General features: G+C 33.1%; 3 protein-coding genes and 1 long non-coding RNA gene across 7 annotated transcripts; 3 read left to right on the top strand and 1 right to left on the bottom strand.

The window, feature by feature from the left end:
• The first annotated feature begins 8717 nt into the window (after window positions 1-8717).
• On the top strand, window positions 8718-9277 carry LOC128280888 (uncharacterized). The gene is made up of 2 exons (XR_008271084.1): window positions 8718-8894; window positions 8989-9277. It is a non-coding gene; the product is annotated as an uncharacterized LOC128280888 (long non-coding RNA).
• A 20176-nt stretch (window positions 9278-29453) lies between these two features.
• LOC108456193 (UPF0481 protein At3g47200-like) lies at window positions 29454-31332 on the top strand. 3 transcript variants are annotated; one of them, XM_017754792.2, is made up of 2 exons: window positions 29454-29667; window positions 29932-31332. In XM_017754792.2, exon 2 carries the CDS (start codon window positions 29957-29959, stop codon window positions 31217-31219), a length of 1263 nt encoding a protein of 420 aa, XP_017610281.1. In that variant the 5' UTR covers window positions 29454-29667; window positions 29932-29956; the 3' UTR covers window positions 31220-31332. The 3 variants fall into 3 exon arrangements, with proteins under 3 accessions (XP_017610281.1, XP_052874965.1, XP_052874964.1); XM_053019005.1 differs by having other exon boundaries at window positions 29456-29667; window positions 30049-31332; XM_053019004.1 differs by having other exon boundaries at window positions 29456-29667; window positions 29997-31332.
• Window positions 31333-31374: 42 nt separating this feature from the next.
• On the bottom strand, window positions 31375-49501 carry LOC108455910 (putative vesicle-associated membrane protein 726). 2 transcript variants are annotated; one of them, XM_017754487.2, is made up of 6 exons: window positions 49431-49501; window positions 48865-49071; window positions 32455-32596; window positions 32264-32384; window positions 32067-32129; window positions 31375-31811 (listed from the first exon to the last, which is right to left on the bottom strand). In XM_017754487.2, exons 2-6 carry the CDS (start codon window positions 49052-49054, stop codon window positions 31668-31670), a joined length of 660 nt encoding a protein of 219 aa, XP_017609976.1. In that variant the 5' UTR covers window positions 49055-49071; window positions 49431-49501; the 3' UTR covers window positions 31375-31667. The 2 variants fall into 2 exon arrangements, with proteins under 2 accessions (XP_017609976.1, XP_017609975.1); XM_017754486.2 differs by lacking the exon at window positions 49431-49501 and having other exon boundaries at window positions 48865-49375.
• A 433-nt stretch (window positions 49502-49934) lies between these two features.
• Window positions 49935-62081, top strand: LOC108454697 (uncharacterized). Its single transcript, XM_017753234.2, has 23 exons — window positions 49935-50518; window positions 50617-50678; window positions 51156-51293; window positions 51408-51680; window positions 52221-52307; window positions 52640-52741; window positions 52844-52909; window positions 54082-54165; window positions 54243-54304; window positions 54727-54771; window positions 54989-55062; window positions 55332-55399; window positions 56264-56332; window positions 56414-56511; window positions 56694-56775; window positions 56926-57004; window positions 57087-57174; window positions 57268-57421; window positions 58440-58631; window positions 58721-58780; window positions 59895-60211; window positions 60852-60957; window positions 61862-62081. The coding sequence occupies exons 1-23, from the start codon at window positions 50047-50049 to the stop codon at window positions 61913-61915; spliced, it is 2832 nt and encodes a 943-aa protein (XP_017608723.1). The 5' UTR covers window positions 49935-50046; the 3' UTR covers window positions 61916-62081.
• Window positions 62082-72089: the final 10008 nt, after the last annotated feature.

Here is a 72089-nt window from a genome sequence, read left to right as displayed (position 1 = left end):
TCGCTCTAATTTAATCTAACTTCATTCTAAACATTTACTCTTCCAAAACCCCTTTTCTCCTCAAACCCTAAATTTTTAATCATTCATTCCATATTCTAAGAAGCAACTTTGGAAGGTATTGTCAACAACAAAACAGAGAGTGGAGCACATACAAAGCAACTAAAAGTCAAGGTTCAAGTATTCTTAATCTTTTACTATTTTATTAGTTATTGTTCATATCTGTGTTGGAAATATTATGCCTCATAGAAAGAGTAAGAGAACTTCTGTTTCGGAAACTCCATGTATTTTTGACCCTGTTAGATTCCATAATTCCAACATAGAAAAATACTTTTTGGAGTTGCAGGGAAGACCTCTAATGCAATTGAAAAATTTTATGCGTCCCTTAAGGACAAAATAATCAAGAGAGGCTATAATGCAGTAATCACTAACGTTGAAGTACGTGAGGAAGACGTTTCAACTTCTCCTACTGATATTTGTGAATTTTATAACATCCTATTTTATGAAAAAGATTTTATTGATAGTATAAATTTAGAGAGATTTGAAAACATTGACATGGAAGATGTTATAAAATATCTGACACAAGGCAGCAGTAGTTGGAATTACAGGTCAGATACTGAGCTTCCTACGAACTTTAATCAGGCTTACGTTTCCACTAGCTAAGATGTGGATGCAATTCATTGGCACTAGAATTGCACCAGCATTGAATGTATCTAACGTTAATGTATTTCGACCAGTTTTGTTATATGGTATTCTACAGTGAACACAAATTTGTGTAGGGTGTTGGATCTTTTGAGAGATGAAACGGTGCTTGCAAAGCCAAAAAGCTAGACTTTTCTCCCACACCTCGTAATGACACTATGCTGCCAACCAGAAGTGCCAATGAGCAACAATGAGCAATTCATGAAACCTACGAAAAGTATTATTGGACATACATTATATATACAGTATGTTGAGCTTCAATAGAAGCAAATTACTGAATGGAATCAAAGGAGGAAGAAGAAAATGGACGTACCAGCCTCAGTTAAATAAAAAGATTCAAAAAAGGTTAAAAAGGAAGCTAGTTGTACCATTGAAGAAAAACTCAATGGGATGATCAGATGGATGCAGGAAACAGGACCGGTACTTCAAGAATTCACAAGGATGAATGGGTTACACACTCCAAGTTACCTTCCGGATATGTTCAGGCCAACTCCAACTTATTAGAATGAGGGGGCAAATCTTTATGTGGAAGGTGCTACTCAAGAATACCTTGAAACGGAGGACGAGTAAGAAGCGAAATTTCAACCACAATTTTCTACACCAAAAGGGCCTGTCATACGAAGCCTAACTTACCATGCGATTTCAATGAGTGAGAGCTCCCACAAAACATATGTCAGAGGAAAGGGAAAAGCCTCTATAGAGAAGAGGCTTGTATTTTTATTGGATGATTTTAATTTAGACTTGTATTAATTATTGGATGATTTTAATTTAGACTTTGTAGGAGTAAGATTAATAAGTAGATTTTATTTTATTTTTGTTGCATTGTGTTTAATTTTTCTATATAGGAACCTGACACGATGGAGAGAAACAAATTCGAACTTTCAACGATCAAAGGAGGAAGTGCCCACCAATAGGAGTTCAAGCAATCATGATCAATCAGGTAACTTCTTTCCTTATCTTTTGATGGGTTACACATTGAGGACAATGTTTCAACTAAAGTGTGGGGGGTAACATAGAATGTTTGCTTCAATTTTTTACATTTTCTTTGATTTTTCTTATCTTTTGGTGTGCTTGAGCTTGTAGAAATACAAATGATTGGATAGGAGTAGACCTGCTTATGGGTCGGGCTACCCGGCCCTGCCCGAAGGCCAGCCCGAAATGTGTGAGGGTTTGGGCAAAAATATAGGCCTGAAAAATAGGCTTGGACAAAAAAAAGGCCCACTTAAAAAATGAACCGGGCCCCAAGTAAGGTATTTTTGGCCCGGGGCCGGTCTGGCCCGGCCCAAATTCACTAAATGACAAAAAAATTTGCTATTTTTTTTTTGTTTTTGAATGTTGTTTTCTTGTTTTTTTCTCCTTATTTTGCTACCATATTACTATTATGTTGCTACTATGTTGTTGTTATTGTTTGGATATTGCATAAAACTTATTTTATTATTAATTTTGTTATTATTTTAAAGGCATTTGTTAATTTTGTTATTATTTTAGAGGTATTTGCTTGTTAAGTTGCATCTATCTTAGTGCTATTTAAGTCTACATATTTTTAAAATTTATTTTCAATTTGTTGGAAAATATTTATTTTGATTTTTTAGTATTTTGATGTATTATATATATTTAGAAATTATATAAAATAATATAAAAATTAATACGGGCGGGACGGGCTGGGGTTTTAGCATTTTTATTTGGGTCGGGCCTGGGCAAAATTTTAGGCCCATTTTTTGGGCCTGGCCCGACCCGAGCCCAATGAATGAGCCTAAGTTTTTAGTTGAGCCTGGCCCGAACCCGGCCCGGCTCGGCCCATGAGCACCTCTAGATAGGAGCATGTACATACGTTGCTTATTTTTATGAATAAGTTTGGCATGATGATAGGAGATTTTAAGTTTTTGATTATTAGACTACTAAAGTTCTATATGTTACATTGTAAGTAGGTATTAGATATCATTTGTACCAAGTGATGTAGAAAATACAAGGAAACGATCATGCTAGTATAAATGATAAATGGTTGAATTTTTGTTTGTTCGGTTGATTAAATTCGTGCATGTTGAGACATTTAAGGATGACCTAAGGAACACATCCAGAGCCAAAAAGCTGTCCTATTTATATTTCACCTTTGTACCAATTTTGAGCTTATTAACATTTCTTGATGAACCTTAATACAAGCCCCAAGCCTAATAACGTTAATTTGAATTTTCCCTTTTTCTTTGGTCCTACATTGCATGATTATAGACGTCTGGCCATACATATTGAGGGTTAAGTAGATACATCATGGCAGAATTTGTAAAATTAAAGTGAAATAGGAAAGATTAGTGTGATATGGGAATTATAGGTTAGCCTAATGTGCAGAATAAAAAACATCCAAAAAGAAAATTAGTACAAGTAAAAAAGGCCCTAAATTAGCGAAAAAAACATTTATGAGTGAGATTTATTGAAAAAGAGAAAAGTCACAAAAGAAATGAAAACTCGTTCATTAGTGTACAAAAACTCGTAAGACTAGCCATAGTTACTATGTCATGCTATGACTTCCTATATATGGGGCAACAAGGAAGGTAGGAGAAAGAGAAATAAAGCGATGAGCCGAAAATGGTCACTGATGGAGAAAAATAAGGATCAATACGATGTGCCAAACTATATTTGTATTTTTAACCCACTGATGCTTACCGTTTTTGAATTCCATACCTGTCCTAAGCCTTAGAACATTACAAGCTAAAAAGCCCTATGTGACCTAAGTATCTTTATGCATGAATGAACATCATACTAAACATTCACATAAATGATTATTTATATTCTGCTCGAATAATCAAAGTACTTGTATGATTTGTTGATGGATTCATACAGGTGAGAACCTTAATACTTGTATATTTTGTAACATACTGAACTTAGATGTTTGTGATCAAAGGTGGTAAGTCAACTACTCATCGTGTTGAAATTGTTAGTAAACGCGAAATGCCTAAGTCATATACTCTGAAATCAATACTTGTACCATAATTGCTCAAGGGTCGTCATTTTCATTTTTTAATCTTTGTTTATGTTCGTTGAGGACAAGCAATGACTTAAGTGTGGGAGAGTTTGATCTGCCGTAATTTAGTGTACCAGATTAAACTAGTTTTCACATTTAAGGAGCTTGAATATAAGCATTTTAGTTATATTTTAATTCAGTTTCCTTAGTTTTGTTTACATTTAATAAAATGTGCACATCGAGTCTTTTATTAACCTTAAGGGTCGGATGAGGCCTAAGGGAAAGCTAACGTAATTTGTGACTGTGCATAAGACCATTAGAGAGCATTTTAGGTCAATACTAGATGTTATGTCGCAACATGGGGGATCTGATGTCCCAACATATTTAGAAGAATAAAGAAAGTGAGAAACTACTTTCAATGTAGTGACACAGACTGAGGGTGTTGGGGCGTACCCCTGAAGATGGCTATAAAAGAACATTCTAGTTGCTATGTCGTGACACATGTCCTGATGTGTCGTGACATCGACTCTGTAATGGGAATAAAACACGAAATAGAGGAATTTTGGTCTGCACAATCGAACTTTAAGGTTGAAAACGTTAACTAACCTAGGGTTAAGGATAACGGCTACCTGATGGCTATAAATAGGCCAATTTAGCACATGTAAAGAACATCTAAGTTTTAACCTATTTTTCTTTCGTTAAATTTAGTCTTGTTTCTTTCCATCTTAGGTTTTCCTAGTTTTAGTTATTTACTTTCTTCATGAGATCAGATTGTAAAGGAGACTAACTTCTGTGGATTCGTGCTTACAATTAATATCAATCAGGCTTTTCTTAAACTCTCTATTTCAATCCATTCCCTATGATTACTTCTTCCATTTATTCCATGTTGTTTATGAAAGCAATGAGGAATTAATCTTTTTATGGGGGATTAGCGAGTGGAAGCATGATCTCTTAACTATTTTGTAGGGTTATTCAATAGATTAATTGTTTGAGAAAAGAAGAACATGAAACAAACCCTAGGCTTGACAACCTCAGGAAGTCATCAAGGTGGGAATTAACCGAAAATTGGTATTGTCTATCCATGAACACCTTAACCCCAAACTAGTTTGGACTGTGAGGTCGGTAGATAGGTCGTTCTACCTAACTCATTATGTTAATGGAAGATCAAAAGATCCTACTAGGGTAGCGACTAGTTGATTGACGAAGAACCCAGGACGACAATTGATTGAGATTGCTTAAGCAAGCTAATCACCTATCTTCAAATTTGATTCACTTTATTTCTCTCTATTGCTTGCAATTTTACTCTTTTTATGTTATTTTATTTCCTTAGTTTAAGAAACCCAAAAATTATCTCTTATTTTACTTTTGTACTATAAGTGACCTAAAGTATTAATTAGATATTTAATTGTTTAGGTTAAGATTGATTTAGTACTCGCCTCCCTTGGGTATGATCCTCGGAGTACTTACCTACTTCGTTCTAAAATCTATATTACAACTCAACCAGAATATTTGCGGATACCGCCTCATAATTCTTCATTCTATTGTAGTATTCACACTCTAGACGTTAGTATGTCCAGAGACGGTCAATAGTCGAGGGTATTTGGTCACTGGGCCTAGGACATACCCATATAACATTCGTTTAATGCCTTTGATTTTAATTTCAATGCGTTGATGTTCAACATTAATAACACTAAGACAGGCACACCATTAAGTTATTATGGTGGCTCAAACAAGAATGATTTTGGGATTGACCCAGGGTTTATAAGAATAGATGATCTACTCCCGAAAATCTTGACTGGTGAGGGCACATCCAACATTGGATTTCTAACCAGGGTTGATAACGAATACGGAGAAGAGAATGAAGAGGTCAAAGAGGAAGAAAAAGTAGATAACGACACGATAGAGGAAGCAAAGTTCGATGGTGCAAAAATTACAGTAATTTCATAATCGAATAGCGTTGTTACTGAACTAGAAGACGGTGGATCTGACGGTGAAGCTGTGGACATTGCTTGATGAGATGACCCAGGTTTCACAGCTTACCAACCCCCACCATACATATGAACTCTTGAAATTGCTGCTGAGGGAGGTTTAGAATTCTCAGACCTCCCTCATAGAAGACTAGGGCATGAGTCTTCGTCAACAAATTTCGTTCATTTAGAGGTTGGAATGGAGTTTGACTCCAAAGATGCTTTTGTAGCTATTGTTAAGCGGTATTGCATACAATTTGGCGTTAACTTCATCCTTACATGCTCTCGATCCGAGAAATATGAGGTTAAGTGCGTAATGCATGGAACATGATATCTATGGAAAATCATGGCATCTTTGAGGAAGAAATTGATGTTCTGGATGATCTATAGGTTTAAGCTTATATTAGAATTAGAATTATAACAGTTATTTTCTCAGTTTAATTTCTCTATCATTTATTACTATATTTTAGTTTCTCGTTTATCACTATAATATAAGAAACAATGTTTTAATAACCATTTCAGTCCCTTGGTTAATTATCAATTTGGTCCTCAAGCATTTTCCAAATTAAAATTTAATAGCGATTAAACTTTTACAATTTAGTCTTTATACTATAATTAATTATTTTCTTAGTTTAATTTCTCTATCATTTATTACTATATTTTCATACTAACTTTGTAATCCTCCTATTATAATTTCACGAACTCAATTTATGGAATTGAGTTCAAAAACCCCATAATCTAACATTGTCTCAAATCAGGTCGTTACATAGCCATTGTGGAATAAGATATGTGGCGTATTGCAATAGGATGAGGTGGCAATGTCCTTTGCCAAGACTAAAAGAGTAGGGAAGCTAAAAGCACAAATACATCATCAATTTAACTTCAACAAGAGATGTTAGACATTTTCTTGACCATACTAATCTCCTTGTCAATAGGAAATAATAATAGATTACGTTATAAATTTACAAAAACAATATTTCTCTCCCTCGCTAGTGCATATGAGTTGGTTGATAAGCAGCTTAACATCTTACAACCTCCATCACCTTTAGAGAAATAATGGAGAAGAGTTTGGAAACTAAAATTCCTTCTGAAAATCCAAATCTTCATTCGGAAAAGATTTCAATACCTAATATGTCAAGAGAATAACGAATTAATTGAGCACTTGTTTGACCAATGTCTTATAGTCAAGTCCATTTGGGATTACAGTCTGCAAAAAGCATTCCTTCAGTCAAGCATGGAACAATGACTTGATGCCAATCTTAATGCAAAAGAGTGGATACCTAAACCGAGACTCCCTTGGTTTCTTATCTTTGCATTCATATTGTTGGAGATATGGCCTATAAAAAATAAAATAGTGCTTAGAAATGAACCAAGGCTTAACTATGTTCTTGATAAGGCTGTTGAAAAGCTTCAGAATACTTTGTTGTAGCTTTTAATGAGAAAGTGGTCAGAGCAGTTGAATTTATGCAATAATTTAGTTCTCATTTAGAGTTTCAAATTAATAAGAACGGAGGAATTTTGGTCAAATTAGGACTTCCTAAAGGGAATGGGCAACGACTTTTTATGAGAGAAGAACTCCCATACCACCACCCTTTGTCCAGTTGGGATTGTTGGTTTTAAAATTCAAAATTGGAAAGAATGAAAACACCTAAAAAAACCTTACCCAATGTTAAGACATCTTTTTTTTTTTATTATTAGCATGAAACAAATTCAAAAGAACAATAAATAAAAATGAAAATAAAGTATTCTAAACCTATACGCATGAAAACCTTTGGAATGTCGATCACAAAAGGATCATATTCAACTGCTATCAACCTTAAAATAATAGGAAAAAAACAAAACAATCAAATATAAAATGAAAAGCTCATTCCTAATTAAATTCAAAATTAACAGTACAAAAATCTTATAAAATTTGAGACATTAATAAAGAAAAACTAAGGTAAATGAAGTCTAGAATTCAAAATGGAGCCAAGCATGTAATTGTGATGTTAAAAATAAGTTTACAATATTTTGAATTTCTTTTTGGGTATAATCATATGTATTTTCATTTGTTTTATAATCTTAATATAGTCTTTGCCTTATTTTGTGATAGGGATATTGGCTTTTTTTCATTCCCACCAAGGAGCTGTAGTTGTACAAAAATAGGGCTGAACTACCTTACCTTATGTTATTAGTAAATTAGAGTTGAATATATACCCTAGTTTTCTTACTCGTGCAGATTTACATAGAGTATAAATTAATTATAATTCTAATAGCTATAAAAATCTTTCAAATATGAATCTAATATTATGTTATTTAACAAGTAAAATTAAATAATTTAATATGTGCAGATGATAATATTGATTATAATTATAAAACAATCAATGTGCCTTTAATTAATAATAGTGTAAATTAGTACTTATATATACATGTATAGGTTTATTGTATTTAAATTAAAAGATACATTTAATACCCATCAAAATTGAATTTAAAATTTAATTTCATTGAAAAAAAACATTCGGTGATGAACAACTTTGAGATTTTGTCTGATGATCGGGTTAGTGACAGTGATAGCACTAACGTGGATCGTAACACCAAAAAAGTTAGGTTTCAGGATGAAAGTGATGACTCAATGGAGAATATGGTGGTAGATATGGCTCCGTGGATTTTCATGGAAAGATAAAATTTTGGGAGGGACGGGTTCTGGATCTCTTAATAGTGCCACTGATTTGGACCTAGAGTTTAAGGATTGTGATATCCTCAGATCCACCATGAATGGAATTCCCACTATCGACTTTTCTGATTGCTTGAAAAAAATTCTAGTAAAGGATATGGAAAATACTGTTGTTGTCAAGTTATTGGGACGCAATATAGGGCATGGAGTCTTATATAATTGTATTATCAGCCTCTGAAAACCCTCTCAACCTTTTCACATAATCGATGTAACAAATGGGTATTACCTAGTCCGATTCCAAAATAAGATGACTATGATATGACGCTAACTCAAGGTCCATGGAAAGTGTTTAGAAACTATTTTACAATCTAGCCGTGGACGGTGGACTTTGACCCCTTAAAATGTTTCCCAATTGAGGCTTTGTCCTAGATCTGCTTTTCGGGCCTGCCGAGATTCCTGTACAAAAAACAGATATTAAAGGAGATTGGAAGCTTGGTCAGGAAAGTGGAAAAAACTAGATATTAAAATGAATAGTGAAGCAATGGGGAAATTCACTAGAATGGTCGCGTTTGTAGATTTGGGAAACCCGCTTACCGCGCAAGTTGTGGTCAATGGCCAGGTGTAGCAAGTGGAGTTTGAGGCTTTAATTGAGTTATGTTTTTCATGTGGAAAATATGGTCATCTTAAAAGTCTTTGTCCTTCTTCTTTGGCAGATCGAAACATTCACAGTGGTAAAGAGGATCCTTCTAGCCTGATAAACAACAAGCCAATTTCGGTAACGATAGGAGAAGCCTTCGGTCTGTGGATGGTTGTTGAGCGCAAATCTAAGAGCGATCAGGTTGGCAACCAAAATCTAAAGGTGAACATCTCAAAAAAAAATCTGTCTGGTTCCATATTTGAAATGTTATCTTCATTGGAAACACAATCTATGGGAATGGAGGCGAAACAATCGAAAATGGGGGGAACTAGGTTTCAGCAATGTGCTTTTATTAAAAAATTAAATGACAAGGGGTGGGGGAAACAATCTGGGCTATTGGCTAAAAAAAGCACGGGTAAAGGATGTTTGGGTCAATGAAATGGTGGTAGACTTGAGGAGCAGATTAGGTTACTGGCGGAAAAGGATGTTGACAGGAAATGAATACTTGGTGTTTTGGCCTGGTGCAGGCTAGGTCACTTTTGGGAGAGAGTCTTAGGCCCCAGTAGGCTGGTGGCCAAAATATTACTTCAGTATACTCGGTTTTGAAAGGAACAATGGACATGCAGTAGTCTTACCCAATTGCTCCCGAAACAAAAAATCACGACAAGCCCTCTTATCTACACTTCAACACCACCTTCGAAGGCCCCCTTAAATCAGTGATTGTTTTAAATTCTAATTTTTGTAACCATAAACGACATTCAGTCGTAACTTTCAAGGAAAATTTGGATACCAATTCCAAACAAAAAATGCTAAAAGAAAGTTTTGTGGCGTTTGAAAATCTCACTGGTTTTTCCAAAGGGCATGGTGTTGAGAGTAACAAAGGGAATAAGTGTAGTGGAAAAACATTAAATAAAATAATGTAGGTGTGGGGGATGGTTCAAACCTACTAGTAGTTCATAAGTGTCACTTCTGGAAGCCCTGAATTCTATGGCAAAGCTTATTGGTGCACAAGTGGAAATTTCTTCAGATAAAGTTGACACCCAAGACGGTAGTGTCAAAGCTTCTGCTACCTTTTAAGTGGTTGGTATTCTTACTCATATTTATTTTATTTATGAATTTTACTATTTTCTCTTGGAATTGCTAAGGTTATACTAGTTTGAAGTTTCTTCGGGTTTTCTGTGAATATAATCGAGAACATAGACTGGATTTTATTAGTCTTTTAGAAACGAGGGTCAGTGGAGAAAAAGTAGATTCGATTATTACAAAGCTAGGTTTTCAAAGTTCTCATAGTGTGGAGGCAGTCGAGTTTTCAAGCGGTATCTGGATTGGATAGAGAGAGTCAGGTTGTGTGGACGTACAAGAAAGTCATCCCCAATTTGTATTAGTCAAAGTCTCTGATATCTCTTTCAGGCAGCCCTTCTTGGTCTCTTTTGTGTATGGCAGCCCTAATAGCCGCAAACAGAGACAATTATGGGAGGCATTGCAAAAAACTATTCCATTGCATGGATCTCTATGGATGGCGATTGGTGACTTCAATGCTATCATTTCCTCTAGTGAAAAGAAAGGAGGACAGACTTTAGGAAAAAATGTGCCCTTTTTTTGGCAATCTTATAGATTTAGCTCAGTTTCAAGACTTGCGTTTTCGAGGTTTGCAATTCACTTGGTAGAGAGGCGGGATTGTTGAGCGTTTGGACAAGGCCATTTGCAATAATGTTTGGAATTTAAATTTTTTGAATTCTATGGTGACATATCTCAAATTTGATCACAAGCCTTTAAAAATGTCTCTTGTGCTCGAGTATCACTCACCAAGGAGGGCATCCGTTTAGGTTTTTAGTAGGTTAGATTGATCATCCAACATTTTCAGACTTCGTTAAACTAATTAGAGAGTCTCTGCTAGCATGTCGACAGTGCACTCTAAGTTTGCTAATCAGGTTAAAATATGGAACAAAGATGTGTATGGTCATATTACTACTCGTAAGAAGATTCTGAATTGAAAATTAAAAAACATTGAGATTGAGCGTGATAGAGAAAACATTGAGATTGACATTGAACATGTTACATCATGAGGACGTTCTTTGGCAGTAAAAGGCACGTTGCGATTGGTTGGTTTTAGGGGACCGCAACACCAAATATGTCCACACTCGCACTGTGATGAGAAGGAAACAAAATAGAATTATTTCCTTGAAAAATTATTTGGGTGAGTGGATTATGTATGAAGAGCAACTGAAGCTTGAAGCAGTCAAATTTTATACTACTTTATACAGGGAACATCCCGGCCTACTGAATGATTTACCCTTTAATACTTTCCTACGCCTTAATGACAAGGATTTCAATCTCTTTATTAGGTAGGTGTCTGATGAGGAAATCAAAGCTGCTCTTTTTGATCTGATACCTTTGAAGGCACCTGGAATCAATGGTTATCATGTTTTATTTTATCGAAGCCAGTGGAAGCATGTTGGTACCTTTGTTTGTAGGTGAGTTAAGGGTGTTTGTGAGTTTGAGTGCATTGACTCAGAGTTGAATAATTTTCTTATTGTGCTTATCCCTAAAGTTCAAAATCTAGAAGGCTTCACCTATTTTTGGCCAATCAGTCTATGCTCTATTATTTAGAAATTGATCTTGAAGATCATTGCAAATTATTTTAAAGTGGTCTTTCCAAGAATTATAGCTCCTGGATAGATATATTTTGTAGTAGGACGGAACATCACTGATAACATTGTCATTGCGCAAGAAGTTATACACTCTATGAAGGGTATACAGAAAAACAGGAAATGGATGGTCATCAAAATCGACCTAGAGAAAATTTATGATTGGGTGCGTTGGGATTTCATTGATGTGTAGCTTCAAGCTGCAGGTATTCCTATTTTGTTACGAAATGTTATTATGTATGCAATTTCTAGCTCTACCATGCAGGTTTTGTGGAATGGGATCCCAACTCAAAAATTTCATCCGGCTAGGGGCGTTCGTTAGGGATACCCATTATATCCCTATTTGCTTATACTGTGCATAGAGTGGTCAGGTCATAGTATTCGTACTGCCATGATGTTGGTAATTGGTCCGCTATAAGGCAGGCTCCTGATGGCCTACTGTCATCTCATCTTTTCTTCGTAGATGACTTAATCCTTTTCGGCCATGCTAAAGATCGCCAAGGTCGGGTCATTAAAAACAATCTTGATGAGTTTTGTAATTACTCAAGACACTAGATTAATATGCGGAAGACAAATTTCTTCATCTCTAAAACTTTTGATGACAGCTTGGGAAGATGAATAAGCAGATATTTTGGTTTTCAAAAAGTGAGAAACTTGGGGTCTTATCTCGGCGTGCCCCTTTTCCATGGAAAGGTCACTAATAACACGCTACGCTTCGTAGTTAATAAGATGCATAGCAAACTAACTAGATGGGATGCCAGACAATTCTCTTTAGTTGGTAGGGTGACTTCGGCGTAATTGGTTCTGTAACACCCCTAACCCCTCTTTGTTACCGAATTAGGGATACAAAATATTACTGAGCAAAACAGAACATTTAACTTCACAACAGAACAATTATACAAATTAAAAGATAACATAATAATTGAATCTAATCATGGTAAAAATACACTTATGGGCTTTAACTCGAGTCTACGAGGCCCTAAAACCAATCTAGGATCAAATCGAAACAAATTAGAAAATTCTAGAAAAACTTGAAATTTTTTTAAATAGGAGTCCCATAGTCGTGTGGCCAGGCCGTGTGACATAGCCCAGTCCGTATGAATATTAGAAGTTTGGACACACAGCCATGTCCCAGCTCGTGTGTCTGCCAGTGTAGGTATTTGGAATAGGGCTACACGGTCATGTCGTAAGTCTTGTTCCAAATCGTGTGTGTATTCGATGTTGGATCACACGACTGTGTCGCTAAGCCGTGTAACTCTTTGTGACCGTGTGCACCAACCTAGACCTGAAAATTAATAAGATACATAACCGTGTGAATAGGCTATGTATGGCACACGGCCATGTGGCAGCTCATGTCCCAAACCGTATATACCAAATATGCCTTCCAAAACAAGCCAAAAACAATGTCATGTCATAAGTTTCAAGACAAAACCAAAAACGACCATTTTCATGCCTTTAAAACTCAATCAAACAAACTTATAACATACCAAAAATCCAACCTAAGTGCCTAACCAATATGTGCTCTCATTGACACCACAAATTAAACATCCAATCGAACCCATATTCAAAGTTAACATGAAATTAGCTTTAAGGCATACTAAAATCTCCTTTTCAACACATTCATTTACCATATGTCAAACTAATCACAAAAGGCATTTAGGTAATGACCAAAAGCACTTCAAGTCTCAAGCATAACCCAAAGATTCCAAACATAGATATACAACCCTCAAAGCTTACACAAACTAACTTATAAACAACATCATCATAAACAAATTAACTTAAAGGCTCCTAGTACATGCCATTTATAACCCGACAACAAAATAACTAAACCTTCTACCAAGATGAAGTGTAACAACTTATTTTCAGTGAAATCGAAATAGTGGTTTTGGAACCACAAATTCGATGATTAAATTATTATTATTTTAATGTCTATGGGACATTAGTAAGGTCGTATTAAAATTTATTAAGAAATTTTGATGTTTGCATGATTAATTAAGTGAAAAGGACTAATTCATAAAAAGTATAAAAGTGGAGTTCTATTAGTTAAAGGAGTTAAATAACTATAAAATCTTAAACTAAGGGACTTAATTGGTAAATAGGCCAATTAAAGTGATAGTGGATGTTTATGGACATGGTTTTGATGAAATTATTATCATTTTCAAAGGTTAAAATAGTAATTTGATAAATAAAATTAAAATGACTTAATGAAACAAACTCATCTTCTTCCCTATTTCATCTTTCCACCAAAAATCACCATAGACACTGAGCTTGAGCATTCGGTTAGCTTTCTACCTTGCATGTAAGTATTCCCCAGCCCTGTTTTTAATGATTTTTATGTTTTTGAGGTCATTTTAACGTAATCTAGCTATCCCGGGGTCAATTTGTAAAACTGTTAAATGTTGAAGGTTATTCCATGAATGTTCTTGAGTGGTTCTTGATTTTAAATGCTAGATTATGAGCCTTTGTTGATAAATAAAGAAGTTTTACAAAGTGATTTTTGATGAATTTTGGAAATTAGGGACTAAATTGTTAAAGGTACGAATTCTAGGGTTTTAATGTGAAATGATGATAAACATGGGTTGTTTCAAGATCCCTTGCATATTTGGTTAACATGGATTGAGATTAAATTGTATAGATTGTAAGTTATAAGCTTAAGGACTAAATTGTGAAAAAGGTAAAATGTTAGGGGTAAAATTGATTGAAATTGTCTATTTAGATCAAGATAAACCACGTACGGACCTAGATCGAGGTAGAGCAAAAGCTTTGGATTAGCTCGATGTGACCTTCACGTCCCTAGTTGTCGAGGTAAGTTCGTATGAACGATTATCGTATTAATACTATTTAAATTATATGTTATTATGTTACTTATAATGGTAATTGAACAATGTATAAGCAAATCAATGTTATGAGGGCTATTGACTCCCAATTAAACCTTAGGAATTCGTAGGATACAAATGAAATGTCATTAGGGAGTTCATGTTTCGGGTTATGGTCTTGAATGCCCTACCAATGGCTAAGGTCCAACATTTGTTGTAGATACTCCACAGCCCGTGTAAGCAACATCGTGTAGCTTATATTTCGACCCAAAACTCATGTGAGCAATGATATAAAGGAAAGTTTACAGTTATATGTAAAGGCACACATTGTGTGAGCTTTCTCGAGTATCCGATGAGATAATAGATGGTTCAACGGGCAAGAAAAGAGATTGAAAAGGTAAGTGTTTAAGTGAAATCAAACATGATTTTATGGAAAGAATGCATGAACTAATTGATGTATTTCATATGGAAAATAACTTATGCTATGTTTGATTCATTTGAGTTATGTGCAATGTGCTAACTTTTGTATTAATGATGATGTATAGGTTTGTGCCAAGCTTGTGGTTTGGGTTATATTATGCTTATACTTTAAGTTATATAAATGAAATGGTAAGTTATGTTTTATTTTCTACGAACTTACTAATCATTAATTGCTTACATAGTTTCTTTCCTATGCTTTATAGATTATCAGAAGCTCTATCGATTTGGAAGCTCGTCAGAGATCTGTCACACTATCCGACATAAATATCGATTGTTTTTTAATGTTTTGACCAAGGTTATAATAGCATGTACAGGTTGAATTGTAATGTCATTTTTTTGAATGTTTAGTTGGTGAATTGGTTTGTATAAGTTATTGAAGTTATCTTGATTGGTACCTTTTGATGCCATGTTGGATTGTGTTAAATTGGTTAACTTGTGATGCATGTTTTGAATGTCTCTTACAGTATATTTGAAATGGTTTTGGTAATGTTCAAGTTTGTGGCATGTTTTAGCAAGTTTTGAGCTAGGATTTGATAATTGAAATGTGGCAAAATTTACATGCTTAGGTAAGTGTTGTTATGTGTATTTAAGGTGCCTTTGAATGGCATATTGGTTAGTGGTGGTAGGACTTTGAAAGTGACATTTTGGTGTATGTTTTGCTAATGGTTAAGTACCTCTAATGTGTGCATGAATGGTTTGAGAAGTTAAGCATGATATGGTATGGAAATGGTTTGATTCTAGGTGAATATTAGGTCCACACGGCCTGAGACACCAGCGTGTGACTTAGCTGTGTGTGACACACGACCTGGCGACATAGCCGTGTGCCATCTGAGAGTTCCTCTGTATGCAAGTCAGTGAGTTACACGGCCTGGCACACAAGTGTGTGGGGCAACTCAAAGAGTTACACGGCTCGACATACGGGCATGTAACAAGGCCGTGTGACCCTACTCAGAGAGTTACACGGGCTGGGACACGGCTGTGTGTCCCTAGTTCGAAGATTACACTCCCTGAAACATAGGCGTGTGTCTCAGCCATGTGAGGCACAAAACCTAACCACATGGCCGTGTGACTCCTATTTCTAAAATTTTATGATTTTTTCCTAAATTTTCTAAATGATTTCAAATTGGTCCCAAATCATTTCTAAGTTATTTCTAGGGCCTCGAGGGCTTTATTTAGAGACAATATGTATGTGTGTGATTAGTCTATGATATGTTTATGTTATTAAATGAAATTAAGTTTAGATGTTCTGATTGTACAGTAATGCTCCGTAACCCTATTTCAGTGACGGATACGGGTTAGGGGTGTTACATGAAGAATGGATAGTGTGAATATACTCCGACTAGATTCCAACCGATCGAGCTTTTCGATGACCTACAAGACGAAGAAAACAACTACATAAGTAAACAGTGCTTAATAAGCTCGTATAATCTTAAACTTTAACTTACCATTAAGAATGTAACTGAACCATTTAACAAGATAATTCAATATCTCGATCGTAAGTTCATTAATCACCAATACACATCACAAATCTCACACGATTAGTGAGTTCATATATAATACATGTAAATTTATTGTGTTGTCAATTACATATCCAAAAACACACTTGGTTCATATCTCAACCATCACATATTCACTTAACATTTAATATATTTATTTCAAATATTCATTTCAATTATCCCTTTTCACATATTTATATTCCAACAAATACTTTGTATAAACACTTCATATAACCGTTCATATATCTATTTCTATATAAACATTTCATATAGTCGTTTCATAAAACCATTTATCACATAACCATTATGTGTAAATTCATTCATTAGAATATATATTACTATTCTATACAATACAAACATTATGAGATTAGTAAATGTAACAATGAAATATACAATTTCCAACATATCTTAGATCTTATAATAATAAATATGTCATGTACACATTTCATTTATCACGTAACAAATAAGCATCACTTTTACATTTAAAGTATTCATACATTCATATTCAAACTCACATATATAAATCATGTAACATTTATACTTAATTATAAAACATACAAAGCATGAAACTAACAATTCTTGCCAATATACCATCGTTGCAACTTTCCAAAACATTTAAACCTAGATAATTCATATAATTAAAATACCACATGATAAATGATCATACACCAAGTCATGTTATAATAACATCTCATTTCAGATAATCGAAAGGATAACACTCATTCAAGTTAACTTTAGAACTTTAATTAACTCACGATGTTGCTCACACAAGCTTTAGAGTATCCGTAACACATGCAAAATCTCAAACAATCGTTATGGTCTGTATCACCGATACATAGTACTTGTTAAATATTCACAGACTCAAATCCTGCTAAATAAACACTGACTCAAGGCCTGCTAAATAAACACCAGCTCAAGGCCTACTATTCAAGTACATCATTTTCTCATTATATTCACTTATTATTTATTTTCTAATTATTAACTAGATAAATAACAGCATTAAATCTAATTATAATAAAGCATGTAATAAGTAAAAATCACTATATACATAGGAATAGTAGTACGAACTTACCTCAGCTACAACGGTTGTAAAAGTAAAGTCGATGATTAATCCAAAACCTTAGCTTTTCCACAATTCAAATCTGGTTGATTCGTTTCTTGATCTAGATAATAATTTTTATTCAATTAAATAATTTAAATAGCTTACATAATTAATTCAAATCTATAACCCACATCAATTGTGAATTTACAAAATTACCCCTAATATTTTAACATTTATGCAATTTAGTCCTCAATCCTGAAATTTACAAATTAACCACAACTAGAAAATTTTCATGTTAGCCAAATTTTATGGAGATTCTAAGCACCATATTTTCTATCATTTCACAATATTTACCTTAACTTTTACCATTTTCAGAAATAAATCCTTAAACATTAAAATCATTAAAAACCGCTTAACAAAATATCTATATTTAACTACCAACCTCAATAGTCTATCAATTAAATTCACAAACACTTTCAATTCATTCATGGAAAGTCCTAAACTTTTAATTATTTTCTGAATTGATCCCTGAGCTGGCTAGATTAAACAAATACAATAACAAAAGCATAAAAATCATTAAAAATAGACCTCAAAAACACAAGCATGCAAAGGGAGAAGTTTGGCTGAACCTCATTGACTCAATAATGGTGTCCTTCGGCTAGAGGAAGAACACAAAAATATAAATTGTTTTGCTTTTGATTTTATTATAACTTAACTTAAACTTTTCTTTTCTTTTCTTTTCTTTTCTTTTTATTAACTAATAAAACATATATTTTAACATAATAAAACAACATCAATCGTACCTACCTTTTCAATATGGCATATTTGCAACATAAACCCATGTACCTATCTTAAATTGATCAATTAATCATTAGAAACTAACTTTTACAACATTTATGATTTAGTCCTTTTTTAACCAAATTTTAATATGACCTTAATAATACTCTGTAAATATTTAATATATTTATGGGCTCAATTTATAGAAATGAGGTCCCAATAACTCATTTTCTAAGAGCACTTGACTTTAGGGACATACCACTTGAACCTAATTATTCTTTCAATTAACAAAAATCATTAAATCAAATTTCAACATAATTCTATATTTGACTCATAAATATTAAAAAATAATATTTACAAACTCACTCATACGATTTGTGGCCTCGAAACCATCATTTTTGACACCATTAAAAAACGGGTGGTTACAACTCTCTCCCCTTAAGAAATTTCGTCCTCGAAATTTCTTAGCTGAAATAAGTTTGGTTACTAATTTTTGAAAGACTCTTTTATTGTCCAAATCAAATTTGTCCCTACTAACCTGTTCTCGTTCTATTTTGACCAGTATAACGGGGTTCTACATTTTCATCTGTCAAAAACTTCAAACGGTATCATTTTAATACAAGTCCGATAGCTGTTATTATCAACGAATTCAACTGGTAAAAATTTTCCAAATTGCCCTTAATCTTGATGATATATCACTGTATTATGTCTTCCAAGATATGAATTTCTCGTTTTAACTGTCCGTCTGTTTGTGCCATAGTTTTGTGAATATCAGATACATACAACTCGACTAGCTTTCAAACGAATAATCTGTTCTAATCGAAAAACCTGAATCATCAGATTCATAAATGCTGCAGGAATATTAGTTAATTCCTAGAGCTTTGCTAAAATTCATACTATCCATAATAGATTCTAAACACTGTTTTCAGCACATCATATCTGTAACTCACACTGATAATAACCACATGGATAATCTGTCTTCAAGAACACTGAAGTACTTTTCAACTAATCAAATAGGTCCTCAATATGAATCAACGGATGTTTATTCTTTATCATGACTTTATTCAACTACTAGAATCTAAATACAAACTCACCAACCCTTCTTTTTTTTCACAATACAGTACAAGTGTGTCCCAAAGTGATACACTCAATCGAATAAACCTCTGTCGGTTAATCCTTGCAACTGAACTTTTGATTCTTTTAATTCTGTTGGAGACATTTTGTACAGAACAATCGAGATTAGAGTAGTCCCTAGCATTAATTTTATGGTAAACTCAACTTTTCACTTTTATGATAGATCTAACAATTCCTCAGGAAAAACCTCTGTAAACTCGGAAACTATCACTACCTAATCAAATTTTATTCTGGAATCCAAGACATACACATAAAAATGCATCACAGCCTTTTCGGATCAAATTCTATACAAATATCGCTGAAATCATGTTTGAAACACAATCAGACTTAGCAGATTCAACAAAAATCAATTCACTATTCTAACATTTCAAATCAATCCGTTTCTATCGGTAACTTATTACAATAGCATAATTAGTTTGCTAATCAATTCCTAAAATAACATCAAATTTATTAAAAAGTCTACAACATCAAATCAACAGAAAAGTTGCAACCCTAAATTCTTAGTGAATACTGTTTGCAGACTAATTCAACTATGGCATTTTAGCCTAAAGGGTTCATTACTTTAATAACATACTCATGTGACACAACTGGTAAAATCTTTTCTATTACTAACTTAATGCATGTATAAAAGTGTTTCAACCCAAAGTCAATTAATGCATATAATGTAACATTGAATGTAGGAAAGGTATCAGCAACAACATCAAGAACTGAGGCCTCTATGCGCGCTCGATTACATAAATTTTGACGAGAACTCAAACTTCAAATCAAACTGCTATGTATTTTGCTTTGCTTCTATTGGATCTATTTGTGTCTCAAATTTCTGATCTTCTAACTCTCGTAGAAGTAATAATAAGTTTTGCATTCAAATCTCTGCTCAACTCAACTCGAATCAGCCGATCTTTCTTAAAATGATCGGGAAATCCACAAACAAATTAGGATTCATCCTTCAATCTACATATTCCAGAATGATTCCAGTCACAATAATGACATTCCTAACATTAACTACTGAAATCATCGATGGTCTTACACTATTCTGTTTCATTCTATCTCTGACATAAAACCTTGATGGCACTAAAAATAGTTATTCGGTTCTTTCATTTTCTTTGGCAAGGAAAAAGAAAATGTTCTGAATATTTTTTTTATTGAAGTCCCAAACTTTTGTCTCACTATGTTTCTTATAATAACAAACTTCTTCCATTTTCAATCGGCTTCATCTTATGAGCATATTTACTAAGCTAATCAAATTCTCGTTCGTATTCTACAACTGATTCGATTCCCGGTTTCAACTTAAGAAATTTCTTTTTCTTCTTATCAAGATTTCGTTTGCTGACATAATTCTTTCAAAAATCAATTCAGAAAAAATCCCTATTAATCCATTCTTTTGATACCATAGTAGTTAAAGTTGATTACTAGTGAATAGCCTCCTCTTTTAACAAAAACACAGCACATCTTAGAAAATCTTTGGAAAGACATAACATTTCATCTTGAACTCTCAGTGTTTTCTAACCAGTACTCGGCTCTGACTGAATCATAACTCACTTTACCTTTAAACTCTTTGGTCCCACATTTTCAAGTTTTATCAATAAGAAGCCTGTGAATATTTTGTTATATAAATATTTAAAGACGAGGGGATGGAGGTCGTTGAGCTACAGAATTAACTTTCAAATTAGCATTAAACATATCATTCATTAATAAGAAAAATACTATGAACCTCTTCTTTAGATTCTTGAATTTCAACACATTATGAGTAGCCCGTTAATTGAAGGCTTGAGCATTGCTCTCAAGTTCATCAAAATTAGCTCGGTTGGAAAACATCTTTTATATATGTGAAAAAAATCCACAAGAGTCAAGAGACATCACACTAACACATGTTATAAAATGGCAAGTATTTCTAGACTCCATACATGCTATGTTCAGTTCGAAAATCGACTAAATCGTAACTCTGATACTACTAAATGTAACACCCCTAACCTATCTCCGTTATTAGATTAGGGTTACGGAGTATTACTAAGCAAAACAGAACATTTAACTTTACAACAGAACATTTAACTTCATAACAGAACAACTATACAAATTAAATGCTAACATATAATAATTGAATCTAATCATGGAAAAATACACTTATAGGCCTTAAATCGATACTACGGGGCCCTAAAATAGTTTGAGAATAATTTGGGATCAAATCAAAACAAATTAGAAAATTTTGGAAAAACTTAAAATTTTTTTAAACAGGGGTCACACAGTCGTATGGCCAGTCTATATGGCATAGCTCAGTCCGTGTGAACATTCGAAGTCTGGACATAGGGACGTGCCTTAGCCTGTGTGTCCGCCCATATGGGTATTCGAAATAGGGTCACACAGCCGTGTGTCCAGACTTCAAATGTTCAAACAGACTGGGCTATGTTAAACAGTCGTGTGACCCTTGTTTCAAAAATTTTCAAGTTTTTCCAGAATTTTTGGATTTGTTTTGATTTGATCCCAAACTATTTTTAGGGCCCCATAGACTCAATTTAAGGCCCATAAGTGTATTCTTTTTTTCCATGATTAGATTCAATTATTATATGTTAGCCTTTAATTTGTATAATGTCATGTTGTGGAGTTAAATGTTATGTTTTGCTTGGTAATTCTCTGTAACCCTAATCCAGCAACTGAGACGGGTTAAGGGTGTTACATGTTCTACTCTCAATTCCAAGTTATTTTATGCACACGATTATGATTCCCAAAGGCTTATGCAATGAGATTGAGCGCATGGTAAGGAAATTTATTTGGGGATCCTATAATGGTATTTCGAAGGTAACCTTGGTAAGTTGGGATTCAGTGTGTCAACCTAAGTTACATGGAGGTCTTAGTCTTGGACACTTGAAAGATCATAACACTTATTTCATAATGAAGGTTGGTTTCAACATTATCTCAAATGTCAATGCCCTTTGGATTTGGGGGGTCACTAGTGGTTTGTCTGAGGACTTATCAAGAAGATGTTTTTCCTTCTTATGAAGATCCATTTCTAAGTTATGGCCTTTCATTTGTGAAAACCTGCTATGGTTTGTCAGGGATAGAAATAGTATTAAATGCTAGCGAGACTCCTGGATTCCAAACTGCACCCCCTTATTTAAATTAATTCCTTCCTCTACTAACCTTAATATGGATTGTTCCCTTAGTAATATGATTACTGGTGACAACTTATGGGATTTGTACCTTTTTCGGCTTTGGGTCTCAAAAGAGGTTATCAACAAGATTGTAGTTGTTCCATGGCCGCATCCGTCTTTGGGCCCAGACAAAATTATTTGGAAAGCTACTTCAACTGAATATTTCTCCCTTAAAAGCACTTATGGGAAGATTCGAGAAGGTACAGTGAACTCAAAAGAACAAATTTAAGAGATACCTTGGAAGTTTAGAGGCCCCCAATAGATCCGCTTCTTCATCTGGCTTACCCTTAAGCAATGTTTACTTATGAATGTTGAAAGGGTAAGGCGAGGCATTGGGAATAGTTACACTTGTGGTCTTTGTGGACAGAATTATGAGGATGTGTTGCATGTGCTTAGAGATTGCTTGGCTGCTAAAACCATTTGGGATAAATTTATTCCACAATAAAGTATCTCTAAGTTCTACACTGGATCTCTCCTAGACTGGATGATGAATAACCTCTAGAACCGTCTAACTCTTTCTTTGGATGGAGTAGATTGGTCGTGCCTCTTTAGGATTATCGCGTGGCGTATTTGGAAGAATCGCAACTTGCTTATTTTTCAAGGCATTTCGTGGAATATTTATGAGATCTTTAAAATCTCTTACAATTGGGCAAAATAGTATTCCTCAATTTCAATGACATCATCTCATAAAACACGAAGTTATTTCCATAATTCATCTATAGCTAGTAGTTGGGTGTGTTTGAGAACAAATGGTTCGGTTAGGATTGATGAGGGTTTTGCAACAATTGGAGGTTTTGTGCGAGATCATAATGGTGGGTGGATCATTGGGTTCTCTAGATATTTGGGTCTGCTTCGGGGGATCTTAGATGGGTTGAACCTTATTTTGGATAGACGCTTTGAAAGGGTGTTAATCCAAACTGATAGTATTGAGGCTGTCAACGCCATCAAGGATAGTTCTTCAGGGAACTTTAATTCTGCCATTGTTAGAAGAATTCATCATATCCTGGAAGTGGTAAAGCAGTGGAAAATCCAACATATTCCTCGAGAAGAGAACTAAATTGCAAGTTGTCTTGCCAAAACACTTCGCAACAAGAGACTAGGTTTAAGACTATTCGAGGATCCTCCTTTAAGGATCTAGTTTAATTGCTTTGTATCTTTATCTTTTCACCAAAAAAAAGATACATTTGATTAATTCATATTTATATACATAATATTTACCCATACTATAATTTATTGCAAATATAAATATTTATTTATTTAAACATGAAAACTCTTTTAATTTAAAAATAAAATAATTTATTTAAAAATTGTTTAAAATTTTATAACAGTTAAGATTAAAATTAAAATTAAAAACTGGGTAAAGTAAAATTTATTTAAAAATCTGCTTAACATTAGCATTAAAATACAAGCTTTTAAAAGTGTAAAAATTAATTTTATATGACAAAAATATTACATCTAAAATAATTTATGAATATTGTATTATACATTTTAAAACTGATTGTAACATGTTTATAATATGATAAAAACGTGTTTAAGTTATTAAATAATATAATAAAAATTAGTTTTGTTTCAATTAGCATTAAAATAATTAATTTAAATCATATCAAAAGATTGAAATAGTTAATTTAAAATATGTTTAAAAACTTATACAGTTAATATCAAAATAAAAATAAACTTAATAAAGACCATTTTAAAAATATTAAAAATTAAAATTGCTTAAAATCTGTTTAAACATGATATAAATTTACTTAAAAATTTTAATTTTTTAAATTTTAAATTTTCCTTAAAACGCTTTTTAAGATTATAATATATGTCTACCATATATTTTTCAAAAACATACTTTTATTTTAGAAAAACTATTTAAAAATTTTATAATCTTTATAAAAATTTAGAACATTATAATTTGTTTAAAATTTATTAAAACTTTATAATGTTTCAAAATTTTAAAATCATATAACATGTTTAAAAATACTTATAACGTTTTTCAAAAATATGTTAAACTTCATAAATAATAGTTGCATTTTAAAATTTTCAATTAAATTAACTTAGAGAATAACAAAGTTAAAATTGAGAGCTCAAAAAAATAAAAGTATTTTGGGTACTTCTAGGTTAAATAAGACGTATGTCGATTTTTTTTTATTTGGTTTTTTAGGTGGTTTTTTTTCTAAATTTAGGGAAGTAGGTCAATTTTGGAGAGAGATGTGAAAGCGCGCTTTCACACGCCCAGCTGGACATGCTTTCACACTCTCTCTCCTCAGATTTTTTAAGGGTTAAAGTTTTTCTAATTTTGTTAGAGTTAGGGTTTTAGGGGTGAAACCACAAAAGTTTATAGGTAGAATATTTGAGGGGCCAGGGATGCGATAATGCACATCAGACCACATACATTTCATATATCATGACAGGATAAGATCATTACCTCAGAAACTCATCCTATGGAAGTCAAGTTTCGAGGTGATGGTGCTTGATACGGTCACGGGTCGAAGTCTAAGTGGAGGTCTCAGTCGGCGATTGTGATGCAGTCACAGATTTGAATATAACTGGTGGTCAGTTGTTAGTCGTTTTGCGGTCACAAGTTCAAGTTTTTTGGATACCCACAAATGATGTCTTATATATACCATATATAAGATTGAGGTCATAATCATAGGGAAAAAATTGAGGGATTTCTTGTAATAGCTTGTTTTTCAATGATGTTGGAAATAATGATTTCGAGACCACAAATTCGACAAGTAAGTTCGGATAATTAGTATTTAAATTATGCGAGTCGATAGTAATTTTATAATGAATTTTGATTTGAGGTATTTTAACCAATTGAATTAAAAGTTAGTACAAGTGGTTTGGTTCAAAAGCCAAGTGGTTATTGAAAACGAGGTCTTAGGACCTCATTTCTGTAATTTAAAACTGTAAATATTTTTATTAAATATTTACAGAGTCGTATTATAGGTGAATTAAAGTTTGGTCCGGTAATTTTGACGATTGGTGGCCTAATTAAGGTAAAAGGATTAATTGTAAAAGAGGTAAAAGTTAATTGCTATATATTTAAAATAGTAAAAGGAACAAAATAGTAATTAAATCATGGTTAAAAAGTCCAAGTGGTGGTGACATGATTAAATCCATTAACTTTTGGGCTATTTCTCATTTAGTCCTAATTAACTTAGGATTAATTTAAAATTAAGTTTGTTTAGTTAAAATTCAAAATAATTGAAGGACCAATTGTGTAATTAAATCCTTCTTGAATGGTAAATATACCATAGGTGATGATTGTGGACGATAATGGGCTTGAAATTGTTAAATTTGAATGAAAATTAAAGGGTAAAAAGGTAAATAAATAAATAAACTTTATAAACAAAATTAAAATAAAAGAATCATCTTCTTCGTTAAGCAAAAAAAAAAAAACTGAAATAGCAATTAGAGAAGAGAAAAGGATTCGGCCAAGCTAGGGCTTCCATTTGGTTAGGCAATTCTTGCTCGTTTTTAGTAATTTTTATGTTTTTGAGCTCGTATTAGCTCAATCTAGCTAATCCAGTAACTAATTTGTAAAACTGTTAAATGTTATGGATTATGTCATTGATGAGTTTTGTATGTTCTCAGAATTTTATGATGGATTATTAAGTTTGGTTGTTAAATAGGACAATTTTGTAAATTAGTTTTTAATGATTTTAACGTTTAAGGACTGAAATGTTAAAATGACAAATTTATTTGTACTTGATATGAAATAATTACAAAAATAGGCTGTAGAAAGGCACTTGAATATTCGGCTAAGCTGAATTTTGAATAGAAATGGTTAAATTGCATGTTTTGAGTTAGGGATTAAATTGCATAAAACTAAAATATTGAGGGTAATTTTGTAAAAATATCAAAAATGGCTTAATTGCATAAAATGAGCTAATTTTACTGTTGGAATTTGTTGATTGAATGAATTTATTATTCTAGATCAAGTATCGATTGAAAATCGAGGCATAAAGAAGAGTCTTTATACCTTATCGTGTTGTAGTTTAGTGAGGTAAGTTTGTAATGTTTCTTTTATGTTACAATGATTCCATATATATTACTTGTTTATTATAATTAGATCCAACGTTAAACTTAACTATTGAATGATTTGATAATAATAATAAATTAAATATAGTGAACACGTGATGTTTCTGAATAGCAGGCTTTAAGCCGATGTTTTTATTGGGCTTTGTGCCTAACGGGCTTTGTGCCGGTATTGTCCATCAGGCTTTGAGCTGGTGATATAGGCCATAACAATGGCTGAGGTCCTACATGTTTTGTGGATTATCTACAGCTTGTGTGAGCAGCATTGTGAGCCAGTGATTATTTAGCAAGTACTATGTACCTGTTCATATAGATCGTAGCTTGAGATCCTGCATCTTTTGCGGATTCTTTGCAGCTTGTGTGAGCATCATCGTGAGCTTTTCAAAACTCTAAAATTAACTCGAATGAGTGATACCCTCTAATTACCTAAGATTAGATCTTATTAATACGACGACTGAGAATATTATGTGAATTAATGCACTATGTAATACTCACCTGTTGTGAGCTGTGTTTGACAGGAACTTTGTTATTTAATCTTATAATTTGACATTTTATGTTAATTTGGTAAGATTTATATTTTAATTTAGCAAACTTACTAAGCTTCAAGTAAACTTACTCGTGCCTTGTCCTTTGTTTTGTATATTACATTTTCCGATCAAGAGATCGGACCAACTCGCAAAATCACACTATCTTGAGGACCCTTTCGGTAGATTTTGTAAACATTTGGCTTATATGGCATGTAGTAGGCTAAATGGTTATTATGCTATAATTCATTGCTATGTGTGATGTTTTGTACGTGATGAATGAACTGTAATCTTTGTGGTATGTTTATTAACCTTAAGTAAACTTAAGTAGGTGGTCAAGATGGTAAGTGTCATATTAAGTTGGAATGATGTGTTTGGAATGTGTTAGTTGGTATATATTATGGCTTATAGATAGTTGTTTGATAATGAGTAGCATGAACATTATAATGTGTTTGGTACATGATACTTTGGTTGGTTTTAGATGAATGGAAATGGTATGTTTTGGTTAATTTAAAGTGTGTTTATAGACATGTGAATCTACCTGTACAATTACATGAAGAATAGGCTTGGATTTGGTCACTTTTACACATACACGGCCTAGGACACGGGCTGTCATATGGTCATGTGTCACACACGGGCAACCCACACAGGCGTGTCGCCCAAGTCAGTGAATTATATGGGTGAGCACACGGTTGAGCACACAGACATATATGGTAAAAACATGGGTGTGTGGGATATATACACGGTCGTGTGACCCTTATAGTGAAAAATTTTAATTTTTCCCTGAATGTTCTGATTTGGTCCCTGAATGTTCTTAACCTATTTTTAGGGCTTCGAAGGCTCGATTTAAGGTCATAAATATATGTTCTATTTCATTCTAAATCATATATGTCTTTATGAAATTTATTTGATAATTAGATGCCAATTGATATGAAAAGTTTCGAGATGTACAATAATACTCTGTAACCCTATTTCGGCAACAAAAATGAGTTATGGGTGTTACATTTCTGATGTAATCAACATAATTTTTTCTCTATTTTCAGGCAGCCGGTATTTAACCTTTCATTCTTATCCGAACTAAGATTTAGTTAGCAATTTTTCACATATTTAATGTGTTTCTTATTTGGGTAATTAATTATGATACAAGATTTTTTTTGCATATTAAATACATTTTTGTCAATTGAGTCTTATTACGATTGGTATGAGAATTATTGTCAATGCAAGAGGACGTGGGTTCGAGTGTGCTGAAGCGTATTATCCTCCTATTTATAGGTTGGAGAAAGGCTCCAATAGTTCTAGGCATAGTATCAAAAAGAGCAGATATGATTAGAACCTATAATGAGATTGTTAAAAAAATAGAATTTAAAATTTTTAAAATAGAATTTGATTAGTAAATTAATACAAAAAAATTATAATTTTTAAACAATAGGATTAAATTATTTTTAAACAATCTTTAGAAAACAATGACCTTTTCCTTAGAATATTGTTGTTTTTGTAAAACCGAATGTCGATATTGGAAATATAAAATTATCGTAAAACAATAAGAAAGAAAAATAAAACACAAATTTTACCCGGAAACCCTTTTAGGAAAAAATCACGGACAGGGGAGAAGAAAATTTACTAGTGTTGAAAATCGAATGATACAGGAGGCGTTCTGACTACATCTATTTAAAGCTGAAAAATCTTATTCTAATAGAACATATTCTACTTGTTTTAGTCTTTGTATTATTTCTTTAACAGAATTTGGGTCATACAACTCTAACAAATTTAAAAATTATACACTATTCATACAAGATTTTAAAATTTTATAATATATAGTATTAGACTACAATATTTTTATAATATGTTTACTGTATATAAAAATATTATTTAAAAATAAAAATTTTATAAAGTAAAAATATCTTTTATAAAATAATATAAATTTATTTTCACAATATTACTTAATTTAAAAAATGTAAAAGAAAAATATTTTTAATTCATACATAAAACAAACTCGTGCATGGATAAGAAAATTAGTATATGATATTATAGATTTTTATTATCAAAATGTTATATATTATAGATAGCTCTATGAACATAGATTGTTTAGTTTTTCTACGGTTGAAGGTGGAAAGGCATTAGGTATATGAAAAACTCCAAATAAAATAAGATTGAATAGGAGTGCTTTTTAAATATAAATTATATTTAAAAGAATTAATGACAATTAAATTTATATGTTATATTTACTTGAAAAGAATATATACTTATAAGTTGATTTTTAAAATACCAACATTATCCTTAGTGATTCTAAAAGGAATTAGTTTTATATTATAAATATGTAATAACGTGCTCTCAAGTGATAAACAAGAGGGGGGAAAGTATAAAAAATTGGAATAAGTCACTGGAAACCCTTAGTTTTAATGTCCAAAACAATGTCCCTACCAGCCAGCCAGCTTTGACAAATCTCAATTGACTAATCTTACGTCTCTATCAAAAGGAAAGAAACTTTACTCAACCATTGCTTCTTCTTCCTGCTGCAAATTGAGTCGCCCATAAACCTCCCATATGAAACCATTGTGTGAAACAAAACTAGGATGTTTGAGCTTCGCATGAATACCGATTTGCATTTGAATTTCCGTCCCTCGTACCGGATCGATTCACATTTCAAGTAACCCAAACAGGTAACCAATACACACTTTTTTAGTAGATGTCAAGTGAAATACATGTCTATTTTATAATGAGTGAAATTAGAGAAAACACTTCAGCATTTAGTATTAATTTTGGCATCTATTACTTGCTGTTAATACTACTCTTGCATTGATTTAAATCTACGTTGTAATGTTATTGTGGTCAATTGCAAAATAAATATCAACTGCAAAGAGTGATTGTAACATCCGTATCCGAGTTCAATCATCTTTGCAACTTAGTGTCGACTGCTGTTATAGGTGTTATTGATGTAGAAGAACTTAAATGGCGGATGAAAAAGATGACCCGGTTGCTATTCGTATAGATAAAAAGCTCAAGGCAATTTCCCCAATATCATCAAACTGTTGCATTTTCAGAGTACCGAATTATCTTCGGAAGGTAAACGAAAAGGCATACGAACCCGAGGTAGTCGCAATCGGTCCTTACCACCATGGTAAACATCATTTAAAACCAATGGAGGAACATAAATTCCGGTTTCTCGGAATGCTGCTCAATGAAATGAAGGAGGATGTCACCAACTATGTAATGGTAATGAGAGAATCAGAAGATAGAGCTAGGAAATGTTATGCAGAACAGCTTGATCTTGACACCGACGATTTCGTCGAAATGATGCTCATTGATGCTTGCTTTATAATTCAACTAATCCGCAAGTTTGCGATGACGACGGTGATGGACGATCCTTTTTTCAAGATAGGCGGTTTCCATGGCATCCTATGTCGTGATTTGTTGTTGGTGGAGAATCAACTTCCGTTCTTCATTCTTTGGGAGTTGTTTTGTATGATAGAGATTCCGAATCCAGACATATTCCTATACATTACCATGAATTTCTTCGGCATAATATTGCCGGGTAAAGGGTGTACTCGAGATAGCTTAAAATCGATCATGGAGATCAAGCATCTGCTCGGCTTGGTAAACGATTGCTGGCAACCTTCTGAATCTGAAATGGTAGCCTATAGGAAAAAGACTAAACCAATCGAGTGGAGCTTCATGCATTGTGCTACTGAGCTCCAAGAGGATGGAATCCGATTTGAAAAGGCCGATGGAAGTAGCATTTTCGATATAAAGTTCGAAAACGGGACAATGAAGATACCAACATTAGAAATCGATGATCATACAGAATGTTTCTTCCGCAATGTGATTGCCTTTGAACAGTTTTTCCCAGGGAGAAGCTTGAATCATGTGACTGATTATATGAACTTCATGGACTGCCTTATAAACTCGCCGAAAGATGTGGAATTACTTCGACGACGAGGGATAATTAATAACTGGTTAGGCAACGACGAAGTGATCGCCACCATGTTTAATCGGCTGGGTGATTCAGTGAGCATATCTAGGTACTCCTTTTACTCTGAAGTTTTCAGCAATGTGAACGGCTATTGTAGTAAACAATGGAACAAATGGATAGCAAACTTGAAGCACAACTATTTTAACAGTCCATGGGCACTTGTTTCTGTTCTTGCAGCTGTTCTTCTCCTTCTACTTACCATGGTTCAAACCATTTTTTCAGTTCTCTCTTATGTTAAGTAAATGCTAACCCATTGGGGCTTCTCGGCATCAATGTAATCTTCTATCAGATGTTTGATTGTCTTTTGAGTTGATAATATGATAATTATAATTAGTGTCGACAGTTTATAATATAAGAGATCATCTCATTAATATTCATATGAAAAGGATAAGAGGAAGAAAAAGAAAAAACAAATTAATTAATAATAATTAAAAAGGGCAAATAGAATATGCAAGCATCCAAGCATTGTTACAATATAAAGAAAGACCTTTATAGAAACATTTATTTACCCTTAAAAAAGGTCCAAAGTGTAACCCCTATACAAAGCCTTTCTTTCACTGTCCTAATCAGCTAGCAAGGGAGAAATATATATATATATATAATAAGCTATGAAAGAATGAAGCAATCTATCCGGATAACCCCGGTTAGCAAGGGCAGCAAAACAGCAGTAGGTGGTAAATCCAAGACAGATTAACAGTTGAGGTTACGGCAGACTGAGATAATAATCACAATAATAATCACAGCAACAATACCGAATACAATCAATTTCATCTTCATATTCTCAATCCACATCTTTCTTTTTATTTTAGTTCCTTGCTGCCTAAAATCTTGTGCCTGGAATCCAAATATCAAGTCAAATGCATATATGTGTTCTGCACCACCAGTATGTTCATTTTTTCGAAGTTTTTCTATAGAAATGAAGGGACATATTCCCCACACCAGTATTTAGACATGCACTCAATACAAATATCAGATATGAGCCAACATAAATGACTGCAACAACGATTCATAATTTCTAGAACCTTCAGTAGAGCAGAATAGAGTCATAATTTCAATCATCCATAAAAATGCAGTTTAGATAGGACTAACCTGTGAGCGAAGGTTCTCAGTTTTATCAACCAGTACCTCAATCTTCTCACCACGGTCAAGGACCTGGACAAAGAAAAATGTTGTTCTGTGTGTAATAATATATCTGAAGTACCATTAACATTTTATCTACACTAAAACCCATGGTGGCTATGCATGCCTACTTATATAAGAGATTCAGAAAGAGTAGCTACTATTACCTTCTCAATATTTTCCATCATAACACCCTTGACTTCAGAAACTTGAGCCTTCACTTTGGCAAGTTTACTGATCTCTTCGGGATGTTCCGCACAGTACTTCATATGAGCCTTCAATTTGGACCTATTCAATATAAAGAGTTAAGCATGTGAAGAAGAAGAAGTATAAGAGTTAATGGGAGAGGCATTGATACCCAAATTCTCTATTAAGACTCTTGGCTTTAGCATTTGCAGCCTTCCCTCCTCCATATCTCTTCGAGAAGTCTTCCTTAACTCTTTCTAGAAATGCAATTGGAATTTGCCTGCCCGCGGATTCCGTTGCAACTACACAGTAGGCTGCACCACCAAATTTATTTGGCAAAATGAATATGTGAAACAGAGAGATTAAAGAATCTAGGAGTTACCAAAATCAGTACTGCCCCCATGGTAAAGATACGCAGTCAAAGCTATATCACCCGAGACCCAAGGCACCAAAAAAAGCACAAAACTTATGTATCATGTATAGTAAGCTAGACTTCACCTATTAATAGTGCATTTTGTTAAGTAAAACATTGCTCGTCTATCCCTGTTCCTAATAAAACTACAAAGTTGCAATCAGTTATAAGGGAACATCTACATTCCAAAGAGACTCTTTGATCAGTACTTCCCAAAAATACTCATTTACCTCCCAAAGTTTGATGATAACCAAATTAGTCACTGGAATTTATTTACTAAATAAATTTTAAATAAAAGACTATTATACCATTTTATTAGTAACCTTGTGTCTTTATTTCTATTATTTTCTCACTATTTTAGTTACAAAATCATATCAAGTTTTAATGGTAAAGAAATTGATTAAAATAAAAGTAACGAAATAATGGAAGAAAAAAAAAGGAAAATGTAATAATTACCGATGAAAGTTTAATGAAAATAAACATAATATTTGTTCAAAATTTACTTTAATTATTAAAATTTAATTTCATTTATTGTCCTTATTTCTACTGTAATTAATTTTTTATAATTAAACTTTTATAGAAATTTAATTATTTTATTAAAATTAAATAAATTTGGAAATTATTCTCGACGTTTATATAATGGAATTAAAACTAAATTTAAAATATTTGCATGAATTTTTCTTAAAAAGAAGCAAAAGGAAAAAGACAAGACAAGACAAGACAAGACAAAAATATATATATAATTAATTAGCATTCCTGAAATTTTATTAAAAACAAGCTTGCGTATATTATTAACTTGAAAAATACATTACATCAACATATATCTATATTAGGCTTACATGGTGCATAAATTAGTTATAATATTGAGAACCATAAAAATTTGTCAAAATTTAAATCTAATAATAATTTATTTAATAAGTAAATTTAAATAATTTAATAAGTGCATATTGATTATAATTATAAAAATAAATGTGCATTTAATTAATAATAATGTCAATTAGAACTTATATAGATGTACGATGTGTGGGTTTATTGTATTTAAATTAAAATATAAATTTAATTAATTCAATTTTTATATATAAAATATTTACACATATTATAATTTAGTGTGTCACACCCAGATTCCACAAAGTTCAGAAATTAATAGCCAATTGAGGGATGCATTTGGAAAAAGCCAAAAGTTGGTGGTCTATATTGGGAAGTCAAGAAAATGTAGAAACAGAATTGGACATGGTTGGAATCCATTTTCGGTTTGGTTAGGTTAGAGCCAGTCGGTTCCTTAGTTGGGGATAAAATGATTGTGAATGGGTGAATGTTGCACAGTTAAAGGTCGTGCAGGAATGGCTATAAATAGCTAAGAAATGATTCCCCGAGAGACTTCTTCTCCCCCTTGTCTCATTTTTCTTCATCTTCCATGGTTGCTTTGAGGAAGCGATGGCATGGAAAGCCCTGCATGGAGCGACGATCGTGAGAAATTAGTCAGAAAAGTAGAAAATCTGAGAGGCTGGTAAGGTTCTAAGTCCTTTAATGTATGTAATATTTAAAAAAACAAAGTTAAAAGTTTTCAAAACCATTTTAAGGGTTTTACATGTTTCTAAAAGATTGAGGTTTAAAGTAAAAACACTAATTTTAACCTATGATTTGACTATCATGCTTAGTTGCCAAAAGAATGGAAGCTCTAGCGATCGAAAAAGTTAAGCTGATAAGGTGAAGAAGTATCAGGTGAGTTTCTGCAACTCAACCCTGTAAAGGCCAAGTATGTTACGATTGCATAGATATATGAATATCCTCTATTCTAGTTTAGTATGCATGTTCCCATGATGTTTTATTTATAAAATGTGTGCATTGCATACGGAATATGGGAAGAGAAATTATCAAGGGGTATAGTCGAAGATAGGATTTGGAAACAAAGAGTAATTTTGTTAGATATCGTCATCCAATCTTGCTAATGCAACCCGTGATGTGCAAAGCTCCAGACCTTGCGGAGGGGGGACACTATGGTGTTCGAGCATCAAGGTTAGGAATAGTGAATTGGAGGAATGGAAGAAATGCAATGGGAAGGGTACGTAAGAAAGACCATGGCTAGGTCATGGGTCCAATTAGAGGCTATATGCCAATATGAGTAAGACCATAGCTGAAAGATGTTATGGCATCATGATAAAGATGAGTAAGGCCACAGTTGAAAGATGCTATGGCATCAAGATAAAATAAGTAAGACCATAACTGAAAGATGTTATGGCATCATGTGAAAGCACGTCAGAATGGCTAAATAGGACTAAGACCATGACTGAAAGATGTTATAGCATCAGTTGATAGTCCATGGAGATAGTAAATACAAGGTTTTTTGGTGTAAGATCACAGCTGAAAGATGTTATGGCATCATAGATAATCCATTAGGATACTAAACATGGGCAAACCACTAGGATAGTAAACGCGGGGACCATGAGGTATAAGACCGTGATTAGGCTATAACAACCAATGTAGTCCACATAAAGAGTCCATTGGGATAAATAAATGTAGAGTGGTCCGTCGGGACATTAAACATAGAGTGGAATGCCAGAACGATAATTATGGAAAGTCACGTTTAAGGAAAAATGCAAGCATTAGTGAGCAGGTTTGAGAAATCCGTCAGGTAAAGTAAGAGAAATATATTACCGAAACAATAACCATTAAAGTCAATATGGTAATCGGGTGGTAATCCAACATGAAACGGTCATGGGAAATGATTCGCCAATAAGTGACGGATGTATAGACAAGCGAAAGATGGTTCAACCAAGGATCACAATCAAGGATCCACCATTAAGCATAGACAAAAGAAACCTATTTTAATAAAGATTGAGCATGGGCTCGATGATTAGTTCGTGAGGTAAAAAGGTGTAGCTAGAACCTATTGATCGAGAGAAGGTTACACAAAGGGATACATCAAGAGATAGATATGTCTGTTGATACTTTTCCTTTCTAAGTGGAAATTAGTAAGAAAGCACCAAGTAAATAGCTAGTTTCGTAGAGAATCGATATGTAAAAGATAGAGAACTCAGACAACCACCCAAGTAATAGTCTACTGAGTATTGTAAGTTAGGTAGACCATAACAAAAAGACATGTTGCATTAAATAAGCAAGGTATCAACTACAAGGCGGGTTACAAGGATGTAAATTGATTTCAATTTTCCTTAAGAGGGATATAGTTTGCCAGAGTGGCGAGGGGCCTCATTAATTATATCAATCAAGGGAAAACTCAGCAAGACATTCAAGACAAATGTGAGGTAAGGAATTCGCTATGGGCTAAATAGATTTGGAATGAAGCTCCAAGGGAAATTACCCAAAGACCTCTAGGAGGGTAGGCCTAAGAAACTACCTTATAAGTACATGGTGGAAAGAAGAGTCCCCATTGGGAATAAAGGGAAGAAATAATATAGGCAAAGAAATGACAGAGAACGTGAAGTTGGCGAGATTTTAAGGATCTATCAAGGTTGGTTGAAGGTTGATAGGATGACCAGAAGGAAATGGCCCAACGATCTATCCGTCATGCGGATAGGATCGAGAATAAGTTAGAGCCCGATATGTCAGGTTAAGAGAAAATTTTCCATATAAACAAAAAGTTATTTACACTAAGTTCCATTCTTTTTGCTATCCCTGCGATGCGTGGCTTAAGTTTACGTTTTCTAGTTAAGAAACTCACTAAGTTCTTATTAACTTACAAAGGTTTTGACTTGTGGTTGCAAGATCCGCGGGATAAGGAACTCAATGAGGGACTAAGCCAGACCGTATAGATTTAAGGCGCATCATAGTATCATGTCATATATATAGGAATAGGGTACCTTTAAGAGTTTCTCCATGGGACGACTATATTGTAATTACTTAAATCTCCTAGAGTCCGGAGTTCAGACAGTTAACTTTATTTTTATTATTTCCAAATTCAGTGATCGGGTTGAGTGAGGGTGTTACATAGTGTATGTATCACAATATTGGAACCACCACTATTTAACCTTTCATGTTTATAAAAAGAGTTAATGTGAGATTAAAATTAACTATTTAATGTAAATGTAACACATGTGAATATTCTCTAGTCAATATGATATTAAAATTAACCTTTTTAATAAAAATAGTGAATAAATTGACATTTATTTATAGGGTAAGTGTGAACATGGGAGTGTTCTCTAACCAATATAGGATTAAATTAAATTTTAGTGGAAATAGTGAAAGAAGTGAGATATGAGAGTATTTTCTAATTAATGTGAGATTGAAATTAACTTTAATGAAAATAATGAAGAAGTGAGTTATAAAAGTATTCGCTAGTCAATGTGGGATTAAAATAAACTTTTTAATGAAAAATAGTAAATGGGAGGGGAACAACAACTGGAAACGGTTGCTAATACCCTATAGGTTGAGGAGCAAAAGTAGGAATCCGCCCAAGAAAGGGTTCGTGTCTGATTAGCTAGTTGGTGAGGCAATAGCTGATGTGACCATAGCTCGGGAAGTTACCACCGAACCCGTTGAACTGCCACAAGGACCTATAACTCGATTTCGAGCTAAGAGGTTTCAAGATGCGTTAGCAAGCTATGTTGATCTAGCTTGGGGAGAGCAAGTAGCCGAATCCATTGATCATGCTTGGATCAGTTCAATAGGTATCCCTTACAATTTATTACAAGCTGAATTTTATTTTTAATTGAACTCATCTTAGTTATTAATTGAGTTTCTAGAATAAATGCTTATCTTAGTTAATTTAGTTGCTGGAATAATTTATTGTTACATGTGTTCTAATATGTTTGTTAAATGAATGCTTGTAGGTGACTATTCAGCTAGAATAGGTTACAAACAATGGCAGTTACAAATTGTTAAATGCAATTATTTAGTTGGAATCAGTTATATACAAGGGGATATTACAACATTTAAGAAGAGCATTATTCACCATTTAAATTCGGCAGCTTATTCATCTTCTCTAAGGAGCTGTTCAAGAACAGCAATAGACAAATGAGTGATTACACATTCCATAACCGATTGTCTCTTAATGATCACACCATGGTTTGTTTGAGTGCCTAAAATGTTATCCATATTGCTGGTGTCTATTCGGTTGCCCAAGCCTTCAAGTTCAATTAAATCAGCTGAATTGGAACATTAAATCACGTTGAAAGTTACTGTTATTTAGGCCTAGAGATTTCAAGAGTTTATGCTTAGTGATTAAGTTTCATTTTAGCTCATAACCGCTCATTAAACCTGAATTCAAGTGACTTTTTGGTTAGGTCTCTTATAGTACTATAAATACTTTGTAATTAGCTTGTTGAAGGGACTTTTTGTAAAATTTATGCTAAATCTAAAAAACTTGTGAGATTTCCAATTATCCATGTTCTTTCGGGACTGAATTGACTTATCAAGTATTCTTGTGGCGTCAATCTATTTTTTGTTAAACCGAACTTATCACCTTTTGGTGTGGCGTTCGTATACCTTTGGTTCCAATCACATTGATAGTGGGTCAAGTTTTTCTTTTTTTTTACTGTTTTTTTCTAAACCTAATTCATCAAAGACCTATTTTGAGTTTTGGGTAAACAATTCACATTATTGTTGGTTCATTCTCAGGCCTTAGCCAAATTACCTATCTTTGTTTAACCATTTCGCAACCTTGTTTTAAGCCTATTTCTTTCTTTTCATTAGCCTATTTTGATTAAACCTAATTCATTTCATAAACGATTCAACTCTTACTCCAATTCACGATTGGGCAACAAATACGACTCGAGACATCTACAGCCAAGTTCGTATTATTTTGTATTAGAGCTAGTGAAATTGGATTAAGAATCGGCACTCTCAGTACAAAGGTATTGTAGATTCGAACAAAAACAATTCGAGAATTTAAAAGTACTTATTGTAATTAGCATATTATAAGTAAAAAAATCAAAATTAAAAAAAAAAGTGTACAAGATCTTCATTGCCGAATTTTTTTAAAAAAATATTCTACTTGCTGTCCGGAAACATTCATTCAACATCCTACCATTAGGCCACACCCAACCCTTTCCATTTTATTTGTTTCAAGCTTACCTTTTTTGTCCTACAAAATTCCTACCAAAATCGTACATCAGTTTTGCCAACCGACCCACAAAAGCTGCTTCTAAGTCTAACTAGTCCCTTTAAGAACTCAGAGAGGCGGAGTGAGCAGAAAAAGGCACGAGGGTTGTGAGTTCATCCGAGTGAAGAAAAAGCCAAGTGAGTGTGATTTCTTTGTGAGAGAATTTGTGAGGTTTTGTTGTAAGTACCTGAAATGTCCCAAAGTCCAGAAAGAAATCCAAACGAGAGAGTTGGGATCCAACCTATAAGAAACGTTTGAGGAGGCATGCCGGATCTCACCCTTCAAGCACTCATGCGAGAAATAGAGCTGTTATTTGATCGTAAACTCAAACCAATCGAAGATCAATTATTTCGATTCGAAACACGAGAATAGTACGAGGCAAGTCCGGAAGTTGCAAGACGAGGGCGAGGACGTCCAATCCAAGATCCCTATGAGCGAGTGATCAAGAAAGTGATCATTCATCTACCCAAAGTGTACGTCAACGAGGCCACCAACAAAATCGAGGCCCTAGAGATCGAGACCGTCCTGATGACAAACTTAAGAATATTAAGATGTCGATTCCACCATTCCAAGGTAAGAACGACCCCGAATATTATTTAGAGTGAGAAAAGAAGATCAAGCTTATTTTCGAATGCCATAATTATTCGGATAGCAAAAAGGTGAAGCTCGTGGCAATCGAGTTTTCAGATTATGCCATTGTGTGGTGGGACCAGCTTATAACGAGACGAAGATGAAATGGTGAAAGACTCATCTCTACTTAGGCTGAAATGAAGTCGGTCATGCGGAAACGATTTATTCCTTCATACTACTATCGGGATCTTTATCAACGACTTCAAAACTTTACTCAAGGCAATAGAAGCGTTGAAGACTATTATAACGAGATGGAGATAGCAATGATCTGAGCTGATATTGAGGAGGATTGAGAGGCGACAATGGCCAGATTCCTTGCGGGCCTAAACCATAACATTGCCAACATAATTGAATTACAACACTATGTTGAAGTGATGGACATGGTCAATATGGCGATAAAATTTAAAAAACAACTCAAACAAAAAGGAGTTAGTTGATCCTATACCAATCCCTCCACTAACACATGGAGCTAATGAGTCAATAAACCCCTTGTTCGAAGAAAGGAACTGGTTGTAGCTGCTAAATCCAATCAGCCTGTTGGTGAGTCAAGCCGGAATAAAAATGAGTAAGTGTCAAATCGTACGAGAGACATAAAATGTTTCAAGTGTCAAGGCCTGGGGCACATAGCTAGTCAATATCCTAATTGACGAGTTATGGTGGTAAAGACTGACGATGAAATCGAATCTGAGGAAGAAAATGAAAATGAGCCTGAAAAGCCATCCGATGATGATGATGAAGATTTGGAGCTTCCGGTTGAAGGCGAAATCCTTATGGTGAAAAGGAGCCTCAATATTCAAAGTGCTAAAACTGAACAAAAATGGGAAAATATTTTCCACACTCGGTGCCATATCCAACTTAAAGTATGTAGCATGATTATTGATAGGGGAAGTTGTACTAATATAGCAAGTACCATACTGGTTGACAGGCTTGGGTTAGCCATGACCAAACACTCGAGTCCATACAAGCTACAATAGTTGAATAATGGAGGAGAACTTAAAGTGACAAAGCAAGCTGTTGTAGCCTTTTCCATTGGAAAACATCAAGATGAAGTGGTATGTGATGTGGTTCCAATACATGTGGGACACCTTCTTTTGGGCGTCTATAACAGTTTGATCGACATACAATTCATGATGGATACACCAACCATTACACATTTGAGTATCTAGGCAAAAATGTAACCCTAGCTCCATTTACCTCGAAATAATTGTATTGAGTTCAAATCAAATTAAAAGAGTCTATCGAAAAATCAAAAGAAAAAGAAAGAAACAATTAAGAGAGTGGAGGTAAAAGCACGAGAGGAAAAAGAAAGTCAAAAAGAAAACGAGAGTGATAAAATAAGCGTATTTGTGAGGGAAAGAGAAATAAGAAAATCTTTGTTGATGCGTTAGTCTATGCTTGTAATTTTGTACAAGGAATATTTATTTGATGCTAACGAACTTGATAATTCTTTGCCTTCTTCTGTTGTTTCATTACTTCAGGAATTTGAGGATGTTTTCCGAAAGAAGTGCCTAGTGGGTTGCCTCCTCTCTGAGGAATCGAACACCAAATAGAATTTTTTCTCGGGGCTATAATTCCAAATAGACAAGCTTACCAAAGCAACCCCGAGGAAACCAAGGAGTTGCAACGACAAGTAGCGAAATTAATGGAGAAAGGTTATATAAGGGAGAGTCTAAGTCCATGCGCGGTACCCGTTTTGTTGGTGCCTAAAAAGGATAGATTGTAGAGAATGTGCGTAGATTACAGAGCCATCAACAAGATTACCGTCAAATACCGTCATCCCATTCCTAGACTCGATGATATGTTAGACGAGCTTAGCGGTGCTAAATTGTTCTCTAAGATCTATCTGAAAAGTGGCTATCATCAAATTTGCATGCGGGAGGGGATGAGTGGAAGACTGCGTTCAAAACCAAATATGGTTTGTATAAGTGGCTAGTGATGCCATTTGGCCTCACTAATGCCTCGAGTACTTTCATGAGGTTGATGAACCACGTTTTGAAATCTTTCATTGGTCTTTTTTGCGTAGTTTATTTTGACGATATTTTAATTTATAGTAAGTCTTTATCTGATCATCTTGAACATCTGCATGCTGTTTTGGAGGTTTTGCTAAAGGAAGTCTTGTATGTAAACCTTAAGAAATGTAGCTTTTGTATTGACAAAATTATTTTTCTAGGTTTCATTGTAAGTACGAGTGGCCTCGAGGTGGATCAAGACAAGATTAAAGCGATACAATAATGGCTACGTCTGACAAACATCAGCCAAGTTAGAAGCTTTCATGGTCTTGCAAGCTTCAATAGAAGATTTGTGCAGAACTTCAGCACTCTTGCTGCCCCATTAACCGGTATTATAAAAAAGGATTCTCATTTTATTTGGTTTGATGAACAAGAATCTGTTTTTGTTAAAATCAAAGATTGTTTAACTAATGCTCCACTTTTGTGTTTACTTGATTTTAACAAAATTTTTGAGGTGGAATGTGATGCCTCTGGTATAGGTATAGGTGCGGTTTCAATACAAGATAGGCGTTTGGTGACTTTTTTTAGAGAGAAAGTTAACGGGGCTACGCTCAATTACCTCACCTATGATAAGGAAATGTATGCGTTGATACATGCATTAAAGAAGTGGCAGCATTACCTTTGGCCGAAAGAGTTCGTTATACACACGGACCATGAGGCTTTGAAACACTTGAGAGGGCAAACTAAGCTCAACAAACGTCATGCAAAATGGGTTGAGTTCTTAGAATCCTTCCTATATGTGATTAAATATAAGCAAGGTAAGGAAAATATCGTTGTGGATGCTCTGTCATGAAGGTATGCTCTTTTAAACCATTTGGAAGTTAAATTACTTGGTTTCACTTATTTGAAGGATTAATATGCTGATGACTTTGATTTTGGAGAAATTTACAAGTTATGTGTGCAAGGTGTATATAATAGGTACTATCGGCAAGATGGATTCCTTTTTTGAGAAAATAAATTGTGCATACCCCAAGGATCAACTAGAGACGTACTGGTTCATGAAGCGCACAGCGAGGGATTAATGGGTCGTTTCAGTATTGCCAAAACTTTGGCCATTCTTCAAGAACACTTCTATTGGCCGAAAATGAAACGAGATGTGGCTAAAGTATGCTAGTACTGTATTACTTGCAAGAAGGCGAAATCAAAAATCTGGCCACATGGACTTTATACTCTGTTGCCGATCCCGAAAGCACCATGGATGGATATTTCTATGGATTTCGTTCTAGGTATTCCTAGAAAAAAAGGGCAAAAACATTGTGTTGTAGTTGATAGGTTTTCAAAAATGGCTCATTTCATTACGTGTAACAAAATTAGCGATACTCTAAATGTTGCAAATCTATTTTTTAGGGAGATCGTGTGATTACATGGTGTTCCGAGGACCATCATTTCAGGCTAAGACATCAAGTTCCTTAGCCATTTTTGGAGAACCTTATGGGGCAAGCTTGGCACCAAGCTGTTTTTTTCAACAACAAGCCATCCCCAAACCGACGGCCAAACGGAGGTCGTTAGTCATGTTTTGTCAACACTACTGTGGGCAATTATTCGAAAAAATCTAAAAACTTGGGAGGAGTATTTACCCTACATCAAATTCGCATACAACCGATCGGTACACTTGACTACCAAATATTCACTCTTTAAGGTAGTGTATGGTTTTAATCCATTAGCTCCGTTGGATTTGTTGCCCTTACCCTTTGATCAGTTAATACATGTAGATGGAAAGAAAAAGGCAGAATTTGTGAAACAATTGCATCAGCGATTTAGGGATAATATTGAACGAAGAACCGAGCAATATGCTCGTAAAGTCAATAAGGGATGTAAACGAGTGACGTTTGAATCCAGTGACCGGGTTTGGATTCACATGCGTAAGGAGAGATTTTCAGCTCAAAGACGATCCAAAGTTTTGCTGAGGGGAGACGGTCCTTTTCAAATCTTGGAAAAGATTAACGATAATGCCTATAAGATAGACTTACCTGGTGAGTATGGAATTAGTGCTACTTTTAACGTTGCTAATTTATCCCTTTTTGATGTACGTGATGATTTGGGGACAAATTGCTTTGAAAAAGGTGGGATGATGCGACCATAGCTCAAGAAGTTACCACCGAACCCGTTGAGCTGCCACAAGGACCTATAACTCAAGTTCGAGCTAAGAGGTTTCAAGATGCGTTAGTAAGCTATGTTCATCGAGCTTGGGGAGAGCAAGTAGCCAAATCCATTGATCATGCTTGGAAGGCATCCTTTACAATTTATCACAAGCTGAATTTTATTTTTAATTGAACTCATCTTAGTTATTAATTGAGTTGCTAGAATAAATGCTTATCTTAGTTAATTTAATTGCTGGAATAATTTATTGTTACATGTGTTACATGTGTTTAATGTGTTAGTGTGTTACATGTGTTTGTTAAATAAATACTTGTAGGTGACTATTTAGTCGGAATCTGTTACAAACAAGGGCGGTTACAAATTGTTAAATGCGACTATTTAGTTGGAATCAGTTATATAAAAGGAGCTGTTACAACATTTAAGAAGAGCATTATTCACCATTTAAATTCGGCAGCCTATTCCTCTTCTGTAATGAGCTATTCAAGAATAGCAATTGAAAAATGAGTGATTACACATTCCATAACCGATTGTCTCTTAATGATCACACCATGGTTTGTTTGAGTGCCTAAAATGTTATCCATATTGCTAGTGTCTATTCGGCTACCCAAGCCTTCAAGTTCAATTAAATCAGCTAAATTGGAATATTAAATCATGTTGATAGTTGCTGTTATTTAGGCCTAGAGATTTCAAGAGTTTGTGCTTAGTGATTAAGTTTCATTTTAGCTCATAACTGCTCATTAAAGTTGAATTCAAGTGACTTTTTGGTTAGGTCTCTTATAGTACTATAAATACTTTGTAATCAGCTTGTGGAAGGGACTTTTTGTGAAATTTATGCTAAATCTGAAACTTGTGAGATTTCCTATTATTCTTGTTCTTTCGAGACTGAATTGACTTATCAAGTATTCTTGCGACGTCAATCTGTTCTTTGTTAAACCGAGCTTATCACATTTTGGTGTGGCGTGCGTATACCTTTGGTTCCTATCACATTTGATAGTGGATCAAGGCTTTTTTTTGTGCTGTTTTTTTCTAAACCTAATTCACCTAAGACCTATTTTGAGTTTCGGGTAAACAATTCACATTATTGTTGGTTCATTCTCAGGCCTTATGCGAATTACCTATATTTGTTTAACCATTTCACAACCTTATTTTAAGCCTATTTCTTTCTTTTCATTAGCCTATTTTGATTAAACCTAATTCATTTTGTAAACGATTCAACTCTTACTCAAATTCACGATTGGACAACAAATACGATTCGAGACATCTACAACCGAGTTCGTATCAATAGCTTACCAAGATGATGATCAATAGCTGGTCTGAGAGGATGATCAGCCACACAGGGAAATTATCACTTATTTTATAAGGTAAATGTGAGATATGGGGTGTTCTCTAGTTAATGTGCGATTAGAATTAACTTGAAAATAGTAAAGAATTTGACACTTATTTATAAGGTAAGTATGAGCATGAAAGTGTTCTTTAGCCAATATAGGATTAAAATTAATTTTAGTAAAACTAATGAAATAAGTGAGCTATAAGAGTATTTTCTAGTTAATATGGAATTAAAATTAACTTTTAATAAAAACAATGAAGTGAACTATAAGAGTGTTCTCTAATAAATGTGGGATTAAAATTAACTTTTAATGAAAATAGTAAAGAATTTATCATTTATTTATAAGGTAAATTGATGAAAATATTCTCTAGTCAATGAGGTACTAAAATTAACTTTTAGTGAAAATAATGAACAAATTGTCACTTATTTATAAAGTAAATGTGATATAAGTGAGTGCCTCTAGCTAATGTGGGATTAAAATTAACTTTCTAATTAAAATCGTAAAAAAAACTACCACTTATTTTTCAGGTACCTTTAAGCATGAGTATGTTCTCTAAACAACGTAGGAATAAAAAGAAGTGAAGTGAGTTATGAGAGTATTTTCCCATCAATGTGGGATTAAAATTAACTTTTTAATGACAATAGTGAAAAAACTATCACTTATTTATAAGGTAAATGTGAGATATGAGACAATTAGAAATTGACACTTATTTATAGGACAAGTGTAAGAATGAGATGGTTCTCTAGCCAATGTGGGATTAAGATTAATTTTTAATAAAAATGGTGAAGAAATGAGCTATATGAATATTCTCTAATCAATTAGGTACAAAGATTAACTTTTAATGAAATTAGTAAACAAATTGTCACTTATTTATGAGGTAAATGTCTGATATGAGAGTGTTTTCTAATCGATGTGGGATTAAAATTAACTTTTGAATGAAAATATGAAGATATTATCACTTATTTATAAGATAAGCATGAGCATGAGATTGTTCTTTAGTCAATATGGGATTAAAATTAACTTTTAAAAGAATTAAATTAATTTTTAATGAAATTAGTGAAGAAGTAAACTATAGAAGTATTCTCTAGTTAATATATGATTAAAATTAACTTTTAATAAAAATAATGAATAAGTGTACTATGAGAGTATTCTCTTGTCAATATGAGATTAAAACAAATTTTAATGAAATATAAAAAATTATCACTTATTTATAAAATAAATGAGAAGATTTTAATTTCTTAAATTATATATAAAAGTATGTAAAAGTTCTATTGAGCATATTTATAAAAAGTTTTTAAATTGAAAAATAAAATAAAACATAAATGATAGTTTTAGGCTATTTCCGAATCAATAAAATTATTATTATTTCCCTCTTTCAAATATATATAGTTATAGATTATAAATAATATAAATATTTTTAAACTACGAATTATTTCTTATAAATTTCTTTAAAGGAAGAAACTATAGAAAGGTAATGAAAATAGTGATGAAATTTATATATACTTGTAAGGCAAATGTAAGTTATGAAAATGTTCTCTAATCGATGTAAAATTAAAAGTATGTTATATGAGAAAGTTACATGCTAACAAAATAAATATATGATGTGTAAAAAAAAAAAGTCTCCGCATCAATTGAGGGTCTTAAACCTTGTAATATATATTATTAGAATAATATTTAATTATAATTTAATTTAATAAAAAATAATTTCAAAAATAGTTAGATTACCCGTAATTAAAAATATGAATAAAAATTGAATGAATAATAGGTAAATTTATATTTTCATTTATAATTCATCAAGTAAATAAAGCTTGGGATATTAATATATTCTTATCAAAGCCGACAAATAATTAATTTTCAAACTATAAGTGCATTTTCAATTTAAATATTGCGAAGGTAATTGTGTTTAGAGGTATTTATAGGTTGGGTTGAGTTCAAGTTGATTTATGCATGATATTATTTTATATTTACTTAAACTCGATCCGACTTGAAATATGAGCCTACAATTTTGCTCAAGCCTATTCATATCTATAAATAGCTAACCCGAACCCATTTTATACTGCAATATTATTTTTATAATTACTTTTAATTTAATATTTAATAAATTTATATATTTTTATTTATTAAAATTTTACATATAATCACCTTAACAATTTTTAACGTTTAGATCATAGTATTAATATTATATACTGCTATAGATTTAATTTTTATATGTTATAAATTACATAATATATAAAATAACAACATAAAACAATATAGATTTAAAAATGAGTTAGGCTAGACTCGAACCTTGAATGTTTAAATCGAGCCCAACCTATATTTTAAATGACCCATTTCTTATCCAAACACATTTTCAAGTCTAATGTTTTTGCCCAAACCTTCCTAAATTTCAGGTAGGCCTTCGGACTTAGATGAATAATTTGATTTATGAACAATTCTAACTTTATTCCTTTGATATTTAAAAGTTAATTTTTCTACTTCAATTTTAAAGTTATTGTATTTTTTATTTAAAATTTTGATCCTTTGTTAGAATTATGGACATGACAACTTAAAAAAAGTAATATATTTTTTTAGCACTTTCACATTTACAATTTTATGCTATTTTGGTCTTTACCCTTTAAAATGTATATGTAAAAAAATCATTTTTCAATAAAATCTTAAAAACTGTAAATTCTTTTTAAAAATCCAAAAGTTAAGAAAATAACTTTTTTAAAAATATAAAACTTTCAAAATTAATTTTTTGGTGAAATACAAGAAAAGGACAAAGCCCTAACAACAACACGATTAAAGCAACTCGAACCCATTTCACATTTGGGACAGTGAACACTCACGCCATCACGTCAACAATTCATTCCATTTACTACTTGTATGGTAATAAGATTTCATCAAAGTGTGAGTTGTTCATTTCATCTATATTAAATTAGTTTTGAATAAGTACTTTTTACTTGAATCAATTCAAAGTTTGTATCAATATTTAAGAAATTTTTATACTAATATGCTATATATAGATTTATAAATAAATTTAAATAAAAATATTTTAATATATAATTAATTTAAATTAAATTAAAATTATTTATTCAATTTTTTTAACATTGACGGAATAAATAAATCAAACTTTAGATAGGCCTTTATCATGGATGGAGTAAATAATGTAAGCTTTGAATTCTTGAAAGTTTTTATGATTTTTTATAATTTTTAAAAATTTAAAATAATTTTATTTTAAAATTTAAAATGTTTTTATTCTTTTGTTTTATAAAATATAATTTTAAAATTTTATTAAAATACAAAATAAATATTTTTATGTAATTTTAAAAGTAAATAAACCGTACACTTTGGAAGCTAAAAAGTTAGTATATCTTTTTACTGTTACCACTTGACATGGGAATTGGATGGGAATTAAGATTTTTTCTAATAAATTTTATTGTAGATTCTAATCATACATGCTCTGCGTTAACAACAATATTTATGCTAATTCAACTAAAATTAAGATTTCTAAATAAACAAATATAATTTTTTAATATTTAAAAATTAAAGTATGTATTCTTTATTAAGGTATATCAAAATAAAGCATCATGTCTATTTAACCATTATGGCCCAAGAGCCATAATTAAATTCTTTAAATTGAACATTGATGAACAAATTCAGTGATTCCAATTAATCTATCTTTCCTTCTTTTTATTGACAGATCAAACAGGTAAATGCACAAATACAATACGTGCAAATCAAGGCAGTCAATACCAAATCTCATAAAAAAATAGAGTCAAAAGCTCAAATTCAGAATAGAATCAACAAATCCAAACAAAAGCACCCTCTAAATCAAAACTAAGCCCAGCGTAAACACGGGGCAAAACAGTCAGCCGGTCAACAAATGCCAAACAACAAAAAGGATCGGGAATCAGCAAACGTATTTAAATCATTAAATCATTAATAAAATCAATCCGTAGAATAGGTTCATTCCAATTTATTATTATTTTTGAAAGCAAACCGATCAATAAAAACGAAGATTCAGATCCCAAATCGTAGCCAAAGGGGATAAAAAAATTCTTACTGAATCCATTGTCAACGAGGTAATTGAAGGTGTGGCCATCGCAATTATAAGTAAACCTGTTGCTGGAGGCAGGGAGCTTCTGGAGACATTGAGCGGCGATGGTGTTGAAATTACCGGAGAACTCGGTGTACTCGGCGAGGATCACCGTGCCTCGAGCCACAGAGGTGTAGATCAACGACTGTTGTCCCATCTCTCAAAACCCTAACCCTAAAATTTTCTCAACCAAAAATTCAATTGTCACAAAAAAAAAAAAATTGGAAGGGAAAAAATAAGATAGCAGCTGAGGGATTATGGGATCGGAGAAGAAAATAGGAAAATGAAGAAATGCTACATTTATGCTAAATGGAATTATATTTATGTATAATATTTATTCAGATCAACGAGAGGAGCTAGCCGATTAAAAGGGATAAGTAATTTTCTCATAATTATTTGTTTCTGTTATAGTTATTTTTTGTATTACGTTCTACTTATATATTTAAAACAGATAAATATTGATGTATTAATAATTTTAATTTATTCTTTGTTATATTATATAATTAAATTGCATTTCGAATTATTGCACTTACATTGAAATAGAGGGAATTGTTGGTTTTTTTTCAAGATGCACTAGCATTTCATCCCCGCTACGCTGGGGTTTCAATCTTATTTATTTATTTAAATTTAAAAATAATTATTATTTAAATAATTTGTTGAAATATTTATGAAAAATACTTTAAAATTTTATTAAATAATATTAAAAAATCCAAGTTTTGAAAAAAATATTTTATTTAAATTAATTGATAAATATATTTGATATACAACTCTTAATTAATGTATATAATAAGTTGGGCGCTCAAACTAATATCGTAGTAAGGAAAGTGCCACCTGAATTACTATTAAAACGTAAAATTATAATATGAAAAATACTTTTTAAAATATTTTATTATGATTTTGAAAATTGTCAGGTCCTGTGCCTTATGGGAATGGGCTACATTTTACTGTCCCAAGGCCGGCTTCCCAGGGGTACGAACTATGAAAATAGGGACGGGCATAAAGGGCATATTCGGAATTACGTAACAAATCTTGCCGCTTTTTTTTTCCTTCAATTTCCCGCCAAAAATACAGAAGATAAAAAAGCTCCCAAATCATTCCCCTTCTTTTTTCCCTCTCACAGTCTCCGGCACTTTGACTTTGCTCCTTCCTATGGACATGGACATGGACATGGACATTCCGCTCCCTGAAGAGCTCGAGTTACTGGAAGCCAACTCCCATTTTTATGAAGAACCCTACATAGATTCTCCCCCGTCCGATTCCTCTCCTCCACAATCACCGCCCTTGAAAAATCTTGAAACCGACGGCTCAAAACGACCTCGAAACTCCGACGCAATCGAATCTCCACCCGAGAAGAACAAGAGAACCAAAAGAATTGATATTGGGGAGGAGGAGGAGGAGGAGGAAGAAGATTGGCTGCGGTACGCTCCGCCAGAGGAAACTAACGTTGAGGTTGCAGTTGAAAAGGATGAGGAAGTTTATTTGTCAAGGTTTATGTCGGCAATTAATGGCGATTGCATGCCTGTCACTGCGCCAAGTGGTGGCGAAAGAGTTTATGCGAAGCTTAGCGGTGGGCAGAGGGATGAAGGATTGGAGAAATTGAATCTCAAAGAACGATCTAAAGGTAGTTTATGCTTAGGATAATTAGAAAAAAAATGAAAATTCTCAACTATAATATATGGTTCTTATGTTTATTTGAATTAATGTTTAATTTCTTTGCAGGCCTTCTTCCTGAACCAATCAATGTTCTATTGCAAAGAGTGGAACAACAAGCTTTTGCCAAGGTACATTGCCATTTACAAAAATTGAAGGGTTTTCCCCCCTCTCTCTTTAATGCTGCAAATCTTGAATAAATTCACTAACATGTTAAAGTGATTTTGAAAATGTTCATTTGTTTGTGTCTACATGCTAGAGTATTTGTGGAATTGGAGTCTGCTACACGAAATTGTTTCCTTATATTGCAATCTTTCTAATATGAAAGAGTTGTAGCAAACAAAGTGAAGATTACATTCTTGTACAATATTATCAAATATGAAAGTCAAAACTAGGGGAAATTATAGAAGATTTAACAGTCAGCCATAATTTCTTTTCATGTCACGCTAGTGTCTAGATAGTAATAGTTTTGAATCTTTTTCTTTGATCTATGTTGTGCTCAACTAAATTGAAATTTGCCCTTGGCTTTACTAATTAGCAGTTCTAGTGGTCATATAATTTTGCCATGGAAAGAATTGTTCTTACAATTCATTTATCGGGTGTTGAAGGCCTTGGAAGCAAGTTCTGAACATCAGAATGATATAACTATTCCCGAGACAACTATGGTCCATGAACAACTTTGGGTCGAGAAATATGCTCCAAGTTCATTCACTGAGCTCCTTAGCGATGAACAAACAAATCGTGAGGTACATACTAGTTATTTACATATGTAGTTCATGGAGACGATAATTGTTTTAAGCTTTATGTATGTATGTATATATATCTTTAGTTATCAAGTTCTGATGGTGATCTTACTGCAGGTCCTATTGTGGTTAAAACAATGGGATTCCTGTGTTTTTGGATCCGAAATTAGGAGTACCTCAGATGAAGTTTTGTCAGCTCTCAGACGACATTCTTCTACTCAACATAAAAAATCTTTTGATATGGATTTTTCAAGAAAGAATAGAGGACATAGATGGATTAACGGAAATAACAACCACATTGATAATGTGGATCAGGGGACCAATAATTTAAAAGGTATGCAGGACTTTTGGAACAAAAACTCAAGGCTCACTGGTCCACCAGAACAGAAGGTAAGCAATGGTATATTTGAGAGAGATCTGTCTTGGTTGAGACATTTCCTTTCCTTCCTGTTAATAGTTTTCCTTCAATAAGTTGAGGAGTTATAAAATCATTTCAAATTGGCACCAAAAAGAAATATCACAAGAGAAGGCTGTTCTATGACATCACGTTCTAGAAGGAGCAGTGTACAGTTTTAAGTACTTATTCGGAAAACCAAATTGATCCGTTCCTAGTAGCTCTGGTTTACTTCTGTGTTTACTATACTTCAATATCTCTTGGTGTCAGTTGAAAGAAATTTTAGTTTTCAACTTAGCAGCTGGTTTTGTTTGAATTCTTTGATATGTTACATGCATCACAATAAATGTAATCTGGTTTTTAACAGACTCCTTAGTTGAGAAATCATCAATTTCTTATCTTGTTTGGTGCTCTTAAATAAGACAACGCATTTCTAGTAGATTAGAAAGTGTTAATTTGCTTCATCATATTTTAGTGCTAATTATCAACTTCTAAGTTTGAAATCTATCATTAATTGAATCTTATGAAAATTGCAGATTCTTCTACTTTGCGGTTCCCCGGGGCTTGGAAAGACTACACTAGCGCATGTAGCTGCAAATCATTGTGGATACCGTGTTGTGGAGGTCTTTTGTGTTTACCTTTTACTCATGCAAGGTCCCATAGGTTCATCAACATTGCAGGATAGTGGCATTCAACCATTGCATTAAGCTGTTTCTGATTGCCTCTCTGTTACTATGTATTAAATATGATTTACTTTGACAGAGAGGTTTTAATTGGCTAAAAAGGATTTTATAGAGTCATGGATGTCTTGTTAATTTTCACAAGCATCATATTTCTCAATTGATATGTCTAGAATGTTCTGTTACTTCTTGCATATTTTTGTAACATAATTTTTCTGTTTAATATTTGTATTCTGCATTAATCTTTTTAAGTATTTGATAAGAGTCCTGTGTAGGTTAATGCTAGCGATGATCGATCAGCATCAACAATTGAAGCCAAAATCCTTGATGTTGTTCAGATGAACTCTGTCATGGCTGATGCAAGACCCAAATGTCTGGTTGGTTATTAATTATTTCTTTTTGAAAGTCTCATAGTTTAATTTAATTTATTTGTTTACGCAAGATGATACTCAAACAAAAGCTTATTGAGTTGTTTGTAGGTGATTGATGAAATAGATGGAGCTCTTGGTGATGGGAAGGGTGCTGTGGAGGTTATTTTGAAGATGGTATGGCACGGTTCTGATTGTTGATGTCCTGTGGTTTTTGTGAAGCATATTCCAATCATGCATCTAGTTACGACATGCTCAAACGATCTTCAATATCTACTTTGATTTTATATTCTCTCTTTCAGTCAGCATTTTGGTGTTCTCTTTATAGTTATTTTTTCCTGCATGGTGGTTAAAACTTTAAAAGGTAGAGAAAGCTTAATTATTATCAATTTATAAAAACTAGGGGTGTAAACAAGACATCATCTTTGCTTGCAAGATACTCAGGTTTGGCTCATAAAACAAAACAAAAAAACTGAATTGGCTCAATTATTGTTGAGCTGAGCTCAAGCATCTTTAGCTATCAAGTGAGTTGAATTTGAGTGACTTAATGCTTGACTTAAGTAGTTTGCAAGTCTAATTGAGTTTTTCTATTTCTAATATATTTTTTAGTTAGGAATGGAAATTTTCAAGTCAAACTTGAACTTGAACTTGAACACGAACTTGAGCGCAAATAAATGAGCTTCAAGCCAAGCATGTGAATCAAACTCAAATTTTGCTAGGTAAATGAATATAATTGAGTGAGCTCAAATAGTTTGATTTTTATATTGACTCAAGTTCGAGCTTTAAAAATGAAACTCCTTTGAGCTTGAGCCAAGGGTTGAGCCTCAAATTTTGTGTTGAGCTTGAGTTTATTATGACTAGAGCTTGGCTTGGCTTGGCTCAACTAAAAAGTTACTTTCAGTTACTCAAAAAAAATGCCAAAATATTCTCTTAAGAATTTCCAAAATTTTTATACTTTGTTAGTATTGTCTAAGTTAGCACAAGCCATAGGATAATCTTTGTTAAATTAGTGTGCTAAAAAGTGCATCACTATAATTCTATTGGTCAATAGGACAGTGAGTCATATGTTTACTTGATTCTATTCCTTTATTTTTTTGATGGTGATCAGTTTCTTTGGTTCTTTTTAAACGTTTTCTGTAATTAACTGTATTTTGAGGGTAATCTATTTACAGGAAGGAAAGGAAATCTGTCCTGGTTGAGACATTTCCCCTTCATGTTAATAGATTTCCTTTTATAAGTTGAGAAGTTATAAAATCATTTCAAATTGGGATTCCGATTCAGTTACTTCATTTATTTGGGTCTTGTAGTTTTTATGTACAGTTCATGAATCATACAATCACTTGATGCAGGTGTCTGCTGAAAAGAAGCATGATTTTGGGAAGGAAAATAATGCTAAGAAAAAAGGAAGTAAAACTGCATCCCTAACAAGACCTGTGAGTTTGAAATGCCATTTGTGCGCTGTTTGGTAATATTTTGTAGGTGACACTAAGTTTTTGGGCCATCTATGTAGGTGATTTGCATATGTAATGACCTCTATGCACCTGCTTTAAGACCATTGCGTCAGATAGCAAAGTAAGTTCTTTAGCTGTCAACAGTAGTAAGCATGTTGGTGATTTTGACCTGGTGCTCATGGCATTTATTATTTGAATGGTCACTTGGCAAGTGTTACTAGCTCTTTGTTTCTTTTGCCTCAATTTATAAGAAGGAACTCTTTTGATAATCTCTTTATTCCTTTTTGTTGGCATTTCTGCTCCTGAAGGAAAGAGTATTTGAATTAAAAGGTGCATTGATTCTGCTGCATTAGGCACATAACTAGTGTGGATGAAATGCCTTTTGACCTCTTGTTTAATGGTAGCACTAATGATTGCCAGCTTTTAGAACTCATTTTTATTGTTTGTTTGTTATACCTGGAAATTTCCTCTTTTTTCCCTCCTTAGTGGAGTTTTGAGGTGCTTAAAATTATTATCCTGACAATACCAAATATTTTTTTCCAGGGTTCATATATTTGTCCAGCCAACAGTGAGTCGTGTAGTAAGCAGGTGATTCTTCTGCAATATTATTACTTAATGGTTATGATGCTTCAATTTGCTTCCGGTGTTTTCATTGCATAATTGTCCTTAAAAAAGGAAATTAACATATTTATATTAGCTATTATTAGTTTCCAATACAACTTGATTGTGTGATGGAAAATATATTCATAACTAGGAAGAACAATTAATTAGTGAGCTTGATTTTCTAATTATGTTTCTTTTACAGGCTCAAGTATATTTGTAACAGGGAGGGAATGAAAACAAGTTCCATTGCCCTTACTGCACTAGCGGAATTCACCGGTGAGTTTTGTTGCTTGTTTTCGAGGATGTTCTTTTACTTCCATTAGTGAAGATATTCATATTATTACTAAAGCTTCTTTAGATGCGAATTGCTTTTTCTCTCATGGTTCTGGTTCTATTTAGGCCTTTGTTTTTTCTAGTCTAATCTCAAGATATCATTTTAATATTTGGGCTTTAATAATATGAACTATTTTAGTTGTGTTTCTTCCTGCCTTTTTTTTTTTTTTCAAATGTACTTATCTTTATTCCCTTTGGTTAAAATGTTTCAGAATGTGATATACGGTCATGTTTGAACACTCTCCAGTTTCTCCAAAAGAAGAATGAAACCCTCAATGTGGTAAGACTTTTATGTCATCTTATGGTTTTGAATGCATTCATTAAGAAATCTAGCACTGTTGCTGGAAGGGTTTTGGCTAATCTTACTAATTTCAGAAAGAAGTTAAAGGTTTAAGATTCAATGAATGATACTGCCCGCTAAAATAGAATTGTCCTTTCAGACTTTCCTTATGGGAAGAGTCAGGAAAATAGAATTTTTTGCTGCGCCAATTTAAAATGTTTTACTTTCAAGTGTAATGTGATGCCTGGTAAGTGTATAATAGTTATAACTAACACCAAAACTAAATAATTTTAAACCTCAACGTTAAATTTTGTTACATAGGAGGCTATTAATTGACCAGCTCTCCATTGAAGTCTAGAATTCATATATGTTGGTATCTGTAAGATGAAGTTTATGGATTAGTATAATCTATAATTTGTTTCATTTGAATTGTTAGTCATTTCTAATAGCTACATCAGCACTTGAAGATCTTTTACCGTAGCTTTACTGTAACTCTAACCTTCTTTTCTTTCTTTTGATGTATACATTTTTAGATGAATGAAATGTGGTGTCTCTTTCCTATGCAAGTTTGCTTGATAATCTTAGACGTTATAGCCTTTTGGTAGTTTAGATAATTTTTTAACTGCTTTCATTGATTCAATCTAATAGGTTATGATTGGCGTTTAATCAATTGTGACAAGTAACTTAACAATTTTTACACATTGTTCCCTTCTTCCCTTTATTCTTTAATCATTGTTGTCAATGATTGCAATTGTTTATTTTTGAGTCTAATTCTTTTTTCTCTTTTTCCATTTTCAACATTTTAAAGCTTGGGCGTTTTATTTAGGGCAATGAGTAATGATTAGCATGGTTTCCTCTTTCTAGATGGACATCAGTTCACAAGTAGTTGGGCGGAAGGATGTCTCAAAAAGCGCTTTTGACATATGGAGAGAGGTATGGTAGTGGCTTATTTTGGAATTGTTTTTGTTATTTATCCTTTGAAGCATTTTTTCACTTGAGGCTGCTGTCCTTCAGATTTTTCATAAAAGAACAAAGCGGGACAGGAAATCTAACACTAGTTCTGGGAGCAGCTATGGTGAATTTGACTTTCTGCATGCCCTCATATCTAACCGGTAGATATTAGATGCCTCTCAATGTCTTTTATTACAATTCTGTTTGAACATTATTATTTTTCCCTTCATGTTTCCCTCCAAAAGGTGTGATGATCCTTGTAGTGGACCAGCAAGCCTTTTGCATTTTTTTTTTTTGATTTAATTCCTTTGCTTCTAACCTTAAGTTATGAATGACTGTGCAGTGGTGATTATGATGTAATTTTGGATGGGATCCATGAAAACATTTTGCAGCTCCGGTATCATGATCCAGTGATGCATAAGACAGTAAGGCTTGCCTATCTGAAGTATTTGTAGATGACCTATTCAACTTATCTGAAGTATTTGTAGATGGCCTATTCATATGGCAATACAATATTGTTTACCTTGTTCTCTTTCCACAATGAAATCTTTACCATGTACTCATGATATTTCAAGGTCAAATGCTTGAATTCTCTTGGCATCTCTGATGTAATGCAACAGTATGTTATGCGGACACAGCAAATGTCCCTTCAAGGTGAACATATGCAGTACCAACTTCAAATCCCTGGCATGTTTATGGCCACTAAACACTCATCTGATTTTATCTTTCACTGCAGTTTATCAGCCTTCTGTTGCAATTACTTTGCATCGGATAGTTGCCCAAGTCCAAAAGCCAACTCTTGAGTGGCCAAAGTCATTTCAAAGGTAATCTCTACTCCGTGCCCAGGTTCTGAAGAACCCAATGCCAAACATGGAGGACTAACCGTCGATAATACTGTATTTGGTGCAATGCTTCAGATACCGTACTATGCTGATGGAAAAGACAGATATTTTAAGGGCTTGGCACCAGAAAATTCCACCTTACATTTCTAGACATTTATCAACAAAGTCCTGCATAGAGGACTTGATATCTCCTTTGTTGCATATCTTGTCACCACCAAACTTTAGGCCGGTAATTGATTTGAATTTACTTAATTCTTTGACCTTTTATGGCTTCAATTTCTTTCTTTTCTTTTGTTTATTTAGGTAAATTAAGCAAGTTCTTGAAGCATGCAAACATAATGTATCTTGCATCTCATGGTTTGTGTCTTTTTTTACAGCAAAACATGTATTCCTTTTTTAATGTGTTAGCTGAACCACTATTTGTTGATTGGAGATTGGTTTTTCATTAATACTGGAAAAGTCTTTTGCACAGTTACAATTAATTGTGTTCTGCAGTGGAATTTGCATATGCATTTTGATTGAACTGTATAAACAAATAACTTTATCTTGTTTGCAATTTTAATATGTTCCTATTGTTATTAAAGAATGCTTGGAAGGTGAATTATTGACAACGTAAGCAAGAAGTTTAACATTGGGCAAGGCTAGATGCAATCAAATAGGTGCAGACTTTTGGAAAGGTAGTGTCCCTAAGGTTTAGTATGCAATCCCCATGTAAGTTTTATTTGTTCTAAGCAAACTATAATCTAACAAAGGATCTTCAGGAGTTCCAAGTAAATTTTGACCCTTAAAATCTATCCACGGATTTGTATCAGAAAAGGTAAATTTAATTCCAAGGGATGACGTTATGGACAATGTTGCCACATTTTTGTTTAGATGCTGGGCTCTTTGTGCTAGTTATGCTATCGAGTTTTGTAAAGATAGTTAGTATTAGTCATTCGGTTGCTTACTAGTGTTTCTAGCTGTGCACGTGCACATTTAGATACAAAGTAATATACAATATTAATTGTTTAATGTTGATTTACTTGATATTAATTCTTTGATCATTATATAGGGTGCCTACTGTTACTATTTTTGGTGTCCCCTCATCTCTCTCATGTATCTAGAATGTTCCTTTTCTATTTTCATGTTATTCTCTTATTAAAAGAATGCAGCAGTTTCTTTCAAAAAAAAAAAAAGAAAGAAATAAAGAAAAAGAATATAGCAGTTCTTCCATCTCATTTCTGTGGCTTTTCTTGTGCCTTCAACAGGTGGCATTGCACTTATTATCAGAAACTGAGAAGAATAATTTGACTCAATTAGTAAATGTGATGGTATCCTATTCTATCACCTATAAGAACATGAAGTCTGATTCACTGTCCAGTAACATGGGACATGAAGCAGTTTCAGATGCATCAGCACTCTCTTTTGAGCCCCCCATTGGCGAGTTTATTGCTTACAAGGTTTCTAGCTGTGCTTTATGTTTAATGGCATGCAACTTTATTCAAAATTTCATGATTTTGACCTGAATATCTCTCTTTGATATAAGCAGGATTACAGATCAGATCATCATGTACTTGCCTTAGCTATGAAGCAGGTTTTATTGCATGAGGTATGTAATGTAGTTACTTGACAATATGCTGTATTTTTGTCTGCTTTATTTTTAAGATATGCTAGTTTGATGTTTGCTGATGCCTGTCTCTGTTGGCATATAGCTTGATGATTGTTATTGGTGCTGTAGTTGCTTTAGACAGACAACATTGAAATAGATTACTTTAGTACTCACCGGATTCTGACTATTTACTATCCCTTTTAATCTCTGTAATCTTTTATGTAACTGGAAATAATCCAACAAATTTGTGGTTGCCATTTTTTGGGAAGTATCATGTAAATAGGGGGAGTGATCCTCATATGTGAGCTATAGGATAACACTTTTTGTTCTGTTCTTGGTAAGACATTTATTCGAGTAAAAGGGATTCTAAAAGAAGCAATAAAATAAAAGAACTTATACAGTGAAAAAGTTAATTTATTCTGGTGCCATGAAACTTATTTCTAAAGTTCTTGATGGCATTGCTGTTTCCAAATATTTCTTTAAACGGTTTCAAGGTTTTATTTTATATCTCAAATGAACTGATGATAGATCATACGATAGTCATGGCTCAACATATTTATTTTTCCTAGCCAGATGAACAAATGTGTGTTGTAAAGACATTTATTTGACAGAACAATGATATTGCAGTTTTGTTACTTTTGAAGCTTTGTAGGCTTAGTGGCATGCAAACTCAAGCAATTCATAATTAGATTTTAAAACTTGGAAATACTGTTAGGTGTCATTTTCATGGATTTAATCTTCATTATTTGGGTGCATTTTCCCAGATACCTACTTCCACTCTAGACCTGTCATGAGTTACAATTTTTCTTTCTTCTGAAACCACTATGAGAAATATTAAATTAATCAATTTAGTATAGATAGGAGTTTAATATCCCTATCCTCTTAATTTAAAGTTCTTTTAAGTGTCATCTTTGTGCTTGGTGGATTTTAAGCTTGAAGCAGCGTTTAGCATAAACTTTTTAACATCATGTTCTTCCTTAGATTGAAATCTCTTCTGTCTGTCGAGTTACAGTCTTCAACATTTTATTTTCAGAAAAGGAATTTCAATTAAAAGTAAAAGCTTTTATACAGTGTTCTTACTTGTGAAGGCTTTTGGAATTTTTTCTGATTTCAGGTTGAGAAGCAAAAGATTTTGCAAGTAAGCACTGGGAAATCTGCGCAGAGAACAGATGGATGCTGCAATGGAGACCAGGGCGTTGTAGGGAAAGGGGCCAGTGTAGCCAAATGTGCTAAAACTATTGGTGAGAATGCTGGTGCAGGCACAAAGACCTTTGAAAATGCGAAGAATATATCAAATACAAGGCAAGGTAATCTTAGTACCTCCACAGTTTCATCATCTTTGGTTTCTAGCAGAAGTGCCACCGTGGAGGCAAAGCAAAAATCCACTTCAGATGTCAGGAAGGCACGTAGTGGTTTTGATTTCTTTGAAAGGTGATCTTTTTGACTTCTTTCCTTTTATTTTGATTTATAATAAGTTTTTCCTTCTTTATTCTTCTTGTTATTGTTATGCTAAACTTTGTAAAAGTTTGAGAATAAAAATGTGGCTAATTTAAGTGACAATTCCTCCCGGCAAGTCAACTTCATACCCTTCCTATTTCTTTGCTATGTTTGATGGCCGTATGAACTATGACTCATGCTTTATTTCCGATAGACTTCCCATACATTTGTTTTTCAGATGATTAAGTATTTGGGTTAAGCCAAAGTCAATCTAGTTGAAGGTTACTCTGGTTGATCTTGTTCTCACCTTTTCATTTCAGCTTTAGAACACCTGTTCTAAATACTTGGTAAATCTCTGGCTTTTTTAGCTGTCTTCACCTGATCCTTTCTCTTGCTGCTGTATGCAGCCATTGGTGTCTGTCTGTTAAGTGAGCATGTCATTCTTTTAGAGTAATCAACTATGTTGCCTTGGATTATAAGTCAACTGTAGCAAATGAAGGTTTAGTGCCAGTTCTAGATGGAATCTCTTCTGATTTATAAAAAAAATCAGTGGACCATACCAGAATATATTGACTACAGTTTATATAACTGTATATATATTATATTTGTTGAGATTTTGTCAACTATAATCCAGGTTTAGAAAACCAAGCAGCAGAGGTTCTCTGGATTCTGAAATTGCAGTAGTGAAGGAAGTGACGTTGGAAAGAGATTTGCGGCCTCTGTTATTTAAATTTAATGAGGTAAATTCCTATCGTTTAGCTTCATTTTATCAAAGCTGAAATTTAGTACATAACGAGTTAATGACTAATAGAAAACCTGGTTGCTTGGTCATGCCATGAATGTTATGTTAAAATGAAACCCTAAGGTTTTGCTGAAAGGGATTTTCTACAAAGTGTTGTGTTGCATTCCCATTTTTTCTTTGGTTAACAACATATTGATGCTCTGCCTTTTTGACCAATAGATTTGTGTGGAAAATAACTGGAGCTAAACACAAAACATGACACGACAGCAAAATAACACAAAAACATGAACGTATCAAATCTCGCGTTTTAAAATTTATATACATATATAATATCTTAGACATGATAAATTGCGAAGTCTAGCATGGGTGTGTAGGGAAGTAGTTTCAAATAATTCACTCCTCTTCTCTGTCTTATTAGCCTCTCATGCGTGCTAAGCCTCTTTTTATAAATAAAAGACTTTACTATTGCATAACCTACAAGTTAAAATAACTTAGCAATTTGGGTCCATTCTCAGACAAGATTTTGCGAAGAATGCCCAAAATTGTAGGGTAGCCTAATATGTGTGTGTGTGTCTTGTTTGGACTCAGGGGTGATGTTGGATATGTGTTTGTATCTGGTACAAGTATGATTATATTTTCAAAGTATTTCCACATATTTGAAGGATCATTTTCCCGTACTTATATTCGAATTTGTATCATACATGTTTACTTAAAGTAAATAGTTGAAGTAACATATGTAGAGATTACGTATTTTCAGCTACCTTCTGGAATTTGGTGATATGTCACTGATGGCTTGCTTTAATGACTTCAAATTCCCAGTTTCATCTTCTGGCTGTGCAATTGTTATCAAACTAGAAAATGATGCAATACTGTGTTGTTTTTTGCTTTCCTTTTACATGCAGGGTTTTACCAATGCCGTGAAGAGGCCGGTTCGAATGCGCGATTTTCTGCTATAATGAATCTTCATGTCTTGTCCAGCACTCAGCAGCTGCTAATTTCATGTGCGATATTGAACGCACTGATATTATTTGCCCTTCAAATTCCAAAATTATATAATGACAACATTTCTTACAAGTGTGCTTTTATTTATATATATGGAAAAGCAGTCTCTTTTCTTGTACATCTTTTCGGTATTTAAAAGAAAAAAAGAAAAAGAAAGTTAAAAGAGCAATTAGAAACAGGATGATTTGCTTTACTTAGATGTTTTCTCGTATTTTAAGATCTTGTCTCGTACGTGAGTTTGGAATTGATCAAATAGTACTTAGATTATTAACTTTAGATGCGGCGACATAACATGAGCATGAATTAATAAGTATATGGAAAAATAAAATTAAATATGAATTTATATTTTTAAATAAGTTGCTAATTTATTAAGGGTAAGTTTGGACAAAATAAAATAATTAAATGAAAGCAATTATTAGGGTGGTAATTATAAGAATTGTAAATTTTAAATGTGTTTGGTTGATAGAGTATAATTATGTCATAATTTTTATGTTATGTTTGGTAGTACAAATTATAATTACATAATTATATAATTTATTTGTAAAAATATTAATTACTATAAAATTTATTAGTATGATAAAAATAATTTTTAAACAAGTAACACAAATTAAAATCAAATTATCTATTATGTTAGCCTTAAAAATAGTTAATAATATGATTATTAATAGAAATAACAAGAAAAATAACATTATATGCAATTTTATTTAATTGTTGTAGTGTATATTTGGTGAGTTATTCCTTTTCTAATATTTAACATATGCTCCATATCATTATTTATTAGTCATTGATCGAGTTTATTATCATATGAATATGAATTTGCATCATTAAATTATCAAAATCTTCTTCTTTCATGTACTATTTAAAGTATGGATCATCTCAATTCCACTTATGATTGAAGTTATGAAATATGCAACTTGTTAGTACAATACAACCTTATTTTTTTGTTCTATACTAAGGTGATGATGTTAATATGATAAATTTTTTTAAAAACAACGATTGTTTTCTCAGCTACATTTCGAAGCCTTAAGTGTATCAAATTAAATAGTTCACGAGCTATAGCTATCTACGGTGCTTGTGTCAAAATTCTCTTAAATGGTATCATATTTCACGATATGGTGGAAGAAAATATTTTCTATTTGTACAATTAGCATCGACCATATAATATTTGATTCACAATCCAAATAGTCTATAACTTTAATTATAAAAGCTTATATAAACTTAGTTTGGAGAAATACCTATGTTAGATTATATCCTTTTTTATAATACATAAATTGAGTAAAAATAATATGAAAATTATAATATATTTCATTTATATAAAAAAATCCTATAAATTGTCCAAAACTTTTATAACACTTCTTATAAAAATAATATAATTTTTGTCATAACTTTAAAAAGTTATTTTTTATAAATTAGTTATGATCAAAAAATTATAACAATTTTTATTGAATAAGTATATTATTTTTATAATAATACAGATGAACACATAAATAAGTTATGTTCATACTTCTTAGTCATAACTTTTTACACAAACATATTTTAACACTTTTATGACATACAAATTATATTTTATAATAAAATTTTTTGATCATAAATTTAGAAATTTTGTAAGATTAAAAATATATTTTTTCTAAAATAATATAATTTTTATTATAAATTTACAAAAAAATAAATTATTTTTATAATATAATTTTATAAAATTTATAATATAAGAAATTTTTAACCATAATCATCTCAAACACTCATACGTATTTATGCTTATAATATAATTTTTATAACTTGTATATGAATAAATTTTTAAAATTGGATTTGGGTATAATTACCTATGTAATTACTCAAATTCTCACCCTTCCCTACTTTAAGAATCAGAAAGTATAATTGGGGTGCACCAATTACACCCAATTTGATGGGACCCACCAATTATAATAGTTATCCAAACATGTCACCCTTGTATAATTATAAGTAATTACACTCAAATCCAAGGCTTTCCAAACACTTCCTAAAATTATTTAAAAAATTTCTATCTTCATATTGTTTTAGCTTAATTTGTGTGATTTGCATGATTAAATTAATTCTAAGGAAAATGGCATCTAGATTCATGAGTAGCTAATTCTTTTAAGATGATTAACGAGCGAATGTGGGAGTAATTAATGGGAAAATAAGGGTTTACCATAGAATTAGTTGGTTTAAATTATGCATGCTTAAACTTTAGGATTGACAACCTTGGGAAGTAATCTAGGTAGATAGGCCGAGAGGATAAGTCTACTGAGCACCTCATAATTTATCTTGGCTTAAATTGCGAGGTCGATAGATAAGTGGTTTTTATTGATGAATTAATCAGTTAGAGGTCGAGAGATAATAATTGGTTAGTTATTAGCTAATTCATTAAAACTTGAGTTTTGAAATTGATTACAACCACTGAAGCGAGTTAATCTTTTGTCTGTTAATTGAGATTTCTTGTTTGTCAATTTATTTTTAATAATTTTTTTATGTCCTTAATTTTTATTATTAATTATCGTAATATAATTTTCAGTGATTATTGTTTAGACCTGTTATTGTAGAAGATAATACTAAGTTTAATCCATCCTCCATTGGGTACAATCCTCGGAGTACTTCTTGTATCCTGTTCAATATTATATTACAATTTGACCTGTATAATTGTGGATATCGGTGCTTTATTATATAACTTTTTGCTGATAGTATTTCCATCCCAAATGTTTGCATGTTTGGCGACAGTCAAGTTGTTGGCGCCGTTGTCGAGGAGGTTTTGACATTAAATTTATTTTAATTTTCTACAATTAGTAGGATAAATAGAAAAATAGAAAATTATAGATATGATTTTTATATTTTATTTTGTTGTTTTTAATTTTAAATTTTATGCTAATTTTTATTCTTTGTCTTTGATTTCAGTGTATGACTCGAAGTGAAAACATTCCAATTAAGTTACATTCTGATCCAAAGCGATTTTATAGACGCGACTGTCAACTGATGCAAAATGATCCACCCATGGTAGTTGATTTACCTTGGGAAAATCCATTATTTGACGATCCATCTGAACCAAAAACATATTCAGGGAGAGCTATTGATGGCTCAAAGGACGTTGCATGATTATGCACTACCAATTATAGGTGCCGTGTGAGGCAGTATTGAGAGACTGACGATTGATGCCAATAATTTTGAGATCAAAATGGCTACAATTCATATGACTCAGAACACCTTGCAGTTCTGAGAGAATATGATGGAGGACCCGAATCAACATTTGAAGCGATTCCTTCAACTTTGCGATACATTCAAACATACCGGGGTCACTGATGAAGCTGTTCGTCTTCGATTGTTTCCCTTTTCCTTATGTGATAATACAACTGATTGGTTGAAACCAGGTTCCATAACTACACAGGACGATCTAGCGGGAAGATTTTTACACAAAAAATTTCCCATTAGCAGAACCTTTCAGCTCAGACATGATATTGCAAATTTCAAGCAGATTAAGGGTGAAACATTGTATGAGGCATGAAAGCAATTTAAGTTGCTGCTGAGGAAGTGTCCCTATCACAAGATGCAAGAGTGACTCCAAATGAAAATTTTCTATAATGGTTTGGATGGTATCTAAGGTCTAGTTTGGATAAAGTAGCCGAAGGAGCCCCTATGAACCACACATACAAGTGAGTCTATCAGTTAATTGACGATATGACTATGAACTCATATATGTGGCATAATGAGAGGTTCGCCTACAATCCAAAACCACCAACGGTAAAAGCTATCCACAAGGAGGTAAGTATAATTTTTTTTTGGAAATGTTGAACTGTTTGGAAACCATCATTAAACCATCAATGATGGAGCTGACTTGGGGCTATGGGCCACATTTTGAAATCCATGATGGAACCGACTGAATCCTCCTTACCAATCTCCACATATGTAGAGATCTCAGGACAAATTTATGAGGAATAACCATATTGTATGTGGCCAAAGGCTAGACAGACTAGAAGGGGAGATGCAAATAATGAAAACAGAGCTTCAACAAGTCCATTCCACGTGCAATTGACTCGAGTCCCAAATGGATAGTCTCCATAACTAAATGAGTCAAATGATAAGTTTTTGTAATGCCTCAAGTTTTATATCTCTGTTTTCGTGAAAATTTGACACAACTGTGTATCTGCTTCAGTGGTTAAGTGCTTTGGGTGTGTGTGAGAGGTTCCAAGTTCAAGTCTTACCTTGGCAAATTTTGATATTTTTCTGATCTAAGCCTTGCCTTTGGGGAGTGGGTTTATATTTAGTTATTTGCAAAACCACATCAGAATGAGCTTGCTAGTTAAAGTGGTAAGGGAGTCTGTATGTTGTGTGGAGGTCCTGTAGGGAGGTTATCAAATTGCTGATGTTGTTCAGTTTGAATTCTTTTTCCAAATTTCCCCAAAATTGACGTTTTATTTTCTCTGTGGTTCTCCCCCTTGCGTTTTCTTCTCTCTTTCGTCTTCATCACTTTTTCTTTTGATTTTCGAACTGTATTGCCAACAAATCGGTGGGTCTTGTGGTTTTGTGGCTCTTTTCTATTCAATACCGTTACAGTTCAATTTAGTGAGTTTGGGTACGGTAATTCTATTTTGCTTGTTAAAGTTCGTTATTAATGGTTGTCGTTATGCCGTTAGGGGAGGATTCAGGAACTCGAAATCGCTCGTCAGGAACTTAGTTTTGTGGGAATTGCCGCTGTTGATCGGAGGTAAGGGGTTGTTACTTAAGGGGTGAATAGCTTGTTATGGGTTCGATTATAGTTCGGTTTTAAACGTCTAATTTGGTGTTTATGTTGGTCAATTTTAGGTGCTGTGTGGTTCGAGAATATCTTCACATAAAAAATGTACCAGGTGTTTACCTGAAATGAAGAAAATAAGGTTTTGGCAAAAGCCAAAAAAGGCCACTATCGATGCCATATGGTAGGCCGCGTGAGAGGACAAGGCCTTGTGATCGAAAAGGCATGGCCGTGCGCAGCACAAGGTTATTGGTGGCTCGAGTGTGGCCGTGTGAGCCATACGGGCTAGGCCAAGTTGGGCGTGTGGGCTACACGGGCGTATGGGCCCACACAGGCATGACACATAGGCATGTTGATTACTGGGCCAGGCCGTGTGGACCACACGGGCAAGCCACAAGGGTATGTGGGCCTATTATACTGAGATTTTCTATAGGGTTGCACGGGTCGTTCTAAATGACTGTGGGCCTACCGTAGGGTCGGTAAGGCTTATTTAAACCTTGAAAACTTAAGATCTATTGTTCTGTTCTGTGTAAATAGGCATGACTGATTTATCTGTTGAATGTATCTGTATATGCATGTTATATCCGTATGTAAGCATGTGAGCATGGCTAATCTGTATGTCTAAAACTAAATATTCTGTATCTGATATTGGGGTTGAGATGATATATATTTATATGGAGGAAGTGTACTGAAAGGTGTTTATCGTCTATATTCTGGCAGCTTGGCTGCACTTAATCTGTTATGTGCAGTATCGATACAATGTGGTGTGTAGGGCTGGGTGGGTGTTTTAAACCCCACATGGTGTGTAGAGATGGTTGGAGATGGTGTGTAGAGGATGGGGGTAGGATTCTGATATCTGATTTGCATATCTGTATTTGTATCTGCATCTGAAATGGGCTTTGGCTCGAATCTGAATCTGTCTGATTTGTGATATTCTCTGTGTGTGCATGTTTAATTCTGTTGGGTTACACACTGAGTTTACGTAAACTCACCCCTTATCTGTCTGTGCTGTACAGGTAATCCAAAGAGTTAGGCAGATCAGTGCAACGGAGGACTTGACGGTGACCACTTGCCATAGAACTGTTTTATTTTGCATTATGATTTTATTTAAGTTTCGGTATTTGTTTTTGGAGAGTTTGTAATTTTTGGGACTCTCTGGACTGTATGGACTTTAACTATGGTTTTGGTTTTGTTGCTTGTTTTATGCATGCTTCAACAAAATGATTTCTCTTGAAACGACGGGTTACTTAAACAAGGTTTTCTAAATCACGAACTGTATTGCTTAAACATCATGGTTTCTCACAAGTTTCCGCACTAAAGGATTTTAAGGAAAAAGAATAAATGTTTTGAAATAAATGAAAGCAAGTAAGGGTTTATAAGATTAAGGTTTTTATCAAGTTAGTTCTGTTTTCAAACCTATTCCATGTGACATAACCAGATTCAGCCATAACGTTTAGGCTAGGTTTGGGGTGTTATAGTTTTCTATAAAAGCAAAGTGGCCAAGGCATCCTTGGTAATACAAAGAATAATCCTCAGAAGGATAGGAATGATCATGTGAATGCTATTACCCTGTGATCAGGTAAAACACTTGATAACCTTAGTGCACCCATCCAAAAATATAAAAATGTACAAAAGTCTGTAAAGGAAGCCTTGGATGAAAAAAAGCTTGAGGAGCCAGCCGAGAAGGTAGCCAAACCAGTAGTTGAGTGGGTGATTTCAAATCCTAGCACAAAAAAGATACCATTCTCATTGAGGCTAGAGGAAAAATAGAAATGGGACAAAGTTGACTTTCTAAGTTTTCTTAACTTATTTAAGCCGCTCAATGTTAATTTGCCACTATTGGAGCTAAATGATAAAATTCCAAAATATGCTAAGTATCTAAAAGAAATAATGTTAAGGCATAAAAAGTTAAAAAAAAGAGCAAATTAATGTTGATGCTTTTTGCAGTGTTATAATTTCTAAAAAGACACCTCACAAATTAAAAGATCTGGGTAGTTTTGTAATTCCTTTAGAAATAGAGGATAGAGATTTTAATAAGACCCTTTGTGATTTAGGAGCTAGTACTAATTTAATGCCCCTATCGACCTACATGAAACTCAGATTGGGGGAATTAAAAAACACATCCATAACACTGCAATTAGTTGATATGGCCTTAGTATGCCCAAAAGGTGTACTTGAGGAGGTATTAGTTAAAGTGAGAAGTTTTATAATCTTTGTGGATTCTGTAGTCCTTGACTTTGAGGAGAATTAAGAGATTACCATTCTGTTGGGTAGGCCATTTTTTTCCACTTCTAGATCAACCATTGATCTTGAAAAAAAATGAATTATTTATGAAAATCGATAGTGAAATAGAAGTGTTCAAATGCCACCATGACTACCAAATTGAGAGACTAGAAAAATAATTGGGGAAGATTGTTTTGCATTATACTGTTTCACCCCTAACAACCTTTATCAAAGGTATCTTTGTAGTCTCATGTGTGCAGGAACTTATGGCTCAAGGGAGAAAGATAAATAGAAAGATTTGGGATAGGTAAGCATTTGTTGGACGGATCAAGATGATCGATAGAGATACAAAAAGTCGGTGATAGAAATTAACGATTTACCAAACGAATCCGGTAGCCACACTTAAAAATTGACCATCAAACTTTATTAATATTTTTGTAAATAATGTAAAATTATTTATGTTTTAGATTTTAGAATTTATAGTATTTGAATTAGTCTTACTTAAGATATGAGTAAGGTTTTAGGGAGCAAAAATGCCTTTAGGGGTGGATTAAGGTGATTAGGCATAACTCGAAGAGTCTGACATGCCCCGAAAAGATAATTTCTTGAAATTTACAGGCCGTGTTGTGACACAGAGCTTCAAAGCTCAAAAAAATGAAAAATTAAGGGCTGTGTCACCACACAGACCTAGGTTTGTGACATTAAACTTCAAAGCAACAATATTGAAAAATTCAAGGACTATGTCGCAACAAACATAGCCTATGTCGCGACATGAAACTACGAACAAAAAAACCTAGAATTTTTGGGCTCCGTGTCGTGACGCACACCCCTTGAGTCGCATCAATATATCAAAATCTGCAACTTTCCTTTTCTAATCTCCACAAAATTTACCGGGATTTTTGTGAAAATCCGTTAAGAGAGCCCTAAAACTCTATTTAAATCATCCTTAATAGCCACTATTCCTCCAAAATTTAGTTGTAGCTACTGAGCAACATCGAGAACACCATCCCTAGTGTTTTGAAAGTATCATTGCTTCTTCTTTGTCTACCGGTACATTGTGGTTTTCTTCATTTCTATTTGTTGTAGGTATAATCTATTACAACTGGAACAACGGACTTGTTTGACAAACTTGAGCAAAATCAAGAAAATAGGTCAGGCTTTCCAAATTTGTGATCATAGTTTTTTTATTTTTGTAACGATATGAAAGTTGGTGATGTAAAAAAAATATGGTTTCGAAACCCCGATTCTGTAAACTAGACTCGTAAATATTTTTATAAAATATTTAAGAAGTTATATTAGGAGCGAATTGAATTTCGGATAAGTAATTTCATTGAATTAGTGCTTAATTTTAGTACATGGACTAAATTGTATATGTGGTAAAAGTGCAATTCACTAAGGAATTATAATTAGAACTTGAATCAAGGGGTTAAAATAGCAATTATACACTAAGTTACTAACCTATGGACAATTAATGAAGTTTATTTCTATATAGATATATTATATTATAAATTATTAAACAAATTAAAATTATAAAATAAAAATTAAAGAAAGATGAAAACTTAGTAAATGGAAAGAGATAACATATTATCTCTTTTGTTTTCACATTTCAAAACCAAGAGAAATAGGGGGAGAACGCATGACACAAGGGTTTATATTTATCAAGCTTAATTTGGTCAGTTCAATTTAGTCAATTTTTGTGATTTTTATGTTTTTGGAACTCCGGTAATACGAGCTAGCTAACCCATATAGTATTTTTTGTTATCTTTTAAGATTGAAAATGTTTCCATTGTTAAATAATTAAATTCTGAGGTGTTATTTTGATAGATTTTAAGGTTAGAAGTGAAATAAAACTAATTTGTAAAGTCAATTGACGATTTTGTACAACAAGGATTAAATTATGAAAATTTAAAATTTGAGGTGTAATTGAGAAATAGGAAGTCCTATAAGGACTCTAGAAAATTTGGCATTAGATTTGGGGGGCTAAATGTGAAAATCATGTTATTCCCAGTTTTTGGGACTAAATTGAATAATATGCAAAAGTTGTATGATTTAGCAATTGAATGCGAATTTGGATGTTTATTGTTAATTTATTCTATTTGTTTTAATCCATAGCTAATGTCGACTCAGAGTCTTGAAAAAAGAAAGGAAAAGACAAGATCGTCAACAAATAGCTCGGAGTTTACGATTTGTGTTTCTATAATCTGAACTCTTTGTAAATTGTTGCATTATGAACTGTTTGTGAATGGTAAGAATACATGGTGAGTTAATTGTGATAATGAAATGATTTGAGTTGAAATGAATTGATTGATATATCTGAGGATTAAATTGAATAATTATGAAAAATGTATATATATTATGTAAATGTGAAATTCAGTATGTAATGTGATGATAAAATGTTGATATATGTAACTTATATGTTTATGATGAAAATGAAGGTGAAATACAGTATTTGATTTTAGTGAATTGTGAAATGGAATCCCTATTAACTATTCGAGTAAAGTTGGATATAAGTGGCATGCCATAGGATATGAAGAGTTTAGAGTTATTTCGAATACGAGTTGATGAGGCACTAGGTGCCAATTTGCTTCGGTTTAACCGATGAGATACTAGGTGTCGAATTTATTTATAGCGCTGGGCGTAACCACTTACTTCAGATTTATTCGATGAGGCACCGAGTGCCAAACTAATGTGTTGGTTGGATCTGTGTATTTGTCCGGGTCTGAGTCACATTAATAGAGGAACTAAACAGTAAAATTCGAGATAATGACATTGAAATGATAATGCTATTGAATTAGCAAATATTATGGAATGAAATATAATGTGAAATGGAAACTAAAGTAGTGAATGGATATGTGAATAAAGAATGGTGTTGATTACATATTAAATGAATTGAACTATGATTTATATAATTATTGTATATATGAAATTAGATTTGGGTACCATATGTCATGTGAATTGAATTTGCCATGTATTAGTATTAGTAAAATGTATTTGATAAAATAATGCATATATGTAAACTTGCACATTTGATATGATAATTGCATAGCATTATTTAGTTTTAACTTGAGCATTTAAATGCATTGTATATTATTTTAATGTTCCAAATTATAGAAATACTGCTAAGTTATATTTAGAGTACGATTTTATTTTTCTTGCGTAGGTTAGGT

This window comes from Gossypium arboreum, chromosome 9, assembly GCF_025698485.1.
Source record: "Gossypium arboreum isolate Shixiya-1 chromosome 9, ASM2569848v2, whole genome shotgun sequence".
In the NCBI taxonomy this organism is placed as follows: Eukaryota; Viridiplantae; Streptophyta; class Magnoliopsida; order Malvales; family Malvaceae; genus Gossypium; species Gossypium arboreum.
The sequence above is the reverse complement of the archived record's forward strand: the minus strand, read 5'-3'. Positions and strand labels throughout refer to the sequence as shown.

Bases quoted from the DNA above. Each gene is read 5' to 3' on its own strand.
- LOC108456193 (XM_017754792.2), top strand. From the start codon at position 29,957: ATGGCGGATGAAAAAGATGACCCGGTTGCTATTCGTATAGATAAAAAG.
- LOC108455910 (XM_017754487.2), bottom strand. From the start codon at position 49,054: ATGGGACAACAGTCGTTGATCTACACCTCTGTGGCTCGAGGCACGGTG. The intron at 32,597-48,864 runs GTAAGAATTTTT...TTGGTGGTGCAG, and splicing joins CCTCGTTGACAATGGATTCA to CCTACTGTGTAGTTGCAACG. The intron at 32,385-32,454 runs GTATCAATGCCT...TATATTGAATAG, and splicing joins AGTCTTAATAGAGAATTTGG to GTCCAAATTGAAGGCTCATA.
- LOC108454697 (XM_017753234.2), top strand. From the start codon at position 50,047: ATGGACATGGACATGGACATGGACATTCCGCTCCCTGAAGAGCTCGAG. The intron at 50,679-51,155 runs GTACATTGCCAT...CGGGTGTTGAAG, and splicing joins AACAACAAGCTTTTGCCAAG to GCCTTGGAAGCAAGTTCTGA. The intron at 58,781-59,894 runs GTATGTAATGTA...TTCTGATTTCAG, and splicing joins AGCAGGTTTTATTGCATGAG to GTTGAGAAGCAAAAGATTTT.